Raw genomic sequence first — 70,744 nt, 5'->3', positions numbered from 1 at the left:
TCAAGAAGTATGCACTTGAAAGTGTAAGAGTGTGTATAATATTTCTCTTTAGTTCAAGTATAATGGAGGTTTAACGAAGGAACACCTTGTAATGGAATATAACTAAGACGATAGGGTCATAACAACTTCACATGCATTTCATTAGAATATATATATATATTTTATTGAATCTATGCAATGAACTAAATGATCGGAATTTCCTACAATCTCTCTTTCATATCGCAAGAAATTTTCTACGATTGTAAAGAGTTCTTGATAAGATTTTTTTGTTTGGAGACAGTTCAAACATTTTCTAATTCTATCATAAACCTCTCACAATTACCTACTCCGATGCAAAAATAATTGCAAAGAATCTCCTATCGGAGGAGATTAAATATTCGAATAATTGTCGTGATCCATGCTTAATATCATCCCACTCAAATTTATTTCCCCTGTTTGGCTAGAGAGCATTAAACAATTGCACGTGCATGAGCAACTTGTGCAAGTTGAGAGAAAAATAATTGAAAAAAATTGCTACTTTTTGGGACTATGAGCCCCTCACCCTTAAAGTTAGCAAAATCAAATGAAACTACCCATAAAGGATATCAAAGTTGCCTTACCCAATTCAACTTTCAATTCCTTTATTCACATTCTTTGCCCTTTGGGTAATCCCACTTAATTTACTCTATAAAAAGGGTTAAACAAAGGTGGTTTTGCTAACATGTCTCTAATCAAACACAACAACACTTGTCTCTTCCAATCATTTCTCACCCACTTTAGGGTTATGTCCCAAACAACATCTCATGTGTTCAAAATTGAATTAAAATTAAGGTTTGGCTTAATTTTATTAAAAATAAAAAATAAAAAATAAACGGTCAAAATTGTCTATAGAAAATATATGTAATTTTGACTTGGCTAAATTCTGAAAAATATATGTGAGGGTTACTTATATATTTTAGGCATATGTCAGTTTAATTTTTTGAAGCGGGTTACGAGAAAAGTTCTATCAGCCAATTCTGCCCTTAGAGTAATCTGCTATATGCCACTTGTCAGTGTGCAAAGTCTCATGTTTAACTTACCAGAAGGGCATAGGTGTCATTCGCCACTTTCGGCTTTTTTCATGTTGGTGACAACTGAAGCTGGACTCAAAAAGAGTCCTAAATATCTAATGGAGGGCTTCAAAATGTCTACTTAGGAAGTTCGGAAAGACAAGCTCACCTGCGGTTAGTTGATGCGTTTCTGTGCCCTTTTACAAGGTTAGTAGCTTTTTCGACGATTACCCATTTGGAAAATCTTCCTCTTTGTATCGATTTGTGCTCTCCAACGCATATTTTAGCTGCACTTTTGATTTCCTTTTTCTCTGCATTTTTTTTTTGGGGGGGATTTTGGCATAGATTTAAATGGGAAATTTGATTTTCATTTAGCAGCTTCTGAGGAAAAAATTTGGGTTTTGTTCTTCGCTTCTCGTTTAACCAGGAATCTATTTCAGGAAAAAAAAAATAAAAAAAAAAAATAAAAAATTAACGAATTAGATGCTTCCCAAATAAAACATTGATACGTGAATTAGCTGTATAAGAGCTGCAGTATGCAGGAATTGCAAATATGGGTTCAATCAGGCTAGGAGTCTTGTTAACGATATGGTTTGATATATAGGTTCTGTTTGGATAACATGAAAGTTGGAAACTTTAAACGTGATAATATTAGAAATTTGTCTGAGATTTGTCAGTAACAGGTTTGGGAATTGGGGTGGATTAGGAAAAGTGGCTGAGATAATCCTTGACTGTCATAGGAAAAAGTTGGGACTTTCACCAAACGTACCCATCCCATCCCTCTAACTTGAGGCTTGGGTTGTGTTAGTTAATGTTATGATCCTCTGTGTTTCACATGGTTTAAGTGCAATCTTAACTTTTTGGACACCCTCCGATTATATGTTCTAGTCATGGAAAAGGCGACCTATGGGATAGCTTGAGCTGCTGTGGACGTTGGATTTGGAAGTGTGGTGGTATGTTACGATCCTAAGTATCACAAATGGCTTAAGTACAATCTTAATCATGTGTTTATAAGTCCTTGGCCAACCTTCCCCTTGGAAATTGGTTTTCAATGGTAAGTTACAGCTGAGGTTTGTATTAGATTAAGTTAATCTATGATGAATGTTGATTGCCAAATTGTATTTCTTTTGTGGTATGATCATGTTATCGCATGTAAAAGAATTTACAAGGGTCATATACCCTGCCATTGTGGATGGGTAATGATTCTGCTATGAGGCATGTTAGTTTGTGAGGCATAACACCAGGGGAATGCTACGTGGGAGAACCAGTGATAGTTTTCTTTTCATTTCATCCCTTGTGGGAAAACAATGACTTCTCTATTGATGCTGAAACCAAGATAGATATAATTATCAGCCAGCTTAAGATAGCCCTGAGTTTTAAGTGTTTCTAGACATACTTGTTTCTGCAGGGATTTTCTTTTCTTATAGCAAGTCTAGTTATCTTGTTTGCTTTTCTGGGTATGTAGTGGCATATGATCCCAAATACAGCACGTTTCCCAAGTCACATTTTGTAGACATGCATGTTCTTATGCCATTGGAGACATACACAACGATGAGCATGTTTGTGCTAGTTTTGCAGTATTTAAATGTAACAGTTAGCCGCTGCGTTGTAATACTTTGTCGAACATAAATATATTTGTCATACATGTGGAATTTATGCGGATTGACTATTTTTTTTTTTCTACAGTTGAACTTAATGTGAGCGTGGCTCTTTTGATTGCATAAAGCATGAATTTGGTCGTAATCCTCTTCATACATGGACAAAACCATAGTCGCCGAGACTTGCAAACTTGGTGACCGGAGCACCAGTGACACCATCATACGCTTGAAAAATAGAGAAGGAAGACCTGAATGTTTCTACTCTCACTCTTCCATCCTCATAAATAGGAGCAAATGCTTTGCCAGTCAGCTATCCCATCCAGGCGCTAGTACTTGCATTGATATTCACTGCTCAGAGTTTGACTATGATGACCATGTTAATCTTTTGAGGCTGCTGTATCTCTCTGGAGACTCGATTCTGGAGTCCTTGGGCTCTGTTAAATCTGCTATTGGTATTTTGCAAACGGCTGTTGCCTTGGATTGTGAAGAAATCGCACAGAGCTGCATCCAATACTTGGAAGCCGTTCCTTGGGAGGACAAGGAAGAGGAACAAATTTTGAAAGCAGTGACTAAATTGGGTCCAATAGCCATGCCCATATTAGCCAGGATCCAGCCTGTAGAGTTAAGTGCCTCAAAAAATGTTTTTATTTCTGCAGTTCGCTTTGCCATGTCCATTGGTGGATCATATCCTCCATTTGGAGACGAGCTCAAGACTTCTGCTCAAGAACAAGTTGAATACATGCTGGGGGAAGATGAAGATACACCATTAGTAAAGGCAGATCATGAAGTAAAATCAGTCGTAAGAGTTGGTCTTCCCAAGCTTTGTTCTTCATTTGAAAATGAGTTATCCTCACTGCTTTTGGAGTCTGACCTTGCACATGAGACAGCAGAGGGTAAAATTCTGCAGGCTTTATCTGATATTGAATGGATGTGTAACATACTTCCCAAGATGGACTTAATGCAGGACTTTGTGTCAAAGTGGGCTGAAATCTCTGCTAGTGTTTTGGGGATCATGGAAGACAAGAAACTTGATTGTATTATGTGGGGTTTGAAAGTAAAGTTGATAGAAGTGACTGTAAAAGTCTTGGAAGCAGTTGGCTATGGCAATGTGATTGTTCCAGCACCATGCCGGGTGCTGCTGCTGAAGACATGGCTCCCTTACATAAGAAAGATGAAGCCTCTCTTGGATTCAAAGGGCAATGAGGAGACCGGTTTTCCTTACAAGATGAATGAAGACCTTTGTCAGAGCATCGAGGGTGCAATAGTCTCATTGATTCTGGCATTGCCATCAAATGATCAGGCTGATATTCTTGCAGACTGGATGAAAACTCAGCAACTCCTTCGGTTTCCCGACTTGACTGAGGCTTTTGAGGTCTGGTGTTACAGAACCAAGTCTGCAAAGAGAAGATTAGTGCAGGGCTTAGACAGTGTTAACAATGCCACTGTTAGCCTTTGAATTCTCTCTCAGTTTTTTTTTTGTGTCATTTGTTTATGAAATGGGATGGATGGTGATGATTCTGTTCTTGTATTTTGACAGAATTACTCTATTTGATTTTTTCTTTTGGGTTCATTTCCATGTAGTTTCCACACATTTAACAAAGCCCCAGTCAAATCCATAGCATGATTAATAGATCATCATTGTCCATGTTTATTCATGTATTTTGACAGATTTAAGCTCTATTTGATTTTTTTTTTTTTTTTTCTTTCAATTGGGTTGCATTTCCATGTAGTTTCTGAACATCTAACGAACTCCAAACATATTATTATATCCAGGGCATGCTTAAAAGGATCATCATTTTCCATTTAGGTGGGTTTTAGTAGATCATACTAAACCAAACAAAAAAAAAAAAAAAAAAAAATTGATCTGACTTTGTGTAATTCAAAATTACTATTTATTTCAAAAGTTTAAGCTATGAGGGGGCTCAAATGAGATCTAGCACGTAGAGTATTCAATTGAAATGTGAATGAATTATGTAGACAAAGTTTGAATTCAAAATTTTTGCTTTAATAACATGTTTAAATTACTATTGATCATTCAATGAATATTTTAATAGCTTGCAATATTGGCCTTCTAGGATACAAACATATTCTTTTTGAACAAAATTTCAATTGAAGGTTTCATCCTAGAGTACGTGGATAGGGATTTTTATTAATTTTGTTGTTTGAATTGTTAGCGATTCAGACAGAAAATATAAGAGAGCCACTATGGGCCCATATGTCTGAACAAGTCCCAAACAATCCGCTCACCCACCTAAAGAGGTAGATAAGTCCTATAATACTATACAATTTGTCGGACAAAAGAACAAAGTAAAAGCTCCAACTTTATTTGGGAATTCCATTTTGAGCTATTTATTTAAACATAAATGACTCAAAGTACATAAATTGATAAAGGTGTATAGCTCCAATAAAAAATACTGGATAAAATTGTAGTTCAATTGAATTGAAGCAAAAGATTAAAAATATATATAACCAAGAAGTGGGGACTTGTTTCACAGGTGGACAAAAGAATTAAAAATTAAAATATATTTTTAATGCTGGCATGGTAAGAATCATAAGGTAAAAAGTGACAAATATGTTAGAAAGCAGAATCCAACTGATGCTCTAAAAAGAATCATCTCTTCTACCACATCAAGACAATTGCTGTATAAGGAATTTGCCCCCAGAAGCTAAACTATATTATGAACCATATATAATTGGTTAATCTTTGACAAATTCTAAGCCATAAATTAGCTGTGATAACTTAGAAGTATTTGAATAGACAGTTGAAAATTAAAAGCAAAATATACCCTTTGTTTTAACCATAAGGTCTCGAATTCTAAAAACAATAAAATAATAAAGCAAGTTATCATTAAATAATGATAACCATATTAAATTACTAGTTATCCCATAAGCTTAAGCTACTAGAAATATATAAATTTAATCACTTAATCATTAGTTTAACACTCTTACTCACGTGTGGGCTCAAACTCCCTTTTAATAGGTGAAGTCCAACACATGAAATATTTAATTTAAATAGGGTGATTTGACGGAGTCAAGGTTCGATCTAAGACCTTTGACTCTAATATCATATTAAATTACCAGTTATCCCAAAAGCTTATGCACGAAATAAAGCTACTCTATGTAGTGCATATATACCCTTAACTTGCTATCCATAATTTGCAAAAGAAGGAAAAACATGGCTAAGAATTTGTTTGATTCTTCGCTATTTTCTTTCACTATTTTTTTTTTATCTTCACACTCCTTGTAAATGCGGGTAAGTAGTTTTACATTTTATTAGAGATTGGATCATATTGTTGCTAAGCATGTTAAATGATTAGCAATGTTTTGATTATGTTGTGGGAATCTAATGCTTATTTCTCTCACTTGAAATAAGAAAGTGACTCTTATTTCTTTCACTTGGTTTTTAAAAAATAATATCAACCAATGACTAAGAGGACACTAGGAGAGCAACTAACATTTCCCTAGATATTATGACTGTTACTTTGGAAGGATTGCAGTTCAAATTGCAGTTCAATTGAATTGAACCAAAAGATTAAAATATATATATAACCAAGAATTTTTTTTTTTTTTAATTAAAATATATTTTAATGCTGACGCGGCAATAATCATAAAGTAAAAAAGCCACAAATATGCTAGAAAGCAGAATCCAAATGATGCACTAAAGTCACATAAAAGATGATTCTATTAAAGAATCATCTCTTCAACCACATAAATTTCTTTATAAGCTAGGAATTTGCCCCCATAAGCTAAACTATATTATGAACCATATATATATATATATGGTTCTTTCACAAATTCTAAGCCATAGACTAGTTGTGATAACTTAGAAGTACTCGAAAAGACAGAAGAAAATTACAAGCAAAACTATACCCTTTATTTTAATCGTAAGGTCTCAAATTCTCAAAACAATAAAATGATAAAGCAAGTTAATTAATAATAACCATAGCTTATGCACGAAATAAAGCGACACTATATAGTGCACAAATACCCTAAATTTGCTATCCATAATTTGTAAAAGAAGGAAAAACAAAGGTTGCCAAATTTGTTTGTTTCTTTGCTATTTTCTTTATCTTCTTACTCCTTGTAAATGTGGGTAAGTAGTTTTACATTTAATTAAAGACTGGATCATATTGTTGCTAAGCATGTTAAATGATTAGCAATGTTTTGACTATTTTGTGGCAGGAATCTAATGCTTATAATTTTTTAAAAAAATTTACAATTATTTCAATGCATTAGTATTTTTTTTTTTCTCTAATGATTTCTTTGTATGACGGAGATAACAATTGTAAGAAAAAACTTTCTACTGGTTGCAAAAACTGTGACAAAAGATGCAAGAATGAAGCGCATGCACTACGTGGGAAATGCGAATTTTCTTATTTCATTTTTTCGGCATGTTTCTGCTACTTCTGTTGAACAACGACGACACTCGGGAAGTGCATATGACAAAAAATGGGATATATGATTATGCTATTACAAATAAGATGTTTAAGTGATTATGATTATGTATTTTTTAGTCTATGGCTTGCTAATATGTGCTTCTACTTCAATTAAGACTCTCCCCCTTAATGTATACGTTTTCAATGGATAAATATATTCCTGTTTATCTATCATAGTGTCTTGACTTTTTCTTTTCTTTTCTTTTCTTTTTTTTTTTTTTTTTTTTGAGGAGAATATTTCAATTTTCATTCATTTGGATCCAAGGAAGGTGTTTGATGATATGCTTGAGAGGAATGTAGTTGCTTGGAATTTGAGGATTGAATTTGTGGGTAACATCCGAAATGGAATGATTTTGGTTTTCCTATATCAAATTTTTTTATTCTGCCCCTCGTTTGCTCAACCTCCAATTTCCTCATAATCTTGAGAGCGAGAAGTATGGTTTGTAATTTTTTGACACGATCCATGAATCCGTTACTAACCAACGTGAAATTTATAGGTGTTAATTCTAATTAACCCGTTTAATTAAAAAAGTTGATTATGATTAACTTTATATCTCGACACGATTCAAACTTGATTCACGACATTTATGATTGTCAATTTTTGAAACTATTCGCAAACAAAGACACAAACCAACACAAAATTAGTAAGTTTGAGTTGAAGGGCCTGACTCTTTTAATCAAATGAGTTGAGTTATAGTCGTATACTTATACCTCGACACAACCCGAATTTTTTACACAACTTGCAAATCTAACACGAAATTAACAAGGTAAAGTTGATAAATTTGATCAATTTAATTAAATAAATCAAATTAAGCTTTATCTAAATAGCTTTATAACTATACCCGACAAAACCTAAACTTGAGACGCTAACACAAATTATCACAATTTTCACGTGATCTAAGGTGTGAGAGGCATTTGTTTTTACCTTTAGTGTTTAATTCACCCACGTACAACGTCGTTTTCTTACTGATTACATCTTGACCGTCCATCTCCTGCAAAGGAGGTGTCCCATCTCTACTTGTTGAAATCCCAACTCTACCCTCAAAACGAACGCACCGAATCCCCCTTCTCCAAATAACCGGTAATAGCATGCAATATTGGCCAATATTGGCCTTCTAGGATATGCACATATTCTTTTGGAATGAAATTTCAATTGTAGTTTTCATCCTATAGTGTACATAGATAGAGATTTTTACTAAATTTGTTGTTTATATTTTTAGCAATTCATGCAGTAAATATAAGAGAGTTACTATAGGGCCTACTTATCTAAACAAGTCTCAAACAATCCCACCACCTACTGAGGTAGATAAGTTCTATAAGGAGTTTCTTACATTTTAAGCCTGAATTGCTAACCATTCGAATAGAAAAGAGCTAGTAAAGTCTTTGTGGAGTGATTATGGCCTTGACTAGATTTTTCGCTTGAAACTTGGGACAGCTAGACCGGCATCATGGAGTGGTTATCTTCGGTGTTACAATCTTGATACCCTTCAAGCAACCATCATGCTGACACGACTTGCCGAATTATTTTGTATTTTCCTCTTGGTAATGTGCTATCATTAATTTTAGTTGAGACTTGTGGTTTAAGCTTTATCTTCACGACTTAGATTCTAGGCTCTCAAGACTATTTTCCTGACTTGGATTGGTTGAGCATAAATAAGGTATGTCAGATTTTTTTAGATAACTATATTTCTAAAAAGTTATTAGGGGAAAATACATTTTACCCCTCTTGAACTATCCACTCATTTGCACTTTTACCTATAATGTTTAAAACGTGACACATGACTCTCCCAAACTTTCAAATTATTGCAATTCGATCATCCCAAGTTAAAATAATAATAATAATCATAATTTAAACAAACAAAAAAAAAAAAATATGCTGGGGTGGCCGAACCATCCCATAGGGGGTGACCGGCCACCCCATTTGGCCTGGGGGTGGTTCAGCCACCCCTAGGCAGCAAGTCTGGGGGTGGCCGAACCACCCCCATGGCCTAAGGGGGTATTCAGCCACCCCCTTGGCCTAAGGGGGTGGTTCGGCCAGCCCCAGACCGGCCGTCTAGGGGTGGCCAAACCACCCCCAGGCAAAATGGGGTGGCCGGCCACTCCCTATGGGGTGGTTCAGCCACCCTTGTCCTTGCTTTTTTTTTTTTTTTTTTAATGACATGGCACCCAAAAATCTAGGTACCACTCCACGTGAGGCCCACGTGTAAGGGTGACGTAGCATTCCGTTAAAAAATCTAATGAAATTTTAACAGAAGTACTAAGTAAGTTTTTTTGCAAACCACAGGTACCATTTGCGATATTTTTGAAAACCCAGATGCCTATTTGATTTTGGTGCAAACCACATGTACCTGTTTTGTATTTAACCCTAAAAAATAATATCAACATATGACTAAGAGGACACTAGGAGAACACCTAGCATTTCCCTAGATATTATGATTGTTAACTTTGGAAGGATTGATGGTTTTGAAATAAATAATTTCTTGGTGAAATTTTAGGCAATAAAAAAACCCTGGATCAAATTGCAGTTGAATTGAATTGAACCAAAAGATTAATATATATAAATAACCAAGAATTTTTTTTTTAAAAAAAATATATATATATTTTAATGTTGACGTGGTAATAATCATAAAGTAAAAAAGCGACAAATATGCTAGAAAGCAGAATCCAAGTGATGCTCTAAAGTCACATAAAAGATGATTCTATTAAAGAATCATCTCTTCTACCACATCAATTTCTTTATAAGCTAGGAATTTGCCCCCATAAGCTAAACTATATTATGAACCATATATATATAATTGGATAATCTTTCACAAATTCTAAGCCATAGACTAATTGTGATAACTTAGAAGTACTCGAAAAGACAGAAGAAAATTACAAGCAAAACTATACCCTTTATTTTAATCATAAGGTCTCAAATTCTAAAAACAATATAATAATAAAGCAAGTTAATTAATAATAACCCTAGCTTATGCACAAAATAAAGCTAGCATAAATACCCTCAATTTGCTATCCATAATTTGTAGAAGAAGGAAAAACATGGCTAAGGTTGCCAAATTTGTTTGTTTCTTTGCTATTTTCTTTATCTTCATACTCCTTGTAAACGCGGGTAAGTAGTTTTAAATTTAATTAAAGATCGGATCATATTGTCGCTAAGCATGTTAAATGATTAGCAATGTTTTGACTATTTTGTGGGAATCTAATGCTTATAATTTTTTTTAAAAAAAAAATTATAATTATTTCAATGCATTAGTATTTTTTTTCTCTAATGATTTCTTTGTATGACACAGATAACAATTGTAAGAAAAAACTTTCTCCTGATTGCAAAAACTGTGACGAAAGATGCAAGAATGAAGCGCATGCGCTAAGTGGGAATTGCGAATATTTTTATTTCGTTATTCTGGCATGCTTCTGCCACTTCTGTTGAACGGCGACGACAATCGGGAAATGGATATGATAAAAAATGAGAAATATGATTATGCGATTACAAATAAGATGTTTAAGTGATTATGATTGTGTATTTTTTAGTCTATGGCTTGCTAATATGTGCTTCTACTTCAATTAAGGCTCTCCCCCTTAATGTATACGTGTTCAATGGATAAATATATTCCTGTTTATCATAGTGTACTTGACTTTTTTTTCTTTTTTTTTTTTTTCTCTTTTTTGATTAGAATATTTCAATTTTCATTCATTTGGATCCAAGGAAGGTGTTTGATGGTATGCTTGAGAGGAACGTAGTTGCTTGGAATTTGAGGATTGAATTTATGGGTAACATCCGAAATGGAATGATTTTGGCTTGCTATATCAAAATTTTTTATTCCGCCCCTCGTTTGCTCAACCTCCAATTTCCTCATAATCTTGGGAGCAAGAAGTATGGTTTGTAATTTTTTAACACGGTCCATGAATCCGTTACTAATCAATGTGAAATTTATAAGTGTTAATTCCAATTAACCTGTTTAATTAAACAAGTTAGATTATGATTAACTTCATATCTCAACACGACTCAAATCTAATTTACGACATTTATGATTGTCAATTTTTGAAATTATTCGCGAACAAAGATACAAATCAACACAAAATTAGTAAGTTTGAGTTGGAGGGTCGGACTCTTTTAATTAAATGAGTTGAGTTATCGTGAATTTATATAGTCGTATATGTACAACCAAATCTCTTCAATTAGATATAGTTGCATTCAAATATAACTCTTGTAATTATCTCTCTTAATTATCTTTAGAGTAGTTTTATCTCTTGTAATTATCTTTAGCGTAGGTTTATCTCTTCTTATAAAGTTCTTTAGTTGTATTAGTTCTCTTAGTTACTATCAAGTTTAATAATTGTTGTTAAACTTGATTGTAATTGTAACATTTCTTCCTATATATATACAATGATAACGAAGCTAGAAATTTATTCCACCAAAAGCAAGTTTCTTTGCTTTTTTTAAGTATAATTATACATCGCCACGACTCAAATTTTTTAAACAACTTACAAAATCAATACAAAATTAATAAATTAAAATTAAAAATTTTAATCAATTTAATTAAATGAATCGAATTCCGCTTTATCTGCATAGCTTTATAAGTATTCCTTGAGACGCTAACCCAAATTATCACAATTTTCGCGTGATCTTCGTGCATTTGTTTTTGCGTTTAGCGTTTAATTCACCCACGGCGTGGTTTTCTTACTGATTACATCTTGACCGTCCATCTCCTGCGAAGGAGGTGTCCCATCTCTACTAACCGAAATCCCAACTCTACCCTCCAAATAACCGGTAAAACCAACCCCAACATCACCAAGTCACCACACTCCCTATTTCCCTCCGCGGCGCGACATCAACGACCCGACGACCCGAGCTCTCGTGGCTGCCAATTCTAATAAAATCTTCGGGTTTCGGGATAAATCCGTCATTTGTGAGTATTGTGAGGGAGAGAAAGGCCAAAGAACATGTACGTCCGAGCGGTGCCTCCGACGGATCTGAACCGGAACACCGAGTGGTTCACGTACCCGGGCGTGTGGACGACCTACATCCTCATCCTCTTCTTCTCGTGGATCATCGTACTCTCCGTCCTCAACTGCTCCTCCGGCATGGCCTGGACCATCGTCCACCTCCTCCATTTCTGCGTAACCCTCTCTCTTCTGTTTCTCAATATTTGATCCGAATTTCGATTTTGTGTTGCTTTGTTTAATTACATGACTTGGGGTTTAGTTTTGGAGGATTTGATTTAGCTGGTTGATTAAGAAAAAAAAATTCGTTGATTGCTAGATATATAATAAGATTGAGGATATCTTTCATGAATGCTTGATTCGAATGGTAATTAGGTTTTCTTCGCAAATATTGGTAGTTCGGATGCTAAAAATGGAAATTTTCTGACAATTATGTTGTATAAAGTGACCAAAATTTGGGTGTATGGTGTGCTCTAGGATGACTAGAATGGTTAGGAGTATAATATTGGAGAATTAGGATAGCTTAAGCTAGGAGTTACCTTTTTAATTCCAAGGTGGGCGTTGAACGTGTGCTTTCTACTTTTGAATTGGCTGCTTAGGTGCTTTAGTTATGTTAACTCAGCTCAACTAAAGCCTTAATAATCCCAAGGAATTGGGATTAGCTTTGTGGATCCTTTTATGTCACTCAGACCTATCTGACGACATGTCCTTGTTTAACCTCTCTGACTTTTCCCTCATTTTAGTAACTGTTGGATATGAGGCATTGATCAACATGTTGTTGGCATCAATAGTAGTACATTAGTGTTGGGCATGCTTCAGCAATATATGTGTGTGTGTGTGTGTGTGTATTTGATTGGATTACAAAAAGCACCCAGTGGGATTTGAACCCACAACCTCACCGTCCACCTTGCTACAAAGGGTGAAAGTACCATAAACCAATATTATTAATTTAAATGCTAAAAATGGACTGTGTGGGGACTGCATGGTGTGCTCTTAAGGAGGGGACTAGAATGGTTAGGAGTATGATAAGTTGTTTCTGGGTAATAAGCTGGGAGTTACCCTTATTATTCCAAGGTGGGCGTCAAGACTTTTTCTTCGTAGGTTAACGAACTATATGTCAAGTTTCTACTTTTGGATTGAATTGCTTAGGCTCTATAGTTTTCTCAATTCAACTCAACTGAGCCTTATTCCCAACTGATTAGGATTGCTACATGGGTTCTTTTGTTGCCACTCAGTCTGATCTAGGGCTGTGGCCTCGTTTACCTCTCTAACTAGGCTCTTTTCCCTCATTTTAGTAACTTATAGATATGAATCATTGATCAACATGTTGTTGGCATGAATAGTAGTACATTAGTAATTGGGCATTCTTCACTAATATTGTTAATTTAAATGCTAAATGGAAATATTCTAAAGGTTATGTGATAAAAGTGACTGCCTTTCTAGCTAGGGACTGCATGGGGTATATGGTATGCTCTAGGGCGACTAGAATGGTTAGGAATATAATATAAGTTGTTTCTAGATAATAAGAGCATTGGTATAGCTTATAGGCTAGGAGATACCCTTTTACACTTAGACAGCAGCTTGGCTCACTCCCTTAGTGCTTAGCTATCTTGATTTCCTTGTTCTTTTCTCTTCTTCTAGTTAGACGTTTTTCTTGTATACTCCCTGTGTACTAAGGTTGCGCCCCTCGGTGCTTTTGATATATAAACATTACTTATATAAAAAAAAAAAAAAAAGGCTAGGAGATACCCTTATTAATTCTGAGGTGGGTGTCAGACATGTTCTTCGTAGTTTAAGGAATTATATGTGTAGTTTCTACTGTTGGATTGGATTGCTTAGGCTCTTTAGTTTTCTCAACTCAACTGAGCCTTAACCCCAGCTGATTAGGATTGGCTACATGGATCGTTTTATTGTCACTCAGTCTTATCTAGGGCTGTGTCCTCGTTTACCTCTCTAACTAGGCTCTTTTCCCAAATTTTATAACATATGGATGTGAGATATTGATCAACATGTTATCAATATGTTAATAAGATAGTCTAATTTTGACTATGGAGATTGTTTTTTCACCATATCCATCTCTCAATTTTATCAATCGTTTGCTCTTAATCTATTATGAGATGGTGCTATATGTAAATTTGATAATAACTTTGTTTTTGTGTGGATGAATCAACATGCACTTCTGTAAGTAGTTGGTCGCAGTTGAAAACCTTGCAAGGAAATGTTCCATATCCTGTATGGATAAACTGCAAAAAGCAACTTAATGAGTAGCCATTAACTGTTATTGTTCTGGCATCTTTCCTGAATTATCTCTTGTTGTTTAGCCTTCTTTTGTGCTGCCTGGAGTGAGTGCGGGAAGGTGCTGCATTGTCTTTACCAACATAGTATGATTTGTTTGTTTTTCTGATGCCTGAAATTCTTTCTTCTTTTGTCTTTCTTCTTTTACTTAACACTATGTTCTTGACTTTTGAGAATGATGTTTCTTTTCCTCTGGAAAATCATCTAGAGGAGTGAAGATAAATGGTCTCTACTACTAGTTTTCACCGCCGTTGATTTTGCTAAGACTTGAATTTTATTGGAAAGCTTGTTTTCTTGAGAATATGCTGTTTGCAAGTCAAGTATCTAGTTGGAAAGGAAAATGATGTTTTTGAGATTGAATTAGTTATTATATTAAAATAATTCCGCCTAATGATCTAGACAAGAATTAACGTGTTCTTCTTCACTTTGCATACTTATAACCTTCCTGTTCCTGTTATCAGTTTTACTGTTTTCACGTGGTGATTCTCTATCTTCATTCAGGTTACTTATCATTTCTTCCATTGGAAGAAGGGAACACCATTTGCTGAAGACCAAGGTATCTACAACAGGTTGACTTGGTGGGAGCAGATAGACAATGGCAAGCAGCTCACTCGCAACAGAAAGTTTTTGACTGTTGTACCTGTTGTCCTGTAAGTATTTCATTAAGTTCATTTCTTAATCAAGTGAACAGAAGAAATGTGTATTGTAGTTATAGCATCAATGGTCTCATGTCCTTATTAGTTGAAAAAACACTTTTGGTGCATGGTGTGTGATGGGGTTAAGGAGGTGGTTGCTGATTTCACAGATTATTGTGCCCCTCTCAGCAACCTTTCTGAATTTAAACCCCGGACTATATCCTCTGAGCCCCTCGAAGTAGGACTTTTTACACCAGGAATAAGAACCTGAATAAGTATCTGAAGCTCTCATATAGTGCTAATCAATGTTGGGGGTTGATATGTGTTGTAGGAACTCTACAAGGCATTGTTGAACTCTTCTTTTTACTGTGCAGTTAAGATCTAACTTCTGGTGCCATTTACTCTTTTTTACTTTATCCTCTTTTTTATGGGACATATTTACTTGATTTGCTAGGCAAACAAAGCTCCTCCCGCAAGGCTCTGTTTTGAGAATGTTTTGCTATATAATACTCTGTATTTCATTATTGATAGAAATTGTTGATATTCTGGGACCATAGCCAGTTCTTTGCTTTCTCATTATATGTTGCTTTTCTCGATTGTAAAAAGGTACTATCTCTTCTAAGAGAGTCTTTATTTGTTTGTATATCACATGTTCTACTAGCTTATGAAAGACATAATTTTTTCGACGTGAGAGCCAATTTCAGCAGTCCAAGACTTAAAAATTGCTGTTGAAAGTAGTACAACCTTAATAAGAACGGTGATTTTATTGCCATATGTTTGATTTGGCAGGTATTTGATAGCCTCACACACAACAGACTATCAACATCCGATGCTCCTTTTTAACACATTGGCAGTGTTTGTGCTGGTGGTTGCAAAGTTCCCAAATATGCACAAGGTCCGAATATTTGGAATCAATGCTGAAATGTGAAGACACTCAAGTTTGGTTTACTCCTGTTCTTAGGATGATCATTTTGATATTCCATTTGATATCCCTGTACAGATGTTGAGACTGGAAAGGGTGTAATATTTTTCCTTATTGAAGCAAAAATTTTACGTATATCACTGTTCATCACATTCCGGAGAAATAGTCCCACTGTATTTTCTCTCTATACCAGCTAATATTGGTGAACTATGATGATGATGCTAATTGCCATGCTATTTAAATCGTTTTCACCTGAAGCTAACACCTCTCTTTTAGTTTGTCTAAAAAAGAGAAAAAAAGTTTGCTTGTGCTTTCTTGTTGAACAATGCTCATGGGGGAAGGTGAAAATGTTTGTTTGTTTGTTTTTTTCTTTTTCTTTTTTTCTTCTTCTTCTTTTGTTTACTCTTTTTCAAAAATAAAAACACTCACAAACAATCAAAATACAAAAGAATCTTAAAAATATTAAAATAATTTTCACTTTTATGTTAGAACATTTTTCAAACTTAAAAAAAAAAAAAAAAAAAAAAGGCACCCTGCCAGTATGTGGAAAGTGGAAAGCTTACACAATAGGACCGACCTATTCACATCCTACCAAAAAAGCCAACCAACAGAGTTCTGGACGGTGGTGGAATGTTCTCTCTGTTTGTAGCTTGGTAGCACTTCCAAGCTACTGCATGTCCGGTAACAATATCAGAGTGGACCCATTGATCTCATGAGTCCCAAGGGATTGAGATCCGGGAACGTATACTCTGACGGTAAGTAAAAATTATTATTAGATTCAAAAAATAATGATAATTTATTCTTAAATCATCATTATATTTTCACCGTCACGTAACTTGCAAGTCACAAAAATGGTGTGCAAGCCACTGGTTTGTCATTGGAGGGGTTGGTCGGATCACCTCTTTTGGTTACGGGGCCAATGACCAGTTTAGAGTGGTCGAACTAACCTAATAACCAAAGGAGTGGCTTGACTATATCTTGTTGGCTACCCCATTTTATTTTATTTTTCATTCTCCTATATTAATTTGTTAGGGTCCGGATTGTTTGAATTAAATAAACGGTTACAGATGAAAGCTAGTGCAACCGGCATATATATATAGGGATCTGATTCATTTGGAAAAGCATAACCTCTATCCACGAGTGAGAAAAGTAATGTGCATGCATTAAAGAAAATGACATTTTCATTTTGTAATCAACAAAAACTTGCGACAGTTTAATTTATAATGACCAAATTATAGAATTAATATTCGTGACATTTGGCTCTATGAATTATTCAATATGGTATGAGAGATATATAAGTTTGAACCTTTTTTTTTTTAATTTGGTGCGAGAATGAGCATAATATGAGAATTTTATTAAAATGTTCAAAAGATATACTATATATAAAAGGCTCTCGATCAGCTAGGTAATTACAAAACCGAACAAGTTTAATTGCTCAAAGCCAGGATCGAAATTTCATACTTTTAGGGTTGTGGGGTCTCTTTGTTTTTGGTACGTAGGTCTCGTTGCCCCAACCCACAGCTCCCCGATACTTGAATTACAGTATAATTCGAGCACCCTAATTATAGGGTACCCTCGAATCATTCCCAAAGTCATGTTTAGATGATCCATCCAGGCAACAAACACAAGTTTGTTCCCATTCCCGCTACCCTTTCCCATTAATAGCTATAGGTGGTCAGAAAAACTTTGAACCTATGCACCACCCTTGGTGCTCAAGGAATATATATTTTGTCCAAAGTAATGTTTGGGTGGCTGGATATTCTGGTTTCCCTAACATCTCATAGACAAAAGCAAAGTAGAATCAAAACATCATCATACATGAACAAAACCCCCCTAAATTTGACAGGAAAAACATTTCCATGATAGAAAATCATCAGTGGTTGATAGAGATTTTTAACAATTTTGCTGTCTAGATACTAGGAATTCAAAAAAAAAACCACCTATAAAACCCACTAATCAAATAAAACAATTGAGTCTCATAAAAAATCTTCCACATTTGTTTGCAGTGTCCAAATGCATCTAACATTTGCTAGTTATTATGCACACCTAGTGGCTTACAGCAAAGAACCAAAATAAAGTAGTTTATATATATATATATATATATATATATATATATATAAAAGAATGGATGGTTTAGATCTGGATGGATATCATCAGCTTAGTGGGGTGTATTATTCTTTAGCACACTTGCCAAGGGGAATGTTTGTGGGTCCCTTCTAGGACCAGAGAGAGAAGGCTTTGTCAGATCTTTCTCAATATTTCAATGAGAAAAAGAAAAAAAAAAAATGGAAGGGAAGTTGTGGCATGGAAGCAATGACTTTCGTATAGTAAAGGTGGTGGCAATGTGAGGGAGTCTTCAAAACTGTTTAGATATAGAAATCAGTAGGTGAGGCTTTCGGTTGAGGCAGGTTTAGTGGTTCTAAACTAACGTTAAGGTTGAGCTGCTTTCTGCAGAGTTGTTTAGAATGTCATGTGGGAGGGATCAGATTTCTCACCTGGCTACTCAATATCTTCCATGGAGATTTGCTTCGATGATTGGAAGAATGAAGAATCTATGCGCTAATCACACTTTAAAGCCTGTTTACAGACAGCAAGAAAGCAGAATATATATATATATATATATATATATAGAGGAAGATAAAGATATATGGAAAGAATGCAAAGCAACCACTGCAAAATTATAAGTACTATATATATATATATATATATAAACAGAGGCTGTTTTCTTTTTTCTTTTTTCATTCAAGAACCTCCTTACAGACTTGCAAATTTACATAATTTTTTGGATGAAAAACTTGCACATTATACATTCTGTTTTTTGTCCCAAGCCAATTAATGTGACACAATAGTGAGATATATATGCCCTTCTGCTCTTGAAGAAATTACATGAAATAAAGGGCATGGTGCATTTTCCCTTCTCTACTTGTTAACCCTAAAAAAATTCTGGGCATGTCTTGATATCTCTTCTTCTATCCTTACAAAGTATCTCAAATCATATCATCCTTTCGTGAAGCCAACCTAAAATAAGCTTCAAAATTCCCACCATGCTCAAAGAGTAAACAAGATGATTAGAAGGAAAATAGAAAAAGCCAAAGGAGAAAGAAACCCATGTATCCTATGATCTGTTAGTTATGAAGAAATCCAAACAAGTAACCCACAGCCTAAAAACCCATAATTGAAAAAAGAAAAGGAAAAAAAAAAAAAAAACATAAACCCAGATTATCTTTCATCTTCTTTACCATGATCCTCCACCTAACATTCCAGTCCAATACCCAGATGAATCTCCTTGCTCTTTGCTTTGCTCAATACCGCTTGTAGTGCTTGAGACTTGTTTCAAATCTTCAAATGGAAATAAAAGCCTCCCACTATTCTCTTGAACAACACTCTGGAAACTCCCATATCCACTCCCTAGCCCATCCAGAGAGAAATTCAAGGATGGCTTGAAATCCTGCAAGGGAAACCCAGATGTGTAAACTGTGGTTGGATCTGCAGGAACTGGCATAGGCATGAAAGAATTGAAATTCCTTGAGGTTATCCCTGTGAGAAGCTCCAAAGCTGAAAGCTGAGATGTAGAGGTAGTAGTAGTTGTAGTTGTAGAAGAAGTAGCAGGAATTTGGTTCTGCTTGTTTCTGAAATCTTGAGTGGCTGGGAAAGCCAAATTGAGATCTTGAGTACCCTCATGGATCTTAAGATCAGGAAGCTTTTTTGAAGAGGAAGAAGAAGAAGATGATGATGATGATGATCTCTTGTTCTTCCTTGAGCCTCCCCCAACAGGAATGTTTCTGAGAGATCCACCTTCAGTCCAATACCTTCTACATGTTTTGCAGAAATATCTTGGCTGTGTGAGGCTGTAGTTGTTGTAGTAGCAGAATTTGGTGTTTGTTGAATTGCACCTTGGACAGTTTATAGCTTGTTCTTTCTGAGGCCTTGCTTTCCTCTCTAAAGCTGCAGGCTTTGGACAAGTGTTTGTGACTATCTCTTCTATTGGTTTCACCACAATCTCCTAAAAAAAGGCCAAATCACAAAAGGAAATCAACCATAACTTCGTCAAGATCAAACAAAGAAGATCAAAACAAGTTAGCTGCTGCCTTTAGACTTAAAAAGAAAAGAAAAAAAAAAAAAAAGGGTTTCTTTTCCTTTATCATATAAGCAAAAGAGAAAGATAAAGTGAAATATGTTTGAAGAACTGATAAGAACTAAATCCAATTAGGTGGGGACTTGCACTAGGCACACTAGCCATGAACACCATCATACTTTTTTACCCAAAAAGTGCCCAATAAACAAGAGAAACAAACAATTAAATGAAAAGCCAGACCCAGAAAGAAAGAAAGAAAAAGAGGAAAAAAAAAAACAAAAAACAAAAAACAAAAAAAAACATCATAGTCTCATACAGAATCAACAACACAAAGACCAAGTGATCATGGATCTCTCTGTCTAGCTACCTGTGGCCATTGAGTGTCCATGGATGCAACTGAAAGCGGTTGATGCAAAAATGGTGTCTTCAAAGAGAGTAAAATGACCTCTTTTTCTTCAAACTGGTTTTAAAAGCAGGAAAAAGGAATGTTTAGACTGACTGGTGGACGTACTTTGTATGTAGCACCCTTCACCCTTGCTTTATGTGCTGTGTACATATGAGGGAGACACAGAGAAATACTATATATAATTATATTCTTCTCATTTGTGAATATTTTAATTCACAGTTCTGGGTGGGAGTATCTGTTAATAATCTTATATATATATATATATATATATATAGTCCCACCCACGAAATTTCATATATATATATATATATATGAAATTTCGTGGGTGGGACTGTAGATATATATATACGTACATTTTGATCTTGTGGTAGTGGTGGCTTAAAACCTCTCTGACCAGAAAAGTAAAGGGAAAGTGATCAGATTTCTTCCATAATTTTTTTTCAGGCAGCCAGATTTGTGAGGTTTTTGTCCACTTTGGTTCCAGAAACTGTGTTTTGATTTAACTTGTTCCTGGAATTAAAACGAAACCAAAAAGACGAAAAAAATCGTATGAAGAAAATAATTGACTTGTTTTAGTATAGTAAAGTGCATGATGTCTTTATGGGTTACTATTAATATGCTTCGAAGATTGGATTTTAGAATTATTATTTTGTAATTTTTATTGTAAGTCTCTTATAAATTGCCACGTCAGTTCATGTCACATTTTTTTATGTCAAAAAATGCTTAAGATGCTATAACTTTTATAATAATTTTCTTAATTATAAACTGAAATTACAGTCTATAATTAGTTAAATGATTAAAAATGTATAATAGACGTACAAGTTAACTACTAACTAATTAAACGAACAAATGAGATTTTTTAGTTAATCATCTTATAAATTGTGGCTTGCTATGTCATTTTGTAAGCTAATCATAGTACCATATATTTGAGTGGTGCTTTTTGTTTTTTAATTTAAAAAGTGTTTTGACGTAATATAAAGATAAAAATAGTTTTAAGTGTTTTTGAGTATTTTATGCTTGAAGTTATTTTTTAATTTTTTTTTTTTTAAAAAAAAAACAAAAGCAAAAAAAAAACCTAAAGAGCATTATTAGACGAACTCGTAACTCTATGTTTGTTAATATATTTTGAGAGGTATTTTTTGTTTTTAATTTTAAAAAAGTATTGTACCGTGACATAAATATGAAAATTGTTTTTGTATATTTATATAAGTATTGTTTTGTATTTAAATTATTTGTTTATATTTTTATTTTGAAAAAAAAAATGGTAAAAAAACAAAAATATTAACAAAGGAAAAGATTTTTTTCCATATATATATATATAAGGAATTAGCTAGCAAGGTAGACAACTCTAAAGATGGCTATGGCTATAGCTCTCATCCTTTAAATGCTTTAGTTGAGACAACCAAACTCCAATAATGTGACTATCAGTACAAACCCTTTATGCATGGAGGCATGCAAAGTGACTCAGGATCCACAAAATTATAGCTATGCTATACTCATAGACATAGTGGGAGCCCAGTAGGGTGTGAGAAATTAATGCAAGAGGGTGACAAATCGCCCAAATTATTTTTTACCATATGGTCAATAACTTTTGCTGCAAGCTAGCTATAGCAGCTTTAATTTGAAGATAAGGAATTGAACTTTAATTCATTCATCCATGCATGCATCATATATATATGAGATAGGCCATGCATCATCAACGGATATGAGGAATGGCTAATTAATGGGTATATACCTTTATTTGCATGCCATGTTGTGGACATGAGAAAGGACAAATTAGCATGCTTTTAGGTTCATAATTTCCGCATGTATTTGAACTAATGTTCATAATTAGCAGAATTCTTCAACCCATTATTTTGTCCTTAACAAATACATTAATTAATTAATTAATTTTTTTAAAAAAAATTAATAATACCAATAAGAGGTACTATGCAAAATATATATATATATATATATATATATATATATAAGGTATTAGCTGTATTTGCCCTATCACTTAAAAAACATTAATTACGTTGTAGTTATATATTGGAACTCCTATAATCACTTAAAATAAACTAATGCAAGGCTTAATACTCGTAAACACTTTTTTGTTTGATAACACCTAACATTAACAAACAACCTAAAACATTCAAAATTATACTTTTACTTTTATGTCACCTCAAAATACATTTTCAAACAAAAATGAAGTTAAAAAGAAAAAGAAAAACATCATATAAAAAGCATTAACAAACCGAGACAGTTTGTCTTATGAAAAAGAGACATGCATGGTACAAATTTAAAAAATAAAAAATAAAAAAAACGTAGGCATAAAGAGAGTGGCATGGAAGATGACTCGACTCAACCAAATTTCCAATCCCCCACAAACATGAATTGACAAAACGTATATCTTTCATCATGAAAAGGGACTCCTTAACATCAGCTTTGTAAAGCAAATGGTGGCAGCCAAGCAATCAATTATCACACTAGCTATAGTTGTGGCCATGCAGCATATAATATATTAGCTGCAGGTCGGTCTTGCTAGCTTCTTAGGAAAAACAGATGGGAATAATTAACAACGTTAATGTTATTGTCACAGTCATAGACATGATGTTTTAATTAACTTAATTAACTCTCCCAAATCTCTTTTGTAATCACGAATTTGCTCACGGGTGTTTATCCTAATCACCACATTAGAAAGGAGTCTCTTTCCCAGTCACATCTAAGGGAAACACCAAAACAGAAAAAGAAAAATTTGCATATCCCAACACCTTCCTGGGCTGAAAATGTGAAACAACTTGACGACAAAAACCCTTTATATTAAACTACAGAAACAACACATAAAACAACTGCTAGCTACCCGACCTATATTTGTATATACCGTAGGTAAATATAGTACTGATATTCTGGCCGGTTGCATCTCTAGGTGAAATATGCCATCTATCACTTGATCTTCAGCTTTGGCTTGGGTTCAGTTTTAGTTGGATCGGACTCGATCGATCTGTTAAGATTGTATATGATATGTGTTCCGTATACGTGTCTAGTTGCAATTGACACTCGACATAATCCAAACTCTTCTCTTTCATTATTATTAAAAAGGAATGCTTTTTGTCTCAAACATGTTTATAAAATGGAAGATTGTTTGATAGAGTTGTTTGAACTGCCAAAGCGCCATTAAAAGCAGTTAATGCCAAATTTATCTCAAATCAACTCAATGGCACCCCTCCGTTTGAGTTCATAGCTAGGGTTCAGTTCCTGTTAGAGTTGGACTTGTCAAAATTGAAACACACGTCATTTGTGTTTGGTTACAAAACACACGCATGTTCTAATCTTAAAAGATTTAGTTCTAACCGAAATTGAATTCAAACCAAACCCGTAGAGCTAGCACAATAACTTTTTGGTTATGGGGTTCGGTGATAGTCATTACCAAACAAAATACATCTTTCAAAATTCAATCGAACTTGAATGAGCGTTTTCGGTTTTTCGTCATCGAAGCTCTTCCTAGTGTTGATTTCCAACTAGTAATTTTAACTATAATCATGCTCAAATAGAAAAACGAGAAAGTAGTCCTTCCAAAAGCCAAAAAGGAACAGACGCTCAATGCTCACATGCAGTGCCGTTTTTGTCACTTGTGATCACTTGGGTACACAAATTGGAGGGGGGTTATAGCTGGTGTCCTTGATCCATCATGGCATGTGCACTATGCAGTCACGTCTTTTAAGCAGAATGATTGAACGGTCCTGATAGGATCGGTTTCAGATTGTAATCATGGCCGTGATTGATGAAAATGGGGCCCTCTATCCATCAATTATAGAGGTCCCACGTGGGTATCTTTCTAAACCAAAATTGCTCTCATATCATTAGCATACGTAATCGCATGCTCTCCCCAGGCCCTTATAATATTATTAGGCCCACGTGGAGAGCATCTATTGCTTCACTCAATCAATCATGTCCCAAACTCGACAAAAAAAAAAAAAAAAAAAAATTGTTAATGTATTCTGAGAAATGTTTTTGTTTTTAATTAGAAAAGGTGTTGATAAAACATGGAGGAGTGAAAATAATTTTGATCGTTTAGAACAAAAAGAGAGAAATAGTTGATGATACAAAATTTATTTACCTTTGAAAATCTGATGGTAAGAGAATGGTGCTTAAAAGCTTATATACATATTATTAAGATTAGATTTAATTTATGTGGGACATAAATATCGTAATATATCACTACACTTTCACAGCAGATATCCACAGTAGCCTACTCAATTCTAATACATGTTTGTAAAATCATTCACATAACAGTTGATGAGTGTTTAGATATAACACGCCAAACATATTTAAGGGATTTTTAGTTTGAATCCAAGTTGAGACGAATAATTTTTTTCAAATTTAGTTTATTAAACTGATATCTATTTTAATAACGCGTGATTCTCATGTGTATGTAAGAATCATGTGCTTTAAAGATGAATCTCGATTGATAGACTGAGTTAGCTAGGAAATTTTTCTTCAGCCAATTTAAAAGAAAATTTTGTCCATAAAAAAATTATTAAAAAAAAACTAAGAGCATGTACGGACAATTTAGAATAGACCATGATGTTATGATTGCCTCCCAAAACCACCAAGCCACAACTTTGCTATCACATAATTAAAGATAGGATCATAATACACTTACTTGACATTACGTCTAAATCACTAATCTTTAAAAAAAAAAAAAATTCCATCTTAATCAATATTGTTATTAATTTATATATCCTTTCAATTATTTTCGAAATCAAATTTGGACCTAAATTTCAAACTCAAAACTCAAATTTGGATATTAAATTTCAAAAATCAATGTAGTTGTGAATGTTTTAAGTGTTTAGAATTTGTGTTGAGTGTTAATTTCATGTAAAAATACAAGGTAAAATTTAAAATGACTTCAAGAGAAATTACTTACTATATATACAAGACATTTATTAATATTCTTATTATCACTTGAACTCCATTCAATCTGGCATGACGTATCAGTTGATCGGACAACCTACTCCAAGCTAACGAAACCTACAATAAGAAAAAAATAGATACGAGTGATCTCATCTGGCGAGCCAACGGGATAATACTCTGATACTAAAGTTAATATTCTTTTAGAAAATAAGAGTAATAAACTTAAAAGATTATTGTGTGGTGATAGACGCTTCATACCTCTTAAGTCTTAATAGCTTATTTTCTTAAATTCGTGTGCACTAGTTGCATTGCATTGGGCTTGACTCTTGCCCTAGTGTCTCCCTATTAGTAGGCAATGCTTTTAACTAGATGAATGTTTGGTCATTAACTTTGACAAATTACATCTTATGTCATGTTTTGCTTTCCGTCGGTTATGGTGAGGCATTGACATCAAATTAAATGCTACTTACTATTGTTGTAGGGAGGTAAGAAAATGACGCATGTATCAAAGTGTAATGCGCTGACCGATATTCTACTAAAAATGTAAGAAGTAATTGGAGTAGGGTTGTTAGACCTCTATGCTAGACTTCATAGATTTCGTGTTAAGGAAGTAAACCAACTCTCATGGAATTAACCGATATCTAGACGGTGGACTCCCCAGGTGCTTGATTGGGCTTGGACCACCTACAGTGTCATCCGCCCAATGGGTCTTGTCGGGACTACTTTAAGCCCGGGCCCCACTATGAAGAAGCATTGTTTTTTGAGTACACCATTGCAACATACGAAGTACAAATACTCCTAGTGTATCATTAGTGAATCTAGCAGTATCCTATATAGAATGGAAGGTGGATCTGCACTGCAGGGCTGAATTGGCGGCGATCAGAAGCCGTCAGATGTGGGGCATCTTCTCCGGGCGGGGTGGGGGCCCATCAAAAAGCACCATCGCTCACACCAAGAAAGGCATGCGATTAGAGATAGTGGGTGGGGCGGTGGGGGTGGGCTTTGTGGGGTCGGCCCGTGGGCCCCGCCGCAAAAAAATGCGCATGGCCAACTCATTCTCTACCCAACCAAGCAAGGAATCTAACCACAGCCGTCCGATCAAAATCGCAACAATTTTTTATGTTTTCTTTAAAATACCCCGCCCAAGCCTTGCCTAAGCCGATGATGTCACGTGCCTCTTGACGTGGACCGCATGTGCTAGTGCGGGACACGTCAGCAAAAAAATATAGCAACTTTGGATGACTTTTGTCACACATTTTATTCCCTCCAGTCAAATTAGTTGTAGATCGGTGTAAGCGACCCCCGATTAGATAAATCAGGGCCGTTGGATCGGTTCGAGGGTGGGGAGGAGGCGGCTTGGGTTCTTGGGACCCACTAAATCTCAGTTGAATTATATTTCCACTAGGGCGGAGGGGAGCTCTTTCGTCGTGTTATGGTGTGAATAGAAATGGCATCATATTCCTTTCAACATCTATTGAAAATTTTTCCATTATATTGCCTCCAAATAATACCCACATGGAATCAAATGAGTCATATGTATTATTTTTAAACGAAAATAGTGAAAAGTCTTCGGTTTTAGATTGCATTTGAAAAAAAACGACGGTTTTAAGATTGCACGATTATAAAAGTCAAACTGCAATTTTATTAAACGCCTAATTACATTTTAAAGACGATTTCACACTCTAATCCCACCGAAATTATAATTATAGTGGCATGAAGAATTGTAGTTTAAATTTATATTATTTTCATGTATTTTGACAGAATAATTTAAGAGAATACATATTATTGTAAACAAAATAGAGAGAGAGAGAGAGAGAGTGAAAATACATGAAAATAATTTTGATAAATTAACACATTAAAAAAGTTTTTTTTTTTTTTTTTGGGTATCATAAGTGCACTTGATGGGGTCCGACCGATCAAAATTTTGTGGCATAAACTCGCAAAAGATCTTGATTGTTGATTATAAGATTAATTTGCGAAGAGTAATGATATAAGTACAATTAGTTAATACGTGTTGTATGTTTGTGATTGAGTTACGTGAGCGAGTGATTCTATTAGTTCTTTTAATGTCCCTCAAAAAATGAGGCGCCTTTAAAATTATCATTTGATCAAAAATTTAATAATGATTAATTACAAATTCAATGATGATTTTAAAAGTCACATCATCATTTGAGGGACATAAGAGTAACACAAGATTGAATTATAATATTACTCTCACATCAGCTATTTAAAAAAAAAATTAACATCTTTTTATTACATATTGACACGGGTTAACAAGTTGGAGAGAGAGGGAGGGTAGACTTTTGCCGACCCATGGCTGAAAATTAGTTTTGCAAATTTTGAATTATTAGGCAAACGCGGCATTAGTGGAGAATGGAGAGTGGATAGGGGGGGAATGATTGCAGTAGGGAAGGCCGGCGCCTTAGGAAAGGGACCACATCGGCTATATTCTCCCCAGGGAGCTTACTTCAGTGGGGAAAGTTGAAGAAATCCCATGGTGGAGTGGTTTTTCTGGGTAAGAGTTGAAAGTCATTGGATTCTGTAGAAAAAAAGTAGTATTTCAATTTTTCATTTCTTGGATTCCTGAGATTCGCAGCAGAAACATTTGGGATCACTTTTTTTCTAGTTTTCAGTTAATTTGTTTAGAGAAAGTGGTGATCCTGTGGTCTTGGATTATTCATGCAAACCTTTGATGGTTATAGGCCCCACGATTTTGAACCCAACACATGTTTTTAAACCAAATTTGTAAAAAGTGCTTTTTTTTTTTCAAGAGAAATGTAATTATTTACACTGATTTATCATATTCATTTCATACTAGTTGACGTGATATATTTTAAGTGATTTTCTCTTTATATTTTTAAGTAACTGGCATGATAATCATAAACCATTTAAAATACGTTATGCCAACCAGTAAAAAATTACCTTTTTTTTTTTTTTTCTTTCAAATAACTCCCTCTGTTTTTTTAACTTTCTACCGGTGATGAGTGACATGGTCAGCAGGCCAAATCATGTCTGATAAAAAAAAAAAAGAAGCATGTGTTACTAACTTACACGTGACACACGCCACACTGGACACACTATATATTTATTATTTGCTATTTTTAACTAAATGCCTAAAAAAAAGATGTGTTTAGTGTCATTTTCTTACACATTTCTTATTCTTCTTTTTTTAAATTTATCATTGAATATGCGGGATTCACATGTGTATCCTACCGAATGATGGATTTGCACATCTCTTATAGGAAGATGGACAAAAAACATATAAAAAAAAAATGAAAACAAATATTTCTCCTAAAAAAAAAAGAAAAAGAGTCAATTATTTGATTCTTCATTGATGAATATTTTGAACTAGAAATATAAGAAGTACCATGTGTGGTGCAACTTTAACTCCCTTTTTTGTCTATCATCTTTGGTGGGTATGACTCACACATCAACATTTATGAGTTGTGTTTGTTTGGTTGTTAATCCTAACACGTTTTTATTAATTAGTACTAATTTATTATGTCTAATCCTTCCACGTATTTTCTTTGTTTTTATTTGGTTATATCATATTTCAACCCGGATCTTTCAATAGGACCCGGACGCATTGAGATTCGGACGTCTCCCATAACACGATACAAATAACACATGTTATAATCTCAATGGGTCTAATTTCAACTCGAATAAACACCGAGCTCAAGGTCCCTAAATTCAATGTTATTTAGGTCTTAATTCCCCTCCTGGGAATACGTTGGGCCTCAAATTAGGCCCAGGCCCAGGCTGCCAATTGCCTCCTATACATATTTTGGCTTGGTTGGAGTACGGCCAGGCCTCATTGTCGTCAGGCTCTGTTCGCATTATTGCTTCTTCATGGACCACACCACAACTACTACCGTAGGCCCGAGCAATCATGGTCGTATATTTTTGTTCCACAAGTTTGTCCCCTAAATAAAGTTAGAAAAATAAATAAAAAAACTTCCTCCGTTCTGACATAGAATTTGTGATTATTATTTTATGCATTTTTAAAAAATTATATCTAATAATTACATGCTTTATTACCAATATATATGTGAAAATCACACGATCTACTGACAAATATCAGTTTAATAGAGTCAATTTAATAAATTCCCTACGGCTCAACACAATCTAAAACATTTAGCTTACATATAAAGATTAATGGTATACAAGGGATGGAGGTGATAATGACGTATCTCCTCAATAATGGCAACCCAACAAATGTTGTCGCGAACTCATGGCAGACTATGTGATGGACCTTGTCTTTCTTTTTTTTTTCTTTTTTTTTTTTTTTTTTTAAAAAAAGGGGTTTATTTCATGGAAATTTCTTGCAATGGGACTTGAGAGTTCACCTATTCAAGCAATCTAAGTAAAGGAGGCTTGGGTTATCTCCGCTCCCATTGATAAGCACAAGTAGGCTTTTAGATGAGTAAAATAAGACAATTTTATTGCACGGGAATATAATTTTAAAAATTTATTGTCTTCAAGCTCTTGTCATGAATATATAGTTGATGTGGTTATGAGGCGTCCTTTATAATAGAAGAAACACCAGGCCAAAAATTGAGAAAGGGGCAGCCATCAAAGGCCCACCCTTATTGTTTGCTTTTGAAGCTGTCAACGGCAAACCATTTTTTGGCAATCAACTATTCAAAATTTCCAGCCGGGGCTACTTTGAATGAGCATGTTCCGTGCCCATCCCACCATCATTTTCCTCCACCCAATCAACCAACAATTCCTATCTATTCCTTTCACCGACTCAAAATAAAACATAAATGTTCCGTTTGTTAACGCGTTTTTTAAGGTATTTTAAGATAAATGTTCTGATTGTTAAAGCGTCTCCTCCACCCAATCACCTAACAATTTCTATCTATTCCTTTCTTTCACCAACCCAAAATAAAACATAAACGCTTCGTTTGTTAACGCGTTTTGGAAGGTGTTTTAAGATAAATGTTATGATTGTTAACATGTTTTCGAAGGTGCTTTTCTGTTTTTTGTTTGAAAAACGTGACATTAAATTTTAAATATTTTGCGTTTTCAAGTATTTATTAATATTAATTATTTGAATTTGGTTCATTTTAAATGATTATGTGGATTGTAATCTTTAATTCCGTAGAGGTACTATCATTTTTATTACAAAGTTTTTACAAATTGATATAGTAATTCATTTATCAATAATAAAAGATATAATATAAAAATATTTTCTAGAAACCTGGGGTCAATAGTCAACTTTGACCGACATATTTCCTCACGTCCTATGTTACGGCCCACAGGCACAGCCGCTCGCCGTCGGCGATGGTCTCGATAAAAGTGAAAACCGTGATCACGGAATTACAGCTTATCATTTGATTAATCAAAATCGACAAGGCTAATTTCCCTAGGAGCACGTGGTGCATGCCATGCTCACAAGGCTAATTTATATATATATATCCGAGAGAAAGATAGAGATGGTTGGTGGCCAACTATGAGTAGACCGAAGGCTGTGATGCATTTGTTTTTACATAACTTTCGTAGTTAAATTAAAGTTCTTTGAACACATTTAAAAGTTCTACTATAAGTTTTACTTTTTCTTCTTCTTCTTATTTAATCTTAATTTCTGTATGCCCATCATGTAATCATTAAAAAAGAGTGAATGATGGGAAAAGATAAAATGAAAATAAAAAAACATTAAGAAAGAAGACGGTAAATATTTAGATTTTGCCTCGTGAAATGAAGAGAAACCATTCGATTATCTAAATTTTGTTTTGTTGCATTTAAAGGTATATATCGTGTCACGTCATTTAAAATTTTAAATGATGTGACATTTTACAACATATATGTTAGAGTAATTTTTGGTCCATTTTTTCCAGAGTGACCAATGAACCTGACAGGGACTTGGATGGGGTTTCTTTGGGTATAAGATCAGTGTATCTGCAAAATAGAGAAATCGCCAAATTGTCCTCGCTTGAAGTTGAAAAATACTCCACTACTTAAGTTATTGTACTTATTTTTTGAAGTGTAAAAAATGGCTTGCGTTCTTTAGAGATCTAGCCTATGGAGACAAAGAAAGCAAAGATAGCCAAAGAGAAAAAAAAGTAGAAATCTATTATATCTTGGGATTTGACGCGCATATCCCATAAAATTTAGGTTTGTCTCCTTTTATATTGGACTCACTTGAGAAGACCATGTAGGATCCGTGGTGAGATTTTATATAGTTACCCTCACAAACGGTGGCAATGAACCTGACAGGGACTTGGATGGGGTTTCTTTGGGTATAAGAACAGTGTACCTACAAAATAGAGAAATAGCCAAATTGTCCTCGCTTGAAGTTGAAAAATACTCCGCTACTTAAGTTATTGTACCTAGTTTTTGAAGTGTAAAAAATGGCTTGCGCTCTTTAGAGATCTAGCCTATGGGGACAAAGAAAGCAAAGATAGCCAAAGAGAAAAAAGTAGTAGAAATCTATTATATCTTGGGATTTGACACGCATATCCCATAAAATTTAGGGTTTGTCTCCTTTTATATTGTACCCACTTGAGAAGACCATGTAGGATCCATGGTGAGATTTTATATAGTTACCCTCACAAACGGTGGCAATGAACCTGATAGGAACTTGGATGGGGTTTCTTTGGGTATAAGAACAGTGTACCTACAAAATAGAGAAATCGCCAAATTGTCCTCGCTTTAAGTTGAAAAATACTCCGCTACTTAAGTTATTGTACTTATTTTTTGAAGTGTTAAAAATGGCTTGCGCTCTTTAGAGATCTAGCCTACGGAGACAAAGAAAGCAAAGATAGCCAAAGAGAAAAAAGTAGAAATCTATTATATCTTGGGATTTGACGCGCGTATTCCATAAAATTTAGGGTTTGTCTCCTTTTATATTGTACCCACTTGAGAAGACCATGTAGGATTCATGGTGAGATTTTATATAGTTACCCACACAAACGGTGGCAAACTGTTAGATCAAATTTTGGGGCATTTTTATGATAGTGACCAACAACCCTAACAGTTATTGAATAGTTGGACTGGGATTGGGCTTCCCTGATGTAAGAATGTTATACCTGCAAAATAGAGAAATCGTCAAAGGGTCCTCTACTGAAGCTGAACACACTCTGATGCTTGTGTTATCATATTTATTTTTTGGAGTAAAAAAAAAAAAAAACCTTCGGCTTTTCAAAGAACTAGCCTATGGAGACCGAGAAAGAGAGATAAAGCCATAGAGAGAGAGAGAGAGAGAGAAAATCCCCAACCCTCATGCATTGTCTCCCCCTTTATAGGGTTTTTTACTTGAGAAGATCATGTGGAACCCACGACGAGATTTTATAAAATTACCCCTACAGATGGTGTTAAACTGTTATAGTAATTTTTGGGTCATTTTTGCAACAGTCACCAACGACTCTTAACAGTTTTGAACAGCTGGATTGGGATGAGGCTTCCATGGTCTAAGAACAATATACCTACAAAATAGAGAAATTGTCAAAGGTCCCTAGTTGGAGTTGAAGACACTCAAATGCTTAAGTTGACACATTTATTTTTATAGTGCAAAAAAATTAAAAAAGGCTTGGGTTCTTTAGAGAACTAGCCTACGGAGACTGAGAAAGAGAGGGATAGCTAGAGAGAGAAAAAAAAAAATCCCCTTCCTCCTATATTGTGTTCCCTTGGCCTTTATAGAGTTTCTAGGTAAATACTTATGATGAGAGAGAAAATGCATAAATCCATTGTATCTTGGGATTTGACGTGCTTATCTTATAAAATTTAGGGTTTGTCAACTTTTTCACCGTACTTATTCGAGAAGATCATGTGAGCCCCATAGTGAGATTTTATTCTCGACAATATATATATCATTAGATCTGTAAAAAATAATATGATCTATAAAAATAATTTCTTTTCATTTCAAGTGAAATAGAGAGAATCTTTAACGTTGCGGGTAAGGTTAATATTTTATCCTGCATATGCCATAACCATCAAAATGAGTGATAGACAATGCTTTGTTGACAAAAGAAATTGTTTCAACCACAAATAATTTGTCTAACTTTAAGGATGAAAATGTAAAAGCCAATATATATATATATATATCTTTGGAGAAAGCCTATCATATGCCTTTTAACTTTAAGCATTATTACTTTTGAGAAGTTTCAGGAATATGTTGAAATTTTCAAATCGGGCCATTGATTTGTTGTCTTGATTGGAAATTCATACATGACGACTAGAAGTCAAAGTCAAACCTTTTGTTAACGCGTCGCAATTGATTACCATTTTGCTGAAAAATCTTTTCCAGTCAACTCCAAATTAATAAGGGTTTTGTTTGTTAATTAACCTTTTTTTTTCTTTTTTTTTAGTCTTTTATCTTTATCTATCTATAACTTAATGAAAATTAATTTCTTTTATTTTATAACTTGATAAAGTGTGATTATCAAATAGATAAAGAATTTTATTTTTATTTTTCAAACTGAGGCAATATATGATATTTTGATAAAATATTAATTAAATAGTTAAATTCATTATTTTTTATTAAATTAAATTTTTGAGATAAGCGGTGATTTAACATGGTATCAAAACAAATGTATTGAATGGGGTGGCACACCAACTTGCGAAGATGTGTCTGAAACTTCACGAAGCTCAGCTTTGGTTTACGAATTTCCCTTCCTTTTTGGAAGATAATGTGCTTGCGGAACAATCTGTTTGATTTTGATATGGAATCCACTTTCAAAAAAAAAAAAAAAAAACAAATGTATTGAATTCAAACTTTGTTTTTGTAATTTACTTTTTTTTTTTTTTGAGATGGTAATTCACTTTTTTTTTTTAATTAAATATTTTTACGTTTTAGACCTTACTTATTGAGAAGGAGTGAGACATGTGTGAAGGAGAGTCTTACAATATTAATTAAATAAATTCATCATTTTATAGTACCTTAATTTTTTTTTTAAAAAAATAAATAAATAGTGATTTAACATATTTAGGGAATGGTTTTTTAAAATTTTATAAAAAAAAATAAAGGCATATAGCAGTTTTTACTATATAATCTCTAATAAACAAAGGGATACATTAATTTATAAAAAAAAATTGTAATTAAATTATAATACTCTTAGCCACTCTTTTACAATATAATCAAACCTTCATATTAATTAAACATCAACTCTTTTTACTTGGCCGGAAAAGAGAAAAAGTTTGTGGGATATTCTAATAAAATTTTAGAGAGCAAAAAAAAAAAAAAAAAAAAATAGTCAATTCCAACAAAGTTAATCTGATAAAAGGAATGAAGAACTTCCATAATTTTCAAGATATTTTATTATGTAAAACATTTCAATTAATATATTCTAAATAAATAATTTTTTTTAAAAAAACCTGATAAAACATGTGGTTGGTTGCAAACCGTTTGTCCGAACAACAGTAAGTGGGTAAAACCGTAATTACCACATCATCGACATAGAGTCGAGGGGGAGAGAGAGAGAGAGAGACAAAACACAAAGGAGAAGCAGCTTCCAGTCTCGGACCGTGCCTCTTCTTCGTACTGACGCCCATACCGAGGCAAAGGCCACCTTTTTAATTTGTTTTCTACATTTTTTTTATTATTTAGTGGATACTTTTATTTGATCTTAGTTTATAGTATTTTCTTTTTTCTGTACCATTCTTAATTCTTTGCCTCCCCAAGTGGGAACTTCCGTGGATGAGAGAGAGAGAGCATTGCAAAGCAAAAGTGGAAATCCCCAGTGGATTTCTGGGGTTTGACCGGAATTTCATCGTGACCCAGGTGAGCAAAACTCTCTCTTTCTGGCCGCAAGTGTGATTTGTAGCTTCATTTCTCGTGTTTTCTCGAAACAATCTGTTGCGGGTTGTAGTTGAAGTTAAGCCCTTTGTAAGAGAGTCAAAAGGGCAGCTGGATTGTTTGTTAACTGTTCATGTTTTGGACATCTTTGTGGACTGAATATGTTAGATTACTGCAAGATCTATGCTAGATGTTTGTGTTCACTAATCTGTTGATTTGATGATCTGAGTGACATTAGATTTTAGATTGTAGTATTTCTGTTTAATTCTTAAAGAAATTGTACCATCTAAATGAGGATTTAGATTATAATTGAGGGTCTAATATATTTTTTATTCGTGGGAATTAGGATGTAATGGGTTGAAAGCTAGATATGATGGGGAGTTACAGTGAAGAGGAAGAGGATCAGTTTTATGATACACGCGAGGAGATCTCTTCTGTGCCGGATTGGGATTTGGATCGTTCTGGGGACTGTAGTTCTAGTATTGGGCACTCTGGTAGTGTTTCAGGTGGCTTTGGGTATGAGATTTGGATTAAGAACCCGGAAAGTGTACAAGAGCGCCGCCATAGGTTTCTGAAATGGATGGGGTTAAGTGTAGATTGGAATTCGGTTATGAGAGAGGATCTGGGAGATGGATTAGATGACATAATGGAAGTGGGTATTGACAGAATCATGGAAAATAGTGGGGCGGTTTTGAGAACTTCGGGTTTTGATGAAGGGTTTTCATTAAGTCAGTCTACCAGGTGCACCATATCAGATAAAGTGTTGGAACCGTTAGAAAATGGTGCTTCAGAAGATAATTTTGTGTTTACAATCAAGAATTTGGATGATGGAACTGAGTTCCTTGTGGATGAATTGGGTCAGAATGGAATGCATAGCAGACTACGAGAGGTGGGTTCCAATCGAGCAGTTAGTTTTGAAGAATTTCAGAAAAATTTTGGGCCATCTTCGTTGGTTCATCATCACTTGCGGAAAGAAGTTGATGAGGCAAGGTATTCGGTTGATGAAAAGAAGAAAGTGAAGAGGGGTTGGCTAAGGTCATTAGGTGCTGCAGTTTGTATTGTTGATACTGCTGCTTTAAGGCCTGCTGGTAATCTTGAACCAACGTTAGGGACAGGGATGCACAGAGTTCGGGCTCATTCTTATAGAAAGCAGTCCAAGGAACTGTCTTCCCTTTATGCTGGGCAGGAATTTCTGGCACATGAGGGGTCAATATTGACAATGAAATTCAGCCTGGATGGGCGGTACTTGGCAAGTGCCGGCAAGGATGGAATAGTGCGTGTGTGGATGGTGATCGAAGCTGAGAGATCAGACAACTTCAACGTTCCAGAAATTGATCCTTCATGTGCATACTTCACAATGAATCATCTTTCTGAATTGGCTGCTCTTGATGTGGATAAAGGGAAATTGGGGAAGATGGAGAAATTGAGGAAATCATCAGATTCAGCTTGTGTCATTCTCCCACCAAAGGTCTTCCAGATATTGGAGAAGCCTCTACATGAGTTCCACGGACACAGCGATGACGTTTTGGATCTATCATGGTCCAGAAAAGGGGTTAGTATTATTTGGAATTAAGCTAGTTTTCTTGGACTGTTGCATCATTTGTTGATATATTTCTAGCATGTTACTTTCTTGAACATGATGAATATTAATGCCATTTTCTTTTCTTCTTTTTTTGGTACTTGCCACAGTTTCTGCTGTCATCCTCTGTTGATAAGACAGTTCGTCTATGGCAAGTGGGATCTGACAGATGCCTAAGAATATTTTTTCATAATAATTACGGTGAGCCTCTTGCTGATCATTTGCATTTATCTTTACATGTATTTATCCGATGCTTTGGTTAGTCTTAGTTAATCTATACTGGTGTGATCTCCGTCTGTTCGCCCAGTTTGGTTTGAATCACATGACACTGATTGTACTGCCATGATTGATGCAGTGACATGTGTTGATTTTAACCCTGTGGATGATAATTACTTCATCAGTGGTTCAATTGATGGAAAAGTTCGTATCTGGGAAACTGTTGGATGTAAGGTTGTTGATTATATTGATACCAGAGAGATAGTCACTGCTGCGTGTTATCGTCCTGATGGAAAGGTCTAGTGAATTTTCGTGCTTTTGGCTTTTCACTATGAATATCCAACATGAAATACTCAAAAAATCAACTTTTACAGGGAGGAATTGTGGGCACCATGACTGGGAGCTGTCTTTTTTATGACATCACAGGTACGCACATGTTCAGGCCAGATGCAACTTTTTCTCTTTTTCCTAGCAAAGTCAACTTCTTTCTCAATAGTGTACAACTTGTTTTAAGGTCTTGGAGAGCCATATGCAAACTGAAGTAAACATGTGAAGTTGTGAATGCTTGAAATTAGAAATTAAATGTGGCATTTCCTTTCCTGGATCTACCTAAAAAGTAGAAATGATATTTATTTTGTTAATCTCGGCAGCCTATTAAGCTTGCAGTTCTATCAAGAGAAAAAACAGTTTTGTACAACAAAAGAAATGTGCTGTTTAGTTGGTTTGCTCTCAATTACTCTATGGCCATTGACTACATGCCAGGATAGGATTACCTTGCCTGTATATTGGATTGAGGAAACCCAAGATCCTTAAAAATTGCTAGAAATTTCTAGACTTAAATCAGTTACCAAACCTTTTTATTCACTGGAGTTGCAGAAATTATACATCTGCTGCTCGTTACAAAACTAATCGTAACTGTGAAATAAAATCCCAAATTAAAAACTGATTAACCCTTTAATAGTTTTAGCCAACCCAATAAACCATGCAAATCTCGCATCCATCGGACATATGAGGGTCCTTTACAACAAAAAATCTACACTGCCTAAATTGAGACATACAAATAGTGACTAAATCTTTTATTTTTTATTTTTTATTATTTTTATTTTTTCAAATGCGTGCATCAGATGAGATGAATTGTTTGATAAGAATCGTAGACTGAAATTGGCTCATGTTGGATTTATAATAAGAGGGCATTTGAAAGCTCTATCTCATTCTTACTTATTCTGTTTTTGAAAATTTCTAGCCTCAAAAACTTTCTAAGGTTTATTTAATTAAGATTTTTTGGACGTGGTACACACTAAATTTAATAATTGTATTTAATACTAAAAAGATGTGGGTTACTGCCAACTAATATTGTTTTGTTTGGTTCAGATAATCATCTGCAACTGGATGCTCAAATATACTTACAGGGCAAAAAGAAGTCCCCAGGCAAGAGGATAACTGGATTTCAGGTAGCTAAATTAGATCCACGATTTTGTTAAAGTATTTCTACCATCTATACTTCTTTATTTTACTGGAAATAACTAAATTAATTTAACTTGATTTTTTAGTTTTCCCCAAGCGAGCCAAGCAAAGTAATGGTCAGTTCTGCTGATTCAGTAGTTCGAATTCTTTCAGGCGTTGATGTCATTTGCAAATTCAGGGGTAGGTTTTTGTGTCTGTATAATATCTTTCATTTCTCTTTTATCTTGCAATTTGAAAAGTTTTTTTTGTGTGAACTATTATTCTCAATAATTTGCATTTGCAGACTGCATCTGTTGAATACTATGTAACCATTCAGTAATTTCGATGATTTTTTGTTCCTTCCATTGTTAACTCTTCTTGTTTTTCCTTTTTTTTTTTTTCAGGTCTTCGAAATGCAGGAAGCCAGATATCTGCCTCTTTTACCTCAGATGGGAAACATATTGTCTCGGCAACCGAGGATTCAAATGTCTATGTCTGGAACTTCATGAACCCAGATAGGCCTTCTTCCCGAGCAAAGACTATCTGGTATAGTGAGAGTTTCCACTCCCACAATGCATTCATTGCTATACCTTGGTGTGGCATTCAAACCACGTCAGAACCACATCTATCCCCAACATTGAGTGCAGATATTTTGGGAAGTGTTAAAAATGGGTCGAAGCACCGCAACTTTGATGAGAATTCAGACCAGACAATGCCTCTATCTTCACCTGATTGTTTCTCTCTGAGCCGTGGGTTTCTATTGGAGTCTTTACCGAAGGGATCTGCGACTTGGCCTGAGGAGAAACTTTCTAATCCAAGTCCAGTAACTACACCTGCAATGTGCAAATCTGAGTACAAAATTTTGAAGAGTGCTTGCCAGGGCATGTTCAGTTCTCCCCACATGTGGGGTCATGTGTTTGTGACTGCAGGCTGGGACGGGCGGATTAGAACGTACCACAATTATGGGTTACCACTTACCAGGTCGAACTTGATAAATAGGGTTTTGCAAAATGGTTAGGTCTGACTTTCAGATTTGCAACATGTTGTTGCAGATCTAAGCACAAGATTTTGAAGAGTTCTTGCTAGAGGCATGTTCACTTCTCCCGACATGTGCGCAGTTGTGGTCATGACTGCAGGCTGGAATGGACAGATTAGAATGTGGTTGTTTATTGGTCTTTGAAACCCTGGAAAGATCATCAGAGCTTAGTTTCAGTTGTTGGGCCCTTCAAAGACAGTGATTCCCCTTGTTGCAAGAGTGCAAGACACTCTGATTCAAAGGATTCTCTGCATGTGCAGTGTGGTATAGATGACAATTGTATACTTGTATTTGTCTTTTTTTTGTTTTGTTGGGGGGTGTTCTATTGAGGACCCTTCATAGATTACGAAGTGTATTATACTCCAGTCTGGGCATTAAAAAGTGTCCCTAGTTTTTTTTTTTTCTTTTTTTTTATTTACTGCAATCCAGCCAGGTTGTCAAAAGGAGGCTATGGATTACTTTTGTATTGGATTCTCATATAAGGGTTTAATTATATGATTCTTTGATTTGTTTAAGGATTGTCAGCTCAAAATTGTATTTATGAATAGAGTTTTGTGTGAGATGGGTCTACTCTCTGAGAATTCAATTTTATTCGTTCAATATGGGTGCCAATTAATGCATTGCAATAAAGGCAGTTTCCTGCTTGAGTATCACTTTAAACATGTAGGGTTCAGGTAGACTCTCACATGGGCTGTCCAACTTTTCTCTTCCTAAAGCCTTTACTCTTTGCCACGTCAGAATTCACTGGCCCAAGCCTTTGAACAAAAAATAAAAATAAAAACAAAAATTTCTTGTTTCTTAAGTTGGAAGTGACTTCTGGTGGTAAGTTTGACTTCAGTGTCTTCATTAGAACTCAATTCAATTGCACAATGAACAATTGTAAGACGTATGCCTTTCGTTTGATCCATCTGATTTAACAATTTCCTCAATTACATTTTCTTTTTTCCTTCTAAAGACCATATACAAAAAAATGAAATAAAATTTTATGAAATTTGTTGGGGATTACAGGGCCAAAAGCACTTCATAACTTCAAAAGGGCCACAGGTCACCCCAGAGAGATCTTCTGGCTTGATGATGTAATGTAGGATTCTTGCTGCGTGTGACGACTATATGCTCAAATGAACCCTCTGAGCCATCTCGTTCGGTTGATCGACAGACATCCATAGTAACCTGCCTGCCCCGTCGAACGGCTGGAAAGATAATCCTGCCCCAACCACCCCCAAGATCAGCAGAGGTTGTTTCTTCTTCTTCTTCTTCTTCTTCTTCTTCTTCATCATCATCATCATCATCATACTTGTCAACAGCATCAGTTTCCATTACATCAGAATCATAGGTAGCTGGATCCACTTCTTCATATGGAATATCATCAGCTTCTTGTTGTAACTTCATCAGGTCCTCTACCAAAGTCAAAAAGAAAACCACCACAAAGAAATTGAAATTCAGAAATTCCCTGAACGCACAAGAATGCATAGTGGGCATGCAAAGACATGTTTTGATTATGAAATTCCTGCAGAGGTTTTCATGGGAAATAGAGTGTTTCAAATGTACCATAGTCAATTTCAAGATCTTCTGGATTTCTTTTTGCATGCTGCTCCTTCAATGTCTCAAATTTCATGCCATCACGAGGCCAAGCTTCCCTGATCAAATTAAACAGTCACGTAAAATACTAATGCTTAGAAGGAGCTGCAGCGTGGGGGAAATTACAAAAATTAAATAAAAAAGGTCAAAATAATTTCGGAGTCAGATTTCTGCAGTTGGGTTGATATACCTATCAAAGGGATTAATAGAAAGAACCTGTGATCAAAAATCACTTAAGTAATTAACAATTAAAGATGTTATAAAATATTTTTTCAGTCTGAGTAAACTTGTCAAAAATCATCAAATAAATGACTTGATAATATATGTGTTACAAAATATACGTGCTATTGTATTATTATTATTTTATAATTAAACTGTTGATGTCCAAGAGGAATAATCTATAAACAACCCTATCTCTTCGAAGGCAGCATTTAATAAACTCACCTTGGTCTTTGTCCCCGTCTGATAACAACAAAACTAAATTTCTCATCCTCAAAGCCACGTAAAGGGGGCTCGCCCTTCGAACGCTACAAAAAGTCATTGATAAGAGAGAAGGTAATATTAATGACATATTAAATGCTTTAATCCTTTCAATTCACCTAATCTTTTTTTTTTAAAAAAAAAAATATTGCTTCAAAGAACAAGAAGATGAGAACAATAGTTCTTGGTAAATTAAAAAAAAAAAAAAAAAAAACATCACTAGGGAAGCAACGGGCAATGGAATAGGACTAGCATTGACACCCATAATAAATCATTTAAACACTAATATCGTGGTAAGATAATCTTCCACCTACCACATGGATCTAACACCTACTTCACACTACACAGTTGAAATTGCTTGGAACCTCAATCAAGAAACATGACATTGCATATGCATAAAAGATGTACTAGATTGGGCCACTTATGAATAATACACCAAATGGTTAACCAAGCCAAGGAATGGAGGAGTAAGCTCGTAGTTTGCTCAAAGTTCTTTCTCATATACATTATTTTAAATGAGTAAGCACTCAGATTTGACATGCTATGGTACATAGAGACGTAATAGCCTAGGACCTTACCGAAGAAAAAGTGGAAACTTGAACAATTTTCCAGTACAAAAACTTGGAAAACTGACTGAATTTGACACTTGAAAACATGCAGAGTTCAGCAGTCAAATCCACATAATTTTTTTTTTATAAGTCAAATCCGCATAAAATGGCAGCCACATAAATATTTAAGTAGCAAAGAGTGCAAGATAAGGACAGATGGAGGAACCTTGTATGCACGTTGTGATGATGTCCTCTCCAAGCGCTGGACAAAATGACAGTATTTGCTAGTTTTTAACAACGGACATGGCCCATCATGAGGACACTGCATCAACAAGACTATATGTGAGAGAGAGAGAGAGAGAGAGAGAGAAGAAGAAGAAGAAGAAGAAGAGAAAAGAAAAGAATAGGTGGAGAATATGCAGAACCTATTAATTCTAGGAAGAAAAAAGAGGGGACAGGTAGAAAATTGTTGTACTCACAGGAGCAACTATGAATGCACCACTTTTTTGAGCCACTACCAAGTCCTTTGAAACTGTATTATTTGCAGCTTTAGATTTACGGCATTTCTAAGAAGTCATGAATATGGCACTATACATGAGCAGGGGTTAAAAGAAGCACAAAGTAGTAAATCAGAAACATGAGTCCCTGCAACAAATATTTGAATAGACAACTAAAATATTATCCTGAAGAACAATCATCTTACCCTTTTCTCCGTCCATAATATATGAGATCGCATCTGAGATATGATATTAGATCCATGCGGTGTTCCAGGTTCAACCAAAACCTACCCCACATTTGCATTCCACCAAAAAAAATAAAAAAATCAAAGGAGAAAATTTGCATCGAGTGCTGAAAAGTTCAAAACTAAAAATTAAATCAAAACAATTATCAATAATGTAACATCATCAAAATCTCTGTGCAATGCATGCATGTAACAAGACATGAAACATTCCATAAGCCAGGAATCATACCAGAACATCCCGTGTAAGATCCCAAAGCTGGCGTACTATAGTAATTCTGTCCTTCAGTGATGGTATCTCCCCAAGGACATAAGACTTCACCCCAGAGCAACAAACATTGACCATCAATCAGTACCAGGAGAAGGCCACATATGATGAAAGCTTCCTTAAGTGCAGCGATTTAAAGAACCATTTATTGAATACAAACATGCTACTTCATATATTCATGCCAAGGGAAAATACAGAGAACTCTGGAAAATTTACTAGGAATAAATCTAGAAGAATACAACTTACAGCAATTACAAGGTCATGTCCTCTCTCTGACTTATTGATGCTTTTATTAAGTGCTTGAATGCTATCATAACTATGAATAAGTGGCAGGTTCTTCAGACCTAAAGCAATTGTAACATATAAATCTCAGGATTTTCCTTCTTTATCACATGTATTTGCAAGGGAGGAAGGGGATATGCACATAGAGAAACCTAGTAATATTGAAAACATACATAAAATTTCTTAGGAACAATGTCAAAGAAGCAAAATAATTTTTGAAGGCACACAATGATAGCACGTCATAAGTCTATCCTCTCCACTTCTTGATAAAATTGATTGAGCATTTATCTGCAGCCATAACCCGAGTTTTTAATTTTATAAGGAAGCATTAATGGAAGTACATTAGAATAATGGTAAATCAATGGCGATACAAGCTAGGCCATGTCATAACAACACTTCTAAAGAGTATAGCGCTATCAGAAATTTTTTTGGGAATGATGATCCATCAGTTCTAGTAGCATACTTTAGAACACAACACGGATCGGTTAAATCTGGCATTCGCCAGAGGTGTGGCCCCAAGGAGTTGTTTGCACCAAGGGGTTTCAAACCTTAGACCTAATGGTTATGCCACCAAAGTCCAAGGCATTCACCACTTTAGCCATGGGGGTTAAGATATGTTAAAGAGTATGCACTATGCACATGGCTAAATAAAGGTTTGACACAAATTAAGTTTGCTAAGCCTTTTAGAGCAACGTGTATAAACACCAAAACACATAACTAATTCACATCATAATCAGCAATTTTGTTGGCCTAAGTTAATTCATGACTACATTGTGAATTATTATATTATATGGTTATTCTCTACATGAATAATACTACTTTTGCATGATTTCAAAATCCAACACTCGAAACCCACTTAGCAGCCAACCCATATCAATACAATGGCCTGACAAGGAAGTACCCTCAAACAACAGCAATTCTTCTAAATTACCAACTGCTCTTTGAAATGTTAATCTTATAATAATCTCAAAGAACTATCAACTATTTGAAAAGGAAAATGGTTGATTACCTTGTATAAGGCTCCGGCCAGCACGCTGCATTGACTGGGATGGCTCTACTAAATTAACTTTCTCCATAGATTGTGGCCAGACTTCTCGTAGTGCCCTACAACATTTCATTCAAATTGTCAGAAAACTCAGATACAAGGAGATAACAATGAACCAACATTCATCTCAGTATGCAGGTAACCATATAGGGAGATAATTAAACGAGCTTTTCACCAGAAAGCTGAACCCGTGCCAGCACCGAAATCCAACACTCGAGCTGGAGAGAAACCCGGTAGCCTTCTATGAACCTAGAAACCCAAAATACATATAAATTATAACAGAAAGATAATTCAGATATTCAATCCCAAAAACTTCATGATCAATTATAACTCAAGAAACCTAAAGCACTCACCTACTTAAATTTAATTCACTCTATTTATGACTCAGTTAAGCTCAGCTCTTCACTATTCACAAATGAAAGCAAGTAAAATTAGTGTCACAATTGTCAAAATCCAATATTTCCTTTTCATTTCACAATTTTCTCGGAAACCAAATAGGAAAAAAAAAAAAAAAAAAAAAAGAAGACTCACAATTTTCTGCACATACATGAAACGCCTGCCCAGTTAAGCCTAATTCACCTCTATGGCTGATTTAAAGTCAGCTCTTCACTATGCACAAACAAATAAATAAATAATGCAGGTGAAGTAACAAAATCCAATCTTCCCAGTTTAGCCTAATTTAACTCTATTTGTACTTGCTCAGAAAAAAATAAAAATAAAAAACTCTATGACTCAATTACTCTACGCTTTACCATTCACAAACAAAAAAGCAGGTAAAGTGTTCAAATCCAAGCTTCCCTTTTCATTTCACAATTTTCTGGCAACCAAACAAAAGACCAAGACCCACAATTTTCCACACATAAAACACCCACCCAGTTACTCAGTTAAGCTCAGCCCTTCACTAATCACAAACAAAAAGAGCAATTAAAATAAGTGCCAAGAGCCAATCTTACCCGTTTCAATTTACAATTTCCCCAACAACCAAAGAGAAATCCATGGGCGGAAATTTTCCACACACATAAAACACACCCACCCATTCAAAATTTCCTTTCTTTTTAAAAATTGAGAAAGCTAAAAACCTTCAACTATATGACTCAGTTAAGCTTAGCTCTTCTCCATTCACACACACACAAATCAGGTAAAATTCAGTGTCACAATCCAATCTTTCCCTTCTCATTTCACAATTTTCTCAGCAACCAAACAAATAACCCAAGACCCACAATTTTCTATACATACATTAAACACACCCACCCAGTCCTAATTCAACTCCATGACTCAGATAAGCTCAGCTCTTCACTACTCTCAAACAAAAGAAAAGCAGCTAAAATAAGTGTCAAAAGCAAATCTTTCCCTTTTTATCTCATCATTTTCTCAGCAACCAAACTGAAAAACCCAAGACCCGCAATTTTCCACACGCGCACAAAACATCCACCACCCATTTCACAAAATTCCCTTTTCTTTTACTCTGTACTATACTATACCAAACCATAACAAGACTACATACCTCCTTGAGAACTCGGTAACAAGCGGAGAACACGGCGGGCATTCTAGAAGCTACATAGGCGATGGTCTCGTCGCCCGTGTACTTGAACCCAATGTCGCCGTAGGAGCTCCTGATCTTCCATCGCTGCCTCGACTGCTCCGCCGACTTCAAAGGGTCCTCCACCAGCTCCCTCGACGTCGTAGTCGCGAGTTGCGCGTTCACGTCCTTGATAGCGCTTAGCGTCTCCGATAGCCTCAGCACCTTCCTCTTCACGTGCGGCTCCTCCTGCTCTGCAAAACCCAATACTTGTAACAGATTAGTATACACTACTTATACGCATGCGTACGTATACGTATTCGTAGGGTATATGAACCTCGGAGGTACTTCTTGATGGCGCGGCGGAGGCGTATGGGGACGGTGAGACAGCGTTGGGACTGTTTGGCGGCGGAGCGGAGGGTCTCCGGGGTGAAGATTTTCTGGGAGGTTTCGGTTATAAGGCTCGCCATTTTTGAGATTCTGTGAGGAAGAGAGCTGGTTTCTTCTTCTGGGTGATTTTGTTGGGGGAAGAGTTTAGGGTTTTAGCCTTCTAGGGGCTTTGGGCTGGGAAATGGGTTGCAAGGTGGAATAGGAAAGGGAGTAAAGCCAACGGTCAAGATAAATTTTAATTACCTATAAACTAAAAATTTTAATAATTCGTTGTAACTCAATCGGCGGGGAACATACTTAATGAAGTAGAGGTCACTAGTTCCAATCCTCCTCTCCCCTCTTGTGTGGATATGTCAAAAAAAAAAAATTAATAATTCATTTCAAGTAAAATGAAGTAGCATGCTATGACTATCCACCACAATTAGTGGTTCAAATTATTAACCATAGGCTATTTGTTCAATTTATATAAATAGTGGGAGATGTAAGAGTGGTTCTCAATTCTAGGAGGAGCGTACTTCAAAAAAAAAAAAAAAATTCTAGGAGGAGCGATGATTTATCATGTGAAAAGGGAATCATATTCAGCGACACATGAACTTGCAAGGGCAAAGGTGAGAGATCCAATCAATTCTATTTGGATAGAAGAGGCAACTCCTTGTATTTATGATATTGTTAATTTAAAGCTTTTAACTCTTTTAATTTAGAGTTTTTAAAATTCTGAATGTTTTCTCATTGTTATGAAATGAAAGATGAATACTTCTTATCAATAAAAAAAAAAAATTTTAAAAAAAAGAAAGAAAAAAAACACTATTTTTTTCTAATCGTATGCATTTTGAAGTTGATGATTTTTAAAAAACTACACATTTCGAAACAGCTAAAAGAAAGAGACACAATCATATTAGTTACATTATCCTCAAGATAATTGTCTTTTTTTTTTTTTTTTTTTTTCTGGCTAAAACTAAAAGTACAATTTTTCTTTTCTTTAAAAAAAAAAAAAAAGGAGAAGAAAGAGGGAAAGTTAAAAAAACGAACAAGTGATCAAAACCTTACCAATGCCCTAAAAGCCACTGCTTCTATAATTCACTCCAATGCTTTCAGCATTCAACATGAATATCAATTTCAAACAAAGCTATTGGCCCTTCCTCGAGCAGAGCTCAACCCTGCAACTTGTATCTTAAAATATTTTGCTTTGTTTTTTGTTGTTTTCTCTTCTCAAAATAAAATATTAACAAACAATTTAAACACACACAAAAAATTTCACTTTTATGTCATAATTAAACACTCTTTCAAGCCAAAAAAACTCCTCAAAACACATTAAGAAACAAAGCAATAGGATTTGTTCCGGAATGACCATTTTGGTTATTGGTTTTGATTTTTGCTCGACTCTAGTGAAAAAGTACTACTAGAAATATTATAGTTTTTACTACAAATTAACGTGGTAGTTTATGTGACACTAAACACGTTAGCCACTAAACAATTAAATTTACCTGCCAAATTTTGTTGCTTAATTTTTTTTTTTTTTTCCCCATCAAAATATTATTAAGTTAGTTTGTAAGAAAATTGTAATAAGGATACTACAACTTTTATTATGAGTCTCTTACAAATTGACAAGATAGTTCGAGAAAGACCGTCTTTCAAAGAGGGAAATGAGTGCACCACCTATGGGTGGCAATTCCTATTCGTATGTTAGGTTCGAATCGTGTCAAGGCATGTATAGAATACTTCAGACTCGTCAACCAAAACCCGTTAATTTTGTACTAAGCTCTAATTCCAATAAATAAATAAAAAAACATATAATAAAATTTGTGATGATATCAAAGTATCACGCAGAAGAGAGGGATGCATCAAAGCTCTTGATTTTCCTTAAACGCGTGACAATTCCTCCACTCCACAATCCACCACGTTAGTAGGCCCCATATACCAACACCTCAAAGATACTCTTCAAAAAATCAACCACCACATGGTACAAACCGACCCCATGTTCTTATTGCCCACTTATACCTTTTTTTTAAAAAAAAAAAACTAATATATTTGCTCTAAGGAAACCAATGTCCACCTCTCCTATTTATGTGTTATTGGTACAACCTTAAGGTTCCACCAAGCACTTTCCTTTCCAATCAAACCCCCATTAACATAACTTTAATCCCATAATTATAATCATTGTATATATCATTATAGCAATCTAGTCTTACACCACCATATTCTAACCCAAACCACACTTTAAAAACCTAACAAGTTGCTTAACATGTACCAACTAAGAAGTCGGATGAAAATTCCGCGAACTTTCTATCCGAATTCCACAAAATTCAGATAAGAAATAAAAGAGGGAGATACAGGTTCGAAGTAGAGAGCCTAAATCCTCATCCTAGCTAAGAAGTCCCATATATCTTACAAACAAATGATGGTATATATATATATATATATATCTAATTATATATACTATAATACTCAAAGTGGTATACAACATACGTATTTCTTCTAAATTTAGTGTTTTTTTGTCTCTCTTTTCTGGTTTCTTAATATTTTTCATCTACTTTATTTGTTTTTAGGCTAAGTGGATTGAGTGGATCAAAAACTGCTTTTGGGTCCCCAGAAACCATGATTTCAGAAGCGGACCATAATCGTGCAGCTTCGGCTAAGTTGGATCCTAACTTTGCCGATGAAGTTTCGTTGCAGTCTGAAAAGAACTTTCCAGACACATTTAATAGTCTCGGATGAGTAGCGACATAACATGTGGTAGCAGCAGCCTGTAGATAACATCGCATTCCACTCATTATAACTATATAGTTTTCCCAAAAATCATAGGTAAAGAAACAAAAATATGGAATCTTATTACATGTCCAAATTAGCTTAGAATCGGTTTGGGTTTGCGATTTTAATAAGTAGGATTTCAATGTAATTCTTAAAAAAACAAACATACCTGAGGAATTGTCTTCAAGAGCTTGGAAGCAAAGAAGAAAGCCAAATCTGCATATTAAAAAGCTCAAAACTCATAATCAAAACTTAAATAAGAGGACTCATGCTAAAGGATAAAGTTTCATCTAAACTGGCTTGGAGTAAATTGTTCTTATCCAGTCTATTTTAATCTAGTCTTTAAACTAAACATAACATGTATATTTTACGTGATTGGAGCTTGTATTTTTAATAGAAAAACTTTGTCCATGATGAAAAGAAAATAATGGATGGTTTTGTTTGATAAGATTTTTTTCCTCTCACTTTTATTTTATCTTTTCAAAACAAAAACATTAACAAATAACCCAAAACAAAAAAAAATAAATAAAAAAAAGCCCAAATATGCATGTTAAAAAACTCAAAATCAAAACTTTAAGTAAGAGGACTCATACTAAAGGATAAAGTTTCATCTAAATTAGGTTGGGGTAAAATATTCTAATTCAATCTATTTCAACCAATCTATTAAATTAATATATTTTCTTGTAATGTTTTTTTTTAATCCCGTCTATTAAACTAAGATATATTTTTATAACATGACACGAGAAATTATTAATTGTATTTATTTTAATATAAAAACTTTGTAACTTTTTCCATGATAAAAAAAGAAAAGGTTTTAAAGTAGATGGGTTATCTTCAACCTGTGGCTAGGCCTTCACGTTCTCTAGTGAGTCTGGTTCTCACGACTCCAGGATGAACACAATTCACTGTCACGTTGGCATCCATTTCCTGCAAGTTATTATATATATATATATATAAAGATTCAGCAAATATTGTTAATTAATATTGTTTTCACGACACGACAATTAATCAACAAAGAAAAGAACAAACTTTCACTTTCTTTTTTCTTTTGTCTTTAACGATCATTAATCAAAGTAACCAGTGACCACCATATTATACCTTCAGCCTCCGAGCAAGTTCCTTGGCGTGCAGAACATTGGCAAGCTTCGAAAGCGCATAAGCACGTGTTGGATCGTAATGGCTGAAGAGACCAAGACAAAATTCAGAGAAAAAGTCAAAGCCGTATATATATATATATATATATATATAGTTACTGTATTCCCTTTTGGCACTTCCCGATATGTCATCTATTTTTTCAATCTTCTTCACCTTTTGTTTCGGGTTATCAGACCGAGATATCGGATTGTGTCACCGGAAAACCAGCCGTGAATGCCAGACGACACGTTCACTATACGGCCTTGAACGCCGGTGTTCCTTGCCGTTTCAATCATCCTGTTAAGCAACAGCTTCGTCAATAGAAAATGGCCTGCAAATTCATGAAGAAAACAAAAAAGGTTTAATTTTTAACTCAAATTCATTAACAAAAACAATTTTTTTTGAACAGCTTACCTAAATGATTAGTGGCAAAGGATATTTCGATTCCGTCCTCGGAAATTGCATGCTCATGAGCAAACTTTCCGGCGTTGTTTCTGAGATCAAATATTACAAAACTGAATTATACAACCTTTACCCATTCAACATCGATCACTTACAGGAGTGTTTGGTTGCCGAGAAACCGTGACGAACGAGTTTCTTTTTGCTTCCTCTGTTTTCTCAGGAAGCAAATTAACAATTTTTTTTTTAAAAAAGAAAAAAAAAAAAAAAAAACGAAATGGACTTGTGGGTATACTTACATGAGGAGATTGACAGGCAATCCGATGGACTCGAACTCGGAAACGAAATTTCGGACAGAAGAAAGAGAGCTAAGATCGAGCGGCATGACGAGGATCTCGGACTCGGGAAACTCTGCCACGATACGTGCCTTGGTGTCCTCAGCCGCCTTGATGTTCCGCGCCGGGAGGACCAGCCGCGCCCCTCGCATAGCCAACACCCGAGCTGTCTCCGCCCCGATCCCCGACGAACCGCCTGGTGATCATCAAAACACATAAAAAATCTAATTGTTTGACACCCATAATAGCATTACTCCGTGAAGTGTCATTACCTGTGATGATGGCGGTGATGGAGCGCAGATCGGGGCAGCTTTCCGTGACTTTCTCGGCGGTAGATTTCGAGCCGTAGCCGCTCGGGCCGGTTGCTCCGATGAGGTACTTTACGGTCTCAAGCATCTTTCTGGTTTGGTGGGTGTGTGTAGAAACTGACGTAAAACCAAGCAACTACGTGGCTGCGCGCCTTGTTCTGCAGTTTGCAGTTGTAGGGGCCAAGTAAAAGCTGTGTCAGCCTACGCCGCTTTACATTTATGTGTGCTTTTCTGAGAAACAGAGAGAGGAAAAGAGAGTTTAATGGAGTAATTGAGATTAGAGAAGAGGGAGGAGGGGGGTTGGAATTGTGGTTTAAACTTAAAGAGGCAACGGGAAAGAAAAGGAAAAAAGCAAGATTTTTGTGGGGTTTTATAATAATGTTGATGGGTGTGGGGAGATTAATCAATGAGTGAGTGATTGGGAAGAGAGAAATTTTGGTGCATGATTGGGTTTATTGTTGTTTATTAGTGGGTCTAATCCCACACTTAATCCAATGAGTTTTTACTAATTTCTTCTCTCTATTTGTAAAACAGTTGGAAAATGACTGGACCTGATGAAAAGTCGGGGGGTTTCCATCGGGCGTTGTCTCTTTGCTGCTTGAGAGGATGCCGCTGTACCACACCACTGTCTGCTTGAAACGACCTAAGTTTTCACCTTATCTTTAATTTGGAGGTGTGTCAACAACATTTTGGTAATTTTCTTTTTTTTTTTTACCTTATTTTCATCCTCATTTTATTATATAACATGTTTTAAGTTTTTTTATTTTTATTTTTATTTTTTTTTAATTTTAAAAGGCTTTGGTTTTGTATGCAAGGATTTTCTCTGTTTGAATCATTTTACGGTTAACATTTTTTGTTGTTGTTGTTGTAGTATTTAACTGTAAATGATGTGGCAATATATTTAGAGCATGCATGTGTACAGGATCGTATGTCATCGACCTAAGAATGCGGAGGCTTTATGCAACTTGGAATGCAGTATTTTTTGGTAGGGATTTGGGCATACGTAATATTATTTTAGAATGTGATGCTCTGGAGATTGTTAATGCTTTTAAGACAGAATACCAATTATGGCAAAAATATGGTACGTTGATTGAAGATGCGAATATTGTTTTACACAATTTTCATTCTTGGGTTGTGATGCATACAAGAAGGAAAGCAAAGATAGCGGCATCGCTGGCACGCTTGTTGGCAAAGGAGGTGTTCCAGACATTAATGAAGAAAATTTGGATGGAAGAATATTCTAATTTTATTTATGAAGTCATACGCGCTGAAAGTTGTAATCTTTGATGCTTTTGTTTAGTTGAATGAATGAAGATTCACTTTTTTTTTAAAAAAAAAAAAAATGTTGATGCACAATTTTCTGAATAGTGACGTGGCATGCCTTTCAGGAGGTGTTGAGAACTTCGAGGATATAAGCTATCAGAGTTTTTGAGCCAAGATTGTCCTTACCTTTGATTTAAGTTGAGACTTGTATTTATAGGCATGGAGTAAAGTTAGTTCCCCGTAGGTTTCGGATATCCTATCCCTCAATATCTGTTTCGCAGTTATTTGATAAAGGTAGAGATTTTTCACCACTTTGCAATCTTAGTAACCTAAGATCCGGGGAAAAGTGATACGGCTTTTGTTTGAGTTAGACAACCTTTTGAATTTGAATGGTTACCTATCCTGTTTATATAGGGACAATTTGTATGTTGATAGCTGTCTATGTTGTAAAGAACTTTTTTCAAATGTGGGATAATGATCACCTGTTTTAAATTGACTATGTAGATATCCTCTGTTGTGAAATACCTGATCTACCCTTGGCTCTTGACTATTTTGCTCCCGAGGAGTTGAGTGTTAGACTCGATGCCCGATACCTACCGAGGAGTTGTCTCGGACTCGGTGTCAGAGACCTCCTCGGTGTCCAAAACCTCCTCGGGCTAAGTTGTCCGAGGCCTTGTTAGGTGTGCTGACTTGCTGAGATCGAGTTTGGAACTCGTTGGGCCTTAGGAGCTGATCCATGATCCAACAAAAAACAAAAACAAAAAGGATTGTGTTGGAAAATAAAACTTTTAAAGTCAAAACGAGCTTTTTAACAAAAGCTTTTATTTTAAGCTTTTGTCAAAAGTACATTTTGTCACTTTTTAGAGTAAAAAAGTGAGAGCATTTTGAAATTTTCTTCTTCTTTTGTCCGTCTTCCGTCCAACTTCATCCATATTTGTTTCAAATCTACAATTGAATCTGTATGACCAACATGTCATAATTCTTCATATTGTATTTTCCTTATTTGCTATGTATTAATTTATCAAATAATATATATATATATATATATATATATATATATATATATATAGCACATTATAATAGAATAAATATAGACATTATTATCATGAACATAAACCTTTAAAGCCGAGTCAACTTAAATTGTTGTATTATTACCTCTATTTTTTTTTTCTTCAAATACTGTTTTGTATTATTTTTAAATGACCTAATTATTATGTGTACTGATATAATAAAATAAAATATTGGTAGTAAAATAATTATTTATTATTTAGTTAAAATAAACAGAATCCTGATCTAGTGGCAAATGACCAAATCGACATCCCCATAAAAACAAGTATTCAATGATCGGGCAAGCGTGTGACCCTTGTTGGTTGGTTGGTTGGGGACGAGTCGGCGATTAATTAAGTTAATTAAATGAATAATCTACGGCACGAGTCTCGAGTAGTATGTAAGAATTGTCAAAGGGGAATCGCACGTGACGGTTTCAAAGTGTTTGAGATCGGTCAATTCTACGGCCTCGAATCTGGCATTTCCTCGGGATAAAAGGACTTTTACTGGTCAATCATTCTGGTTCGAAGTTCGAACCTCTTCAATAACTATTATATGATATAATATATTTTATTTCTCAGAGTAAAAAGGGGTAATTAATATAACATAATTCAATTGAATCTTATAAACTTAGCTTATAATCTCTCCAATAATGGTGATCATCTCAATTTCACTTAAAATGAATTATTTTTCATTTCACTTGATACATGAAAACTTGTTTTATGATTATGATTTAATGGTTATTTAATAATGTAGATGACATGTGATAAATATATTGACACGTCATTTGAAAAATTAAATAATGTGACATTATTTATGCGATAAGATGTAACAACATTAAATATTAACCAGAAATGACGTTTTTTCATTTGACTTGAAATGGAGAGACTCCTTGTCGAAAGTCTATTGGTATGTGTGGTTTCATAATTAATTGAATTGATAATATTTGATGCTATATTAACCGATTTGATCAAAATTATATTTTGCATATTTAATAGTGTATATGTTGTTATATAATGAGTATATTGCTACATTATTTAAAAAATTTCACTATTTAAATTATGGATAAAAATTTCCTCCAACCCATATAAAATAGTGCTAAGTGTTTATAAATATTTAAAAGACACATTAAATTTAGTATAAGTTAGTAAACTGCTATTAATGAGGTTAAAAATTTAATGTACATTTTAAATGTTTATAGACACTTTACACTACTTTACATGGGTTGGAAGAAATTTCCTCCAAACCAATTTGGAGGAAATTTCTTTCGGTAAATTATTATATTTAGCTTATAGGGCAGAAATTTCCTCCAAACCGGTATGGAGGAAATATCCTCCAAACCCATATAAAATAATGCCAAGTGTTTATAAACATTTAAAAGGCACATTAAATTCTTAACCCCATTAATAGCAGTTTACTAATTTAGACTAAATTTAATGTGTTTTTTAAACGTTTATAGACACTTGGCATTATTTTACATGGGTTGGAGGATATTTCCTCCATACCGGTTTGGAGGAAATTTCTGTCATTATATTTCATAAAACAATTTTTTATTTTTTTATTTTTATTTTTTTGACATGTCCACATAAGAGGGGGAGGAAGGATTTGAACTAGTGACCCCCACTTCATGAGGCGTGATCCCCAGCCGATTGAGCTACCTCTTGGGAATCACGCCTCAAAATTTTGACCAAATGGGGTGGATCCTATTATGATATGAACTTTATTTAAAGATTTTAGGTATTAACCTATACTATCAAGATTCCTTAAAATGTTTGTGCTGAGTGGATTTCTTCAAATCTAAGTCATTATTTTAAATTTTTTTGTTAAAAATTGTCTCATATTAGCATTTATTATTTTATCATTTACCATATTTATCACCCCCACGATTTATCATAGCATTAGCAAGTGATTAAATATGATAGCAATGGCTGAGATTTCAATATATATATACTCCATAAAATACCCTACAAATTCTAAGAATTCCAAATCCAATCTCTACACTTTTTTGTTTTGTTTTTTTAAAAAGTTGCTGTGGAATACTTGACCTAAATGAATAATGGGTCCAAATGTTTTAGCATAGCCATGACATGTGGAGTGATGTTCTTTTTGCTTAAAATTGTGGGGTGCAGAATTGTCAGGCGAGAAAAAGATGTTTCTCTCTTTTTGGGGGCAACATGTAAATTGATGCTCAAGTTCATACATCTAAAGTTATCATCAGTCCAAGCTAACAAACAGGAATTAGAGGAAAACATTTTTATCTCTCAAACTTTACGAAAAGTATGTAAAAAGTAAAAATAATGTGAGAATCATGTCTATTTTTAAAATAAATGTCAGTTTAATATTCTAAAGCTAGGGTGGCAATTCGGGTTAGAACTTAGAACCATCAACCCTAACTAGCTAATTTTGGGTTAAATTCGTATCGGGTTTAAGTGTCGTGTCAAAAATTGCTAAGCCTTTATGTCGCGCGTCGGGTTCGGGTCGTGTTGAAGTATGAATATAAAACTATATATGTTAATCTTAACTTGACTTATTTAATTTAATAAGTCAGACTTCTCAACCCTAATTTACTAATTTCGAGTTAAATTCGTGTTAGATTCGGGAGCAGTATTAACCCTAATTGAAGAGGGAGAAAACGTTGTCTCTAAAACTTTATGTAACTCAGCAAAGTATAGGAAGGATTTGTTAATATGAATTATATATATGATATTCATTTGATTACTTGGTTAACCGAAATAAAGATGTTTTATACTCTTAGAATCCTTGAAAAATCCAAACAAAACCCCATTATAATAAATCTGAAGTGAACCATAAAGATGATAATTAATAAGCCTATATATAAAAAAATAATTTAGGAAGAGAATAATATGATGATTTCATAGAGCACGTTGGTTGTCGTAATCTGTAATAGTTCGGGAAAAGGTGGGAAATTAGGGGTCATTATATATTATGAGCCAAAAGGTTTGATATAATTAATTAAATTAAGGCAAAAAATAAGTCACAAAATCTTCAGCTTTTTGGAGCACTTAGGGTGGCCCTGTGACATCATATTCCTTAATCCTTCTTCCACAACTCCATATTTTATTGCCTCCATTTGATCAGATGGTTTCTCCACAACCCTACTTCTACACTCTAGTGCTAGCTGCAGCCACATTTCCCTGCGTTTTGGTATGTCTTTATGCTTTTTGAACACAAGAGCTAGGTGAAATCAAAATTAAATAAGGAAATTAATCACACTTCTAATGAAGAAACAATAATAAGGATTAAAATATAATTGTTAATTAACAATTACATTTAAGTTTGCTTGGAACTAACTAAAGTTCAACTGGAGTGACCGACCACTCCCTTAGAGTCGTCGTTCGGTCACCCCTTAATAACTCGTTAAATTTTTCTTTGTTGACTAATATCACACTGTCACGTCAACGTGTAAACTACCCCATAGCTGAATTTACAGTTAAGGTAACTAACAATAAAAAAAATGTAAATTAACCCATCTCAATAGCTGAATTTAAGTTCTAAATGACAAATATAGGATTGTTTCTCGTGAGAGTAATGTTGGAAACCACACTTTTATCCACTATTATCCTACTTTGCATATGTGACTGTGCCGATCAGACCTTATTCCAAAAAATAATTACCACTAAGACATCAATAAAATAGTATAGTGATAAAATAAAAGTGTGATTTATAACGTTACATTTCTCCATAACAAAGTGTGCTAATAAAACGTTGGATTAATTAAGATGAACTCTCAATGAATCCAAATTAAAGTACAATATTCTGCATGCATGCCACGAAGTTTCTTTTTATTAAGCAGCACATGGGAATTAAAGATTCCGCCAGGCAAGAACTTGAGCTGAACAGATCCTAACTCTGCAATCCCAGTTCAACATCCCTCACCAGCCTACAGAAAAAAAAAAAAAAAAAAAAAAAAAAAAAGGGCTTTATGGTTGCCATTACTTTAAAGCTTATCTGTAATTTTCAGAAACCTTGGCCCTCTAAATTTGTGCGTGTCTCTCTCTCTCTCTCTCTCTCGATCTCTCTGGCCTTCTATTTTGTTCTTTTGCCTTTCACCACAGGGACGAAAAAGTGTTCTTATCCTTCTCTCCCATTGACACCTCCCTGGCCAGTCTTTTGTTTTCATATCTGTCATTTGTTTATCTTCTTGCTTTGCTTCTCTAAAGAAGGAAACCTTTAGTCCTTTTTCATCATTATTTTCATCAAGCAAAAAGAAAATTATTTAAAATCAACTTGCCAAATTCTAGCAGTAGCTGGCATGGATGATTAAAATCCTTTGTTTTTTTTTTTTTTTTTTGGTCAAGTGAAATTTCTTTGACAAAAGAAAGAAAAAAACAAGAGGAGGGGTAGGGCATCATTAGAAAGACCTCCATCCAATAATAATATTTGAGAATGAGCCAAATAAATGGTCGGCCCAATTGATTTTTGGCACACAGTACACTGATAGCGATTTTAGAAAAGTCTAATAGCAGTTTTTGAGACAAATAAAAAAATTACTTATCCCAAAAGTTTAAGTTGATAAGAAAAGATTAGTTTAATTAGTTAATTTGCATTCTAACACTCCCCTTACGTGTTGGTTCAAACTTTTTCTTAATAAGTAATGCACAACACAAATATATGGAATAAATTGTAATTTAATATATATAATATCAAAGTAAGATGTTGAGTTCGAATAGTGTGTCAGTCATTTATCTCACATTTCAATTACATATTTCAAGACCCACGTGAAAGAGAGTGTTTAAATATTAAATAAATAATTAAAATTTATTACTTAGCTCCTTTGACCTCAAAACAAAAAAAAAAAAAAAAAAAGACTCTTTTGCTTCATTAATCTTTACTTTGCCACTGACACATGGCTCGGTAAAGTGAGACAATTGTGCGGGACATGAAGCATTTTCAGTACACCAAGAGTTGAAAGTATATAATTGCTAAGATTTTTTTGCCTTTATGTTATAATATAGCCTACTAAAAACAATCATTATCATTATTAAATTAGATAATATTATATAATATCAAAGAATCGTACCAAGAAGGGACCTGTTTTGATCCATTTTGCAATCTTATACGTCTAATGGTCAATTAATCGTGTTACATGTGTATGTGTTACCACCAAGTGAAAAATTACTTAGGCAAAAAGAGTAGTGATCAGTACTTTTAGAGTGCGTTTAATTTTATCAATTAAACACACGTTTTTAAATAAAATCGCATCATAGTATCTTGTTTCGGAGTGTGTTTTGAAACAATTATGATTTGAAAATATAAAAAAAGTATATTTTTTAAACGGCGGGTAAAAAAAATTATGTTTTTATTTTATAACTATCACACAATGTTGATGTGACAGTCTAAACTAATTATTTGATTTTTTTTTTTTTTCAAAAAGAATTGCTCCATAGGTTGATTTAGACGATCATGTTAACATTCTGGGATAGTTAGTTATGGATAAAAACATAGTTTTTAACATTACTTTTTTCAAAATGAACAATTTTAAAGGTTGAAACCATGATTTTACCGCACAGTTAAATTAACTGTATTTTTAAAAAATTACGTTTTCATTAACTGTATTTTGAAATCACTATTTTTTTCAAATCACATATGTTGAAACCGCTAAGCCAAACAGACACCAAGTATTATTTAAGGATATTTAGTCAAGTTGGTAGTGTAAGTTAAAACTAGGAAGTAGTCCAATAAGACGTCCTTAGATATACCTTGTAGCCTAAAGTTGTCTCATTTTAATTTGTCTCCAACAAATGATACACCCCACCATATCAAACCTTGGATTTTGTACACCATTATCTTAATCAAAACACTCTCTTTTGTTCTCATTTGGGTGTTTAGTTCGCCAACTCTATTTGACTAATAAGAAGCCATTGAGAGATGGGAGAATCCCATAAGACTAAATTATATGCAAATTGAAACGTTTTTTCTAGTCATACTCTCTCCACCAGCTGATTTCCAGATCTATGTATATATAAAAACCCATTTTGTTATTATCAAAAACATTACATGAAGGGTGTGATTTAAATATTTAGGGTTCTTTAATGATTGCCACTCTTTTCTGTGGGAGCCCCGAATCTCGCAGAGGTGGCCCCCTTCCCTTAAATTAGGCTTTAGGATTCCAATCTCTTACTCTAAATTAGTTTTGGATTGATGAGATCAATCATCTTTCCACCTCCTTGATTTCAATCTCTCTTCCCTTAATATATAATTGTATTGCATTTGTTAATGTTTTTCTTATTAAAAAAGAAAAAAAGAAAAAAAAAAGTGATGCTAATTAAGGGTATTATAGACCATCTAGCGTGGTGGTTCAATGGCTTAAATAAATCTTTAAAGTAGTTAGGTCTTCATGTCTATTGATGCCCTGATGGATCTGGATTAGGTTATGGTTCAGTTGAACTTGAAGTAGTGTATATGATTCTTACCGTTTAAACCTTTCATGTGTGACTCTCAGCAAGTAGGTGATACTATAGTTAAGTCCAAGTAAAATAGTCACAATTAGTTTTCCTCGCCTGCCAATTTTGCTTGAAAACCAAAAAAGTGTTATAGCTAGCTTTGACCTTTTACATGACACTTATTATGTTAACCACAAAATTGTAATAGTAATTAAAGAGAAATAGAATTTTAAAGCTTTTGTATCATAAAACTAACGATGCATTTTCTTGCAACATAATAGGGTTTTAAGAGAAGGGTCTCAATCATAAGAAAAATGATTAATTAATCAATGGCTTAGAAATGGATTGGAGTATGAATAGCTACCCACTACCCACAAAGCCAGGGCTAAATGTTTTGTGACCATAAAGATGGGATTGGATTGGATTATGAATAAATAATAGAATTAATTATGGTTAACTCTTTCTGAGATCATTAGTGAAGATGTCGACATAAAAGTATTAAGTATTTGGCAACTAACACCACCAGCTTTGGACATTATTGTGCAATCAAAGCTCTCATTAGGTACTGCATGCTTCTAGAGCTAATCCAAGATTTATCTCCTACTTAAATCCTAAAATCTACACAATTTTAATGAATAGGAAACCTAAAACAAAGACACCTATTTAGCTACTTTGAAATAGCAAACTATTGGCAACTATGATAATAACAAGAAGATGAAAAATAACTAGAGATTGTATAATTTTTTTTAAGGGGAAACTATATATAAACTTCAAAATTTTGCAATGCGGAGTTTTGATTTATCAGCCCTTTTCAATCACACCCTTCCATTAGGATTTTTATCTGAGGAAACAAAAATAATTGAAATATCTCTTCAAAAAAGTGATAATAAAAAAAATAGTAAAGTCCACATACTCCCTTCAAACTACCACCCAATTGACAATGTCCCCCAAACTTTCAATTATGACAATATCCCCCCAAACTACCAAAACATTGTCAATGTCCCCCCCTCCTTGACAAAACTATCCTTAGTAAAATAAACACAAAAAAAAAAAAAAAAACTTCTAGAAAAAACATAAAACTAAAAATATGTATATAAAATTTAAGGGGTGGCCAAATTAAAAAAATAAAAATTATTTTTTTAATAAGCATTGAAAATTTTCGTGTAATTTTATAATCTAATTTTTTATAATAAAAATTCCATTTTTTTTAAAAAAAAATTCATTTAAAAAAAAAAATTTCCCCGTTTTAAAAATTGAAATTTTCGTTTTTTAAAACATAATTAAAAATAAAAATTTCCATTTAAAAAAATTTAAAAATTTCAGTTTAATTTTTTTTTTAAAAAAAAAAAAAATCGTTTTTTTTTTTAAAAAAATCATTTTTAAAAGAGAAATGCTAGGGGTCAATAAGTTTTCTATATTTGACCCATATTTTTTTACAATCAACCATTAGATTTGTGGGGTCCACCATTGACTTATGTGAGATTCACATAATTCTACAAATCTAATGGTTGATTATAAGAAAAATATGGGTCAAACATGAGAAAAATATTGACCTCTAACATTTCTCTAAAATTAAAATTTTTCTTTTTTTTTTTTTTAAAAAAAATTATTATTATTTTTTTGAATTTATAGGAGTATTTCTGTCTTATTGAGAAATTTATAGGAACATTTTTATCTTTTTGCTAGTCTTGGAGGGACATTAACAATGTTTTGGTAGTTTTGGAGGGACATTGTTACAGTTGAAAGTTTAGGGGGACATTGTCAATTGGGTAGTAATTTGAGGAGGTATGTAGACTTTTCCTTAAAAAAAACCTACGGCCACTGATGTGGGTCTTGTGTGCCCGTCACCATGAGTTGTTTATTTTTTTAATTTTATTTTTTTCAAATTTTTTTACCAGAAGTACTTAGTTGTATTTTTAGAACTTTCATGGGGATAGAATGGAAATTTTGCATGCTAGCCAACCTAGCCCCTTTAAGTTAATAAAAAAATTAAACCGTAGGGATCGATTGAAAGGGATGATAAATCAGAACTTCACATTGCAAATTTTCTAAGTTCAAGGGAGACCTTAAAAACGGCTCGGTAGTTAGGGAATGACAATGTCCTCCTAAACTTTTAATAGCGACAATGTCTCCACAAACTACCAAAAATTGTTAGTGTCCTCCATAATGAAGAAAATACCCTTAATAAAATTAAAATAATTTCTTTTTTAAAAAAAAAATATGAAGAGGGAGTGGAAATCTAAAAAAATAAAAAAAAATGTTTTTGTTAAAAAAATTTAATTAATTAATTATTTTTTGAATTTTTAGGGGTATTTATGTCTTATGACTCTTATTAACAAATATTTAAGGTCAATTTTGTATTTTTGTGAGCCTTGGGAGATATTGTCAATTTTTTGATAATTTTGAGGGAATGTTGTCACAGAGGAGAAGGTATTTAAGAGAAAATTACTATCACTTCATCAGTTTATACCAATCAAAAATTGAAGACATTAAATCCTAAAAAGAGAATACTTAATTTTAAGAAGCTTTATAACAATTTCTTTAAACGAAAAAGTGTATTTTTTGTTAGATAAAAGAGATCAATGGATTAATTTAGGAAGTTAAATAAGCCAGGTCATAGAAATAGATACCGGCAATTTCCCCAATAAAGTTATAAAAAAAATTAATTTTTACTAAAGTAGGAAAATTCCTACAAACTAAATTGTAGAAAAAGTCCTCTAATTTAGTCACTAAAAGTGCAATGTGCCACTTAGTACGTGAGAAGCACAAGTTTTCTTTATAGAATTTTTTTTTTTTTAAAAAAAAACAAATGTTTTTCACATGTCTAAAGAATACATGTCACTTTTAAATACTAGATTAAAGGAATTTCTAAAACCAAGAGAAAAAAAATTAATGCCACAATATCTGTAAGCCTGAGTTAACAAGTAGTCGAAATTTCATTACACATGTGAGCAACAACAATGACAATAATTATGAAGATCTTTGATTCATTTTGAATAATTTCATTACCCCCTAAAGAATACACATGCCCTTGCCCTCGCCCTCGCTTTCACTTCGATTCACTTAAATTCACTTCACTTCACCGGTGCCTCACCCTCACAACAACTCCTCTTAGGTCATAGAACAACAATTTGTGATGGAGGATCAACAATATGTGATGGAACAACTTTTTGAAGTAAATTCTATCTACGAAAGTGGAAATTACTTGAAGGCAATGTTGCTGATGGACTCTCTACAGCAATTCTATTCTGAGTACTTCAAAGACGAGAGCAAATTCCTTGGCGAGTTCTTTCTGGAGAACAAAGCCCTTTTTTCAGGCGGTGGTGACAAATATATTGCTGATATGCCTGTGGCGGTGGATAAAATCCTTTATAACTGGGCATCGGGACTAAGGATGTGAGTTGTGAAACACGGTATGCTGATGGTTGTCGGAATCACGATGGCGGGACTGGAGGAGAAGCAGGAGTAATGTGGCGCCTAGTGACTTTTATTTGATAGTGTGGATTTACACTTCTGTCCTTCCTTTCTTTTGTCATATGTATACTAGCAGGGTTATTTTTTTGTCTTTGGAGTCTTGTAATTACAATTTTACCCTTTTGATTTTTTGGGATTTTACCCTTATCTCCCAACACATTGTTATTGTTGCAATGGAAGCAAATTCAGATCGATAGAAGATCATGGATGAAGAGTAAAAGAAACAAAAACTTGACTTCAAATTGCAAAAAGAGCCACCTATAAATTTGAAAAAATAAAAATAAAAATAAAATCACTACTTTGCTTTTCTACTAAAAAAAAATCATCAAATAAAAATAGGGCAAAATTGAAAAAATAATATCGAGAGAAATGAAATACCTCACAATCAAAAGCACTCATACGCCATAACAAAGCTCTAGCACAATCTCTTATCACAAAAACATGGTAAATGAGTTCTAATCCTGAGTCTTCTTTTTAGACTTTGCATAGCCTAGATTGGTAGATTGGATAGTAGAGGAAGATTGATAGATGAAAATAGTAGATGAGATTGGTAGATGTAATAATAGTGGAAATTGGTAGACTGTCATATTTGGCATTTTACCAGGTCAGTTTCGTCTCCTTAACATGCTCTAATTGAATTAAAATTTTATAGGCTGATAGAATATTCCGTGAAGAACGTCTTGGATTTTCGTTTGACTCATTTTGAGTTTGTTTTAGTTAATTTTCATTCATTTGAATTTTTGGTCCATAAACTTTTCAAATCAAATTAAAATCCTAAACGTGCTTCACTTTACTTCAAAATTTTACCTTTTGTTCTTCACACATGAAAGGTCATATAGTAATTTCTTTTTTTTTAAAAAAAAATCTAATTTTAATAACAAAAAAACGTGCCGATCAACACTCCTCCAAAATGTTTCTGCCTTTCTAGGTTTCTCCAGCCTCCGGCCTTTATTCCAACACAGTATGAAGGGAAAAAGAAAAGATATCACTACTAACTAGAAAGCATGCCAAACGATGACATGACAATATAATGTTAAACAAACATTTTATTAAAAATTAAAAAAGCAAATTCAATAAAAGAGCAACTAGACGTACCTATAAAAATAGCACTACGCCTGTCTCATTGTCCTCACTTGGCATTCCCTCCCTAAGCCTACTACCTTGAGCCTAATTCTCATCGCTTTCCATTCCAACTTTCAATTGCAGTCAATTTACTTCGTCAATTTTTGCTTTTAAAAGCCCTAAAAAGACAAAATTACCCTTTAATTTTCTTTTTATTAAAAAAAAAGTGAAAAAATTGAAAAAAAAAAGGGTCACAAAGTAGCCCAACTGCGGGTCACCTTGTATTTTTTTTTTATAATATATATATATTTTTAAAAAAACTTGCTTTCAAATTTTATAAAAAAATTAGAGGTATAAACGTCATTGTCTCACTTTTATTGTTTAAAATCTAACGGATGAGTTCAAATTAACTGCATTTGAAAGTTTATGGGTTCAAATTGAGAGGTTTTGAAGTTCAGGGGCTTGTCAAATCACGTGGTAATTCAGAGGTCTAAAGTGAAGTTACCCCTAAAAACTACTATTTAAAAATAGGAAATATATATATATATATATATATATATATATATATAAAAAGGCCCCCCAAACTACCATCCATTTGCAATAGAGCCCCCAATGTTCGAAAGGTATTAAAGTAGCCTCCCAAACTTTCAAATTGTATAAAAAATGCCACTTATTTTTTATATTCCTATAATACCCCTATTCTTTTAACAACTAAAATAATTGTAAAAAAAAAAAAAAAAAAAACCCAAACAATTTTTTTTTTAAAAAAAACAATGGGCGAATAAATACAAAAAAGAAAAAAGAAAAATTGGAATAAATAAATAATTAGTTATTGTAGTTTGCCTAAATTACAAATTGTTTTGCCGTATTAAAGTAAAATCAAAGGTACAGTTCTTGAGATATTAAAAAAAAAAAAAAAAAACAATTTAGTGCCTGGAGTCAAATTCTGTTAAAAATTTGTTTTTATTTGCCTATTGGTTTTCTTGTATTTTTAAAAAATTGTTTGTTTGTTTTTTAAAATTGTTTATTATTTTATTTGTTAAAAGAATAAGGGTATTATAGGAATATAAAAAAATAAGTGTCCTTTTTCATACAATTTGGTAGTTTGAGAGGCTACTTTAATACCTTTTAAACATTAGGGGGCTCTATTCTAAACAATTGGTAAAGTTAGTAATTTGAAAGGCTTTTTTATATTTTTTCCTTCAAAAGTATATTTACCTTACATAGTTATATATTACTATTTAAAAATATGTGATTTTTAAAAATGTAATTAAGGGTAAAATCGCATTTTGGTATTTTAAATTGCTATTTTAAAAAAAATGCATTCCCAAAGGTTACAAATCTGTGATTTGATTCAAAATCGATTTTTTTTTTTTTTAGGTGAAATTGTAATGGCAAAAAATCTCAATATAAAAAATAATGTTACACATCATTTTGGCAATTGGGGGATTATTTTTACATTTTTTTTTTTTTTTAGGTATAGCTTTAAAATTTTTTTGGGGTTCTTGAGCAACTCCAATATTGGTCGGAAGATTCTGTAAATCACACCTGTACTTAAAATGTGCAATTAAAAAATAACAATTTTAAATCGTGAGACCTGGATACACAACTTTTAAAATGTAGTTATGCATTTGGTAAAATGGTGATTTGAATCAATTGTTTTGAGATTTTTTTTTCCATTGGTAGTGGGTTGAATTTGGAATTGATGAATAAGTTTTGAGATTTTTATTCTGTCTCCTCATTAGCATAATAGCATATATGTGTTGAATTCAAGATTAAGAAATAAAATCACTGTAATTTATTGCCATGTTTTTTATTTACTGGCTAGCTTGCTGCAAGGAATAGCCTTGTTATTAAAAATATGCTAGTGAGGCAAATAGCAATATGTCTATGCATTGCAAGCTCCAAGATCATTAGCAATGAATTGTTCGGTCTTGAGGCCATCCAAACTCCTCCAGAAAAGCCAAAACAACTCCATTTGACCAACCAAAACCAGTCTGCAATGCAACAATAGCCAAGAAACATTTAGATCAGAAGGAAGAAAAATGAGATAAACCATTTCTTTTGTAACAAAATGAATACCTGGGGTACGTATTCACCACCACCTCCAAATTCTCCACACTTTGTCACATCATGTTTTTCATGCATTGTGCCTGTTTTCTTATATGCAGCATAGTTGGTTCTGATCCACCTCACAGCAATGTCTTCAGCCAAAGACCTTGCTTCTTTTGATCCAGATCTAGCTAGACCTTCAACTATCATGTGTTGAAGCGGGGCCCAACCATTTGGAAAGTCCCTATTGTACAAGTTGTATATGGTCATTTATTACTAAATTTTCTCTCTTCACTTCCAACGAATAGAAATCTTTTCCCACATAAAGATTCAGTGAGGATGAATTTTAAAATGGCACTAACCATTGTTGTCCTGAATTTTTCAAAGAAGATGCAATCCCAAAAGCACCAAGCAGTCCAGAACTTTGGAAGCCTCGCAAGACTTTCTCCACCACAGAAGGATCTTCAAACATGTAAACAAGAAAAGATTCTTAGTATTAATCAATGTGCAACAAAAAATAGTACAAGAAATTCAGAGTTTGAAATGAACATATATTTATATCCAAGGGGGTTCAAATTATCCATTCATGGTGCCCTATCAATTGTATATGAACCAAAGAGATCTGTGCTATTCAGCTAATAACAGAACCTGACACACTCATAAATTCACATACCAATATTAACTTAGAGCAAAATACGTTGTCCACGTCCATGGTTTGTTGAAGTCACTAATAATTAGAACTGTGACTTGAAATCTAAAGGTTTTGTAAAGCGCTTTTATTTGGTTGGACATTATGTCACTTTCAAAAAAAAAAAAAAACCTTCTTCAACTTATCAGGAGTTCTAGACTTATGAATGGGCTCATCCTAATTTAGACCAAGATAGGAGCAAACTTAACTCCAAAAAGAAGATTCAGATTATCAATTATGAACATGAACCCCCATTTGGACTGAGACAGCTGAGCTTGTATGGAGCTCAAGCTTGCATTATAAAAGTTCAATCAGGTCCGCAACCCAAGCCTGATTAGCCACTCTTGAACAGCCAATCATACTATTTGGCACATTTGTAAACCTATTCCAGTTGAACATCAAGAATAACAAACCTGAGTTGAATGACTCAATCCACAAAGGAACAAAATTTGAAGCAAATACATTCTGATTCTGGTGGCTAGCTTCCCATGTTTGAGGTTCCTAAAAGTATCAAAATGAAGAATTAGGAGAAGTGCAGAAGAATCAGAAACTTAAGACACCACGAACTTTTGTATCGAGACTCTACCTCACATGTACTATCATTGAGCCAGTAATCAAGCCATTGTCCCATCTTTGCATTCCAGAAAACAGATTTTATTGCCTTCCGTCTGGCTCGAGAAGCCTTGAAGAAGTTCTCAGCAGTGCTATGATCTCCAGTAACTTTTGCCAAGAAGGCAATGTCTAGTTCCATCTGAATCAAGAAGTAACACAACTCTAGTAATGTTAACAGGTTACTAATTTCGAGGAATCTATTTAAAAGTGTTCTGAGGCAAACCTTGAGTATAAACGCATTTAAATCAACAGGTAAAATTGATGTTGTAGCCAATGTTGTGAAATCCAATGGATTCCTGTGAGAAGAAAATTAAACCCTCACCATTTCATTAAACAATTTGTAAATATCCAAAAGCTCAAATTTGAGAATCTCTAAACATATTTCAAAATTTGGGCAGCGGAACCTAATAGTTATAATATTTCAATCACATAAGACTTGGAAAGACCATGCTTTTGAACTGAGCTCATGAGACTTCGTTTTGCATGCTCATTAATCCTTAGCATTTCGCTCATTCGGTTTTATTGATAAAGAATTTCTGGCTAGAATTCATGCTTATAAGCACTCACCCATAAACCCCATTTTCTTTATCCATTGCTTTCAGAACCTCCCAAATAGACTAACTAATTTGATATGAGGCAACTACTTGAAGGACATCCCACTCTACAATGGCTTATACAGTATATTAAAAGTAGAGAAAATTTCCCCATATTGGAAGGTCATTAGGATACCCAGAATATTAAAGTTTTGGATGCAAACTAATATGAAATTGGCATGAATTTCAAATGTTTAGAAGTTGCGAATTTGCAACAAGCATATTTCATACACTTCTTTAAACTACGGATAACACAGCAATGTAAGATTTAACTTCTTATCAGCATTGATATGGAAAAGGCTATAGTTATCTGGACAGAAGATTGCAAGACATACTAATTCTCAAGAGCAAATTATTACCTCATCCACCTTGTGCTGAAGTCCCAGCCAGATTCAGCAGTTGAAGCCACTTCACGGTAGAAATGCTGTTTTGCAGAAATACTTGAGATATTGGAAGCAGATTCCTTGTCCTGTGAGATAAGAACCAATTAAAGATTACTCCTCCCGCATTCTTCACAATTTATACATACAACATATCTTATGCTAAGGCATTTAAGTTGGAGAGAAGAACACACAATGGTTGAAGATTCAGGCCTTGGCTTGTTCCACATTGCATAATACCGATTTAAAGTGAGATTGGAAGAATGAACATCATGAATAGTGACCTTATGTATTCCTATTGACAGCAGAAAAAGAAGAAGTTAAAAAGTTTAGGCCATGGAAAATAAAGTTAATAAAGAAATTTAAACATAATTCCAATCCGAGCAACAAAGCAAAGGCAATCAACAGAATATCCAAGTAAAATATATCTCATTGTACCTGAATTCCAGAATTGATACTCTTTGATCAGTGCAGGGAGAGATTTTTTAACCAATTCAATATCGCCAGTCCTACTGTATATCTCATGAATCATAGAACTCAGGAGGGGAGGCTGGCTGCAAAAGGTAACCCCAAGTTTCTGGTTTAACTCCACTAGAGAAATTAGAATGCATATGAACTTACGTAAAAGAAATTTGCATAAGTGAGATTTATACAACATAATGTTGGGGAGAAAAAGAAAACTTGGGAATTAGATGATTAAGCCACAAATTTGTATACACATGTTGAAAGCTTTAATGCCCATTTTAAAAGAATGAAAATGTATATGCATCCTTCTATCTATCAATTCAAGACAAGTGGTAGACTGCATTTTATATATCATGAACAGATAGCAAAAACAATTTAAATTTAAGATTCCAACTTTATATTAATGGCCTGCAAAAATTTATATGGCTTATGACCTTATAGCCTGCAGCATATTCAAGTCCTCATTATTAACAATATGACCGCACCACTATTTACGTAATAATGGCTGTGAATGGAACTCATCATGTAAAAGAGCACAAGCCAATGACAATCACCAAAATATTTAGTAAAAGTCAATGAAAATGCCATATTTTCAGGAGGAGGATAATTAAGAATCAGCAACGTGGAATACAGCAGCACACAAACACAACAGAAGCAGAAAATGAAAGAACAATTACCTTCTGTTAGTGTAATAAGCCCTTGCACCATTAAGAACATGACCATATTCTTCTATAAAGTGGATAAGATTAGTCACAATTGCTTTTGCAGTGTCATGCATCTTACTTGCTAGCAAGCCCCTGCACCAAAAATACACATCAATCTTGATCCCATTAAGGGATACTCCACATCGCCCCTTTCTGACCCAACAATTGAATCGAAAATGAAAAAATAACCAGCTAAAGAAAACAAGGTCAAGCGGTTTCTAAATTGGACAGAATCTCAGCCCCCCCTCCCCAAGGAAAAAAATAATAATAAAACAACTCTTCCTTCCAACTGACTATGGGACCAGCATTAACACTTCAAGCAGCTTAATTACACATGAGCTTCAAACAAATGCATTAAACTCCTACACTTGCTATGCATTAGAATCTGACCCAAATACTACAAACCCTGTTTAGGAATTTAATTAAACATGAGCTTCAAACAAGTGCAGAAACTTCTATAATTACCATGCACTAGAATCTGAATCATTTACATAGCAAAAACTCAAGACCCCCACCATTAATCAAGAACATACACAATATATGATCAAACCTGAAAGCAAAATACAAAATGTAACAGAAAACTCACCTAATTACCCAATAAGAATCCCAGTAATAGACCTCTCTAAACCGTGACCCAGGAATTATGACAGGATTGGGCAGAGGAAGCAAAGTATGAAACTCAGGCCGCTTCACGACCTCATCAGAGACTTTCCTGCTCAAATTCTTCCACAAAGCATGCACCTCCAGAGCCCAGGCTCTCACCTCCTTACTCTTCACCTTTGGCAAGAACCCCTCCGGCTCCGGCAAAAAATCCACTGGCACAGCGCGCACCATATCATCCCCTGCACCCTCGAAGTACTCCTCTATATACCCATTTAACTCCTTAACCGATACCGAACCGTTTGAAGACTTCGGAAGCTTATCAAAAGCCTCCTGAGTCTTTGACAACTCGAACTTCAGTGACAGATCAACATAAAGTTTTGGGTCAAAT

General features: G+C 34.2%; 7 protein-coding genes across 8 annotated transcripts in view; 3 read left to right on the top strand and 4 right to left on the bottom strand.

Moving 5' to 3' along the window:
• The first annotated feature begins 1,116 nt into the window (after positions 1-1,116).
• Positions 1,117-4,293, top strand: LOC132176213 (BTB/POZ domain-containing protein At3g05675-like). The gene is made up of 2 exons (XM_059588352.1): positions 1,117-1,235; positions 2,715-4,293. Exon 2 carries the CDS (start codon positions 2,784-2,786, stop codon positions 4,080-4,082), a length of 1,299 nt encoding a protein of 432 aa, XP_059444335.1. The 5' UTR covers positions 1,117-1,235; positions 2,715-2,783; the 3' UTR covers positions 4,083-4,293.
• Positions 4,294-11,851: 7,558 nt separating this feature from the next.
• Positions 11,852-16,062, top strand: LOC132176614 (uncharacterized). The gene is made up of 3 exons (XM_059588872.1): positions 11,852-12,177; positions 14,797-14,945; positions 15,720-16,062. The coding sequence occupies exons 1-3, from the start codon at positions 12,001-12,003 to the stop codon at positions 15,856-15,858; spliced, it is 465 nt and encodes a 154-aa protein (XP_059444855.1). The 5' UTR covers positions 11,852-12,000; the 3' UTR covers positions 15,859-16,062.
• Positions 16,063-18,739: 2,677 nt separating this feature from the next.
• Positions 18,740-20,530, bottom strand: LOC132175133 (dof zinc finger protein DOF4.6). Its single transcript, XM_059586971.1, has 2 exons — positions 20,295-20,530; positions 18,740-19,855 (listed from the first exon to the last, which is right to left on the bottom strand). Exons 1-2 carry the CDS (start codon positions 20,313-20,315, stop codon positions 19,088-19,090), a joined length of 789 nt encoding a protein of 262 aa, XP_059442954.1. The 5' UTR covers positions 20,316-20,530; the 3' UTR covers positions 18,740-19,087.
• Positions 20,531-34,654: 14,124 nt separating this feature from the next.
• Positions 34,655-39,751, top strand: LOC132174858 (uncharacterized). 2 transcript variants are annotated; one of them, XM_059586577.1, is made up of 8 exons: positions 34,655-34,947; positions 35,309-36,514; positions 36,652-36,742; positions 36,897-37,054; positions 37,132-37,183; positions 38,129-38,208; positions 38,308-38,401; positions 38,605-39,751. In XM_059586577.1, exons 2-8 carry the CDS (start codon positions 35,333-35,335, stop codon positions 39,216-39,218), a joined length of 2,271 nt encoding a protein of 756 aa, XP_059442560.1. In that variant the 5' UTR covers positions 34,655-34,947; positions 35,309-35,332; the 3' UTR covers positions 39,219-39,751. The 2 variants fall into 2 exon arrangements, with proteins under 2 accessions (XP_059442560.1, XP_059442561.1); XM_059586578.1 differs by having other exon boundaries at positions 34,655-36,514.
• Positions 39,752-40,011: 260 nt separating this feature from the next.
• Positions 40,012-46,269, bottom strand: LOC132176516 (uncharacterized). The gene is made up of 12 exons (XM_059588747.1): positions 46,033-46,269; positions 45,681-45,949; positions 44,352-44,425; positions 44,141-44,235; positions 43,096-43,193; positions 42,814-42,897; positions 42,546-42,626; positions 42,322-42,408; positions 42,069-42,164; positions 41,259-41,341; positions 40,785-40,873; positions 40,012-40,633 (listed from the first exon to the last, which is right to left on the bottom strand). Exons 1-12 carry the CDS (start codon positions 46,163-46,165, stop codon positions 40,266-40,268), a joined length of 1,557 nt encoding a protein of 518 aa, XP_059444730.1. The 5' UTR covers positions 46,166-46,269; the 3' UTR covers positions 40,012-40,265.
• A 1,832-nt stretch (positions 46,270-48,101) lies between these two features.
• On the bottom strand, positions 48,102-51,362 carry LOC132175449 (short-chain dehydrogenase TIC 32 B, chloroplastic-like). The gene is made up of 8 exons (XM_059587403.1): positions 50,974-51,362; positions 50,666-50,897; positions 50,382-50,461; positions 50,142-50,298; positions 49,932-50,013; positions 49,673-49,760; positions 49,003-49,049; positions 48,102-48,829 (listed from the first exon to the last, which is right to left on the bottom strand). Exons 1-8 carry the CDS (start codon positions 51,095-51,097, stop codon positions 48,599-48,601), a joined length of 1,041 nt encoding a protein of 346 aa, XP_059443386.1. The 5' UTR covers positions 51,098-51,362; the 3' UTR covers positions 48,102-48,598.
• A 14,672-nt stretch (positions 51,363-66,034) lies between these two features.
• The window catches only part of LOC132174684 (trehalase-like), a 5,117-nt gene continuing 407 nt past the window's right edge, over positions 66,035-70,744 (bottom strand). The window contains exons 1-11 of the mRNA XM_059586324.1: positions 70,340-70,744; positions 69,727-69,846; positions 69,023-69,138; positions 68,779-68,879; positions 68,564-68,673; positions 67,835-67,907; positions 67,586-67,750; positions 67,413-67,500; positions 66,674-66,773; positions 66,342-66,555; positions 66,035-66,256 (exon numbers count right to left, since the gene is read on the bottom strand). The exon at positions 70,340-70,744 is cut by the window's right edge and continues 407 nt beyond it. Coding sequence (XP_059442307.1) covers positions 66,173-66,256; positions 66,342-66,555; positions 66,674-66,773; positions 67,413-67,500; positions 67,586-67,750; positions 67,835-67,907; positions 68,564-68,673; positions 68,779-68,879; positions 69,023-69,138; positions 69,727-69,846; positions 70,340-70,744 — 1,576 coding nt within the window. The 3' untranslated portion in view covers positions 66,035-66,172. The remainder of the gene's footprint in view (positions 66,257-66,341; positions 66,556-66,673; positions 66,774-67,412; positions 67,501-67,585; positions 67,751-67,834; positions 67,908-68,563; positions 68,674-68,778; positions 68,880-69,022; positions 69,139-69,726; positions 69,847-70,339) is intronic.

The sequence above is a fragment of the Corylus avellana genome, chromosome ca3, assembly GCF_901000735.1.
Source record: "Corylus avellana chromosome ca3, CavTom2PMs-1.0".
Taxonomy (NCBI): domain Eukaryota; kingdom Viridiplantae; phylum Streptophyta; class Magnoliopsida; order Fagales; family Betulaceae; genus Corylus; species Corylus avellana.
This window is presented reverse-complemented; position numbering and strand designations above follow the sequence as displayed.

Excerpts from the sequence above, each read along its gene's own strand:
- LOC132176213 (XM_059588352.1), top strand. The coding sequence starts at position 2,784 with ATGGACAAAACCATAGTCGCCGAGACTTGCAAACTTGGTGACCGGAGC.
- LOC132176614 (XM_059588872.1), top strand. The coding sequence starts at position 12,001 with ATGTACGTCCGAGCGGTGCCTCCGACGGATCTGAACCGGAACACCGAG. Across the intron at positions 12,178-14,796 it reads TCCACCTCCTCCATTTCTGC|GTTACTTATCATTTCTTCCA; the intron begins GTAACCCTCTCT and ends ATCTTCATTCAG. Across the intron at positions 14,946-15,719 it reads ACTGTTGTACCTGTTGTCCT|GTATTTGATAGCCTCACACA; the intron begins GTAAGTATTTCA and ends TTGATTTGGCAG.
- LOC132175133 (XM_059586971.1), bottom strand. The coding sequence starts at position 20,315 with ATGGACACTCAATGGCCACAG. Across the intron at positions 19,856-20,294 it reads TGGACACTCAATGGCCACAG|GAGATTGTGGTGAAACCAAT; the intron begins GTAGCTAGACAG and ends GCCTTTTTTTAG.
- LOC132174858 (XM_059586577.1), top strand. The coding sequence starts at position 35,333 with ATGATGGGGAGTTACAGTGAAGAGGAAGAGGATCAGTTTTATGATACA. Across the intron at positions 37,184-38,128 it reads TCTTTTTTATGACATCACAG|ATAATCATCTGCAACTGGAT; the intron begins GTACGCACATGT and ends TGTTTGGTTCAG. Across the intron at positions 38,402-38,604 it reads TGTCATTTGCAAATTCAGGG|GTCTTCGAAATGCAGGAAGC; the intron begins GTAGGTTTTTGT and ends TTTTTTTTTCAG.
- LOC132176516 (XM_059588747.1), bottom strand. The coding sequence starts at position 46,165 with ATGGCGAGCCTTATAACCGAAACCTCCCAGAAAATCTTCACCCCGGAG. Across the intron at positions 42,165-42,321 it reads GTGCATTCATAGTTGCTCCT|TGTCCTCATGATGGGCCATG; the intron begins GTGAGTACAACA and ends TTGTTGATGCAG. Across the intron at positions 40,874-41,258 it reads AGACGGGGACAAAGACCAAG|GGAAGCTTGGCCTCGTGATG; the intron begins GTGAGTTTATTA and ends TAATTTGATCAG.
- LOC132175449 (XM_059587403.1), bottom strand. The coding sequence starts at position 51,097 with ATGCTTGAGACCGTAAAGTACCTCATCGGAGCAACCGGCCCGAGCGGC. Across the intron at positions 50,898-50,973 it reads CATCACCGCCATCATCACAG|GCGGTTCGTCGGGGATCGGG; the intron begins GTAATGACACTT and ends GATGATCACCAG. Across the intron at positions 49,050-49,672 it reads ACGTGAAGGCCTAGCCACAG|ATTTGGCTTTCTTCTTTGCT; the intron begins GTTGAAGATAAC and ends TTTAATATGCAG.